Source organism: Rhinolophus ferrumequinum, chromosome 3 (assembly GCF_004115265.2).
Source record: "Rhinolophus ferrumequinum isolate MPI-CBG mRhiFer1 chromosome 3, mRhiFer1_v1.p, whole genome shotgun sequence".
Classification (NCBI taxonomy): Eukaryota; Metazoa; Chordata; class Mammalia; order Chiroptera; family Rhinolophidae; genus Rhinolophus; species Rhinolophus ferrumequinum.
In genome coordinates this window covers 18,928,588-19,000,676 of record NC_046286.1, presented here as the reverse complement: position 1 = coordinate 19,000,676, position 72,089 = coordinate 18,928,588, and the positions used below count along the sequence as shown (strand labels likewise).

The window sequence follows — 72,089 nt, the reverse complement described above, 5'->3', positions numbered from 1 at the left end:
TCCGGGTTTTTTACTTGAGCTTCTCATACCATTATTAATGAAATTTCAACTCCAGAAAGAAGAGTAAAGCAAATGACCCCAGCCTTGAGAGCTGTGTCTTCTAACTCTGATTTGCTCCTGCGGTAGGAGGCAGATGCTGGCCACATCAGCTACCTGTGTGGGACAGAGACACTGACTCTGCTCAGGCAGAATTCTTCCGTTCACAGCTACAGGGTCTGTTCACAGAGCCTACCACTATGGATAGCTCAGCTCTTCTCCTCACTGTCTTCCCACTTCCCTCTTATTCTAACTGCCGCAGGTCCAGAGTGATGGCCCCCCTGGTCGATTCCCAGCAGTTGTTCACATCACCGCTCCACAAGTAACTGCCAGGCACCTCGTATGTGCTCTGTGCTGAGTACTGGGGAAGATACCACAACAACGATGCCAAAATCAAAAGGTTATATGCTACTTGGAGATAAGATTTAGACAGATAAAGCTTCTAATAGCAATGCAAGCAGGTACATAATTAAGAACCATTGCACACCAATGCTTCCTGGTTCATGGTTCTACTCTGGCCCTCTCCAATGTCCCTCTCACTCAGAGATCTCAAAAAACACTCCCACAGCTGAACATGCCTCATTATATCAACAAGAACAGTCCCTCCACACAGAGATGTGCTGCTTTGTAACACTTTATAGTCTATCCAGATTCCTTGAATAATACAATCTCTCTGAGAGTTGTCCCAGGGCTTCCAATGTCTTCACCTGAACTCCAAGATGAACCTCCTAGAATGTATTCCTGCTGCTAAATCTGCCAATACTTCCACAGATTCCTTGGAGAGTTATACTTTGGTTGTACAATCTCACTTTATGATAAGAAGATCTTAACAGGAACACACACACACACACACACACACACACACACACAAATGAACTTTGTCTAATCAATGCAGAGAATATACAAATATCCAAAAAAAAAAGTGTAAGATTTTAGAGCCAAGATGAGTCACAAAAAATTATCTGGAATAATCTTTTAAGAAAGTTATTAACCCTATTTTACAGAAGTTCTGAGGCTCAATGAGAATGGCATTTGTCTCTGCTTACAGATCTCTAAGACATTTATGTGTAAACGTACTTATTTTCTCTTATTTGTACTGTGAACATATTTAATACTCTGGAGAATTTTTCATTATTTATACTTACCATAGGCTTATAAAAGTTAAAAGGGTTCAGGCATAATTTTGGTCAACCTACTTTTTCTTCTACATTTCATATAACTATTTCCCTGCTGTTTCTTTCCAAGTATAAAATTACTGGTTTCTCACATCACTTCTGAAGTCAAATAAATTCAATTTAGCCAATATTTAATGAATAATTATGCTAAGTCCTAAAAAAAAAAAAGACAAAACAAAAACAAAGGTCATTCTATAGATTTTAAAACCCCTCGGTCTAAAAGATCTGGTGAATAAAAGAGTTGACAACTTGTGAGTGAATGGGAAGATGCAAATAATCGTTCTGAAAGGTGCAGAGCATGTCTCTACTTACCATCTGGTCTGAGATCCTATAATGATTAGTGCATTAAGAATGCTTTTAAAGACTGTACTATACGCTGGAATTACAAAAGATATATAAACATAAATGGCCCCAACCCCTCTGATCACTATCCTCTGGAAACGTACATTCCAATTATGGAGACAAGATCAAATAACTTTAAATATCAGCAAATAGTAATAGCATACAATTAAATACTACATTGAGGGCTACAGACTGGCAGAAAGAGCAAAACAGATAAGGTCTGGAGCTTCTGAGAAGGCTTCAGGGAATCAAAGAGACTTGAGTTTAATTCCAATATGGACAGAATGAGGATGGGTGGAAGTGAGAGTAACACACAAGAAAAACTATATGGTCGAAGCCAGGAAGCTTGGGAAGCTATATTCCTATGAATAGTCCCTTTGGGGAAGCTACTTTCCCATGAATGGTCCCTGGATCCAACCATGTTTCAAACCCTAGAACTTTCCTTTAGTGTGAAATAATTGCTTCAGTGCTTTACTTTTCCTAATGGGTCATAACTGGAGTATCTATGAAGTTCTCCATGGACTCAAAATCTAATTAGGATGAGAATCTTTAGAAAAAAGAAAAAAAGAGAGGGAGAGCACCAGAATGGGAAGTCAATACAGACTCCATAGGCTTTAAAGATTTTTAAAGGGGTTTTTGGGGGCAGTGGAATTATTCTGTATGGCAATATAAGGGTGGATCCATGTCATTATACATGTGTCAAAATCCATAGCACGTGCAACATGAGTAGTGAGCCCTAGTGTAAACTACAGACGTTGAAACGTACACATTAGTGCAAGACGTTAATAGGAGATACCGTAGTGTGTGGAGGGGTGAGGGGTATGGAGGAACTCGGGACTTTCCATTCAGTTTTTCTCTAAATGTACAATTGCTCTAAAAAATAAGCCTATTAATAATTTTGTAAGTTTTCACCATCAATATTCATTCACTAAACATAATTTTGGACTCCTTCCATTCCCCTCTCTAATTTCTGAAACAGGAGAATCCTGCTAAGATTTTCCTAATTTGTCTTCTAGTCTTCCAGAGTGGTCCTGACAATGGACAGGAGTCCTTCCTACAAAAAGTTTGCACTAAAATGTCTGCCCATTACTATACTGCTTGTATTCAAGAGGTAAATAATTGTCCCAACTTAGCTCACGTACCGGTAAGTGATACTGTGAATGGGGCAGTGGACTCATAAATGTTATCAGCACTCACCGCCTAGCTGGATCTCTCTCATCCAAGAAAATGCCTTCAGTTCAACAGCATAGGTATCTGTCCTCTGCTCTTAAAATGAAATGCTCATTTTACTTTTCTGTGTTATAGAAGTGATTCATGTTCATGGTAGAAATTTTGAAAAACGTAGAAAAGCTTTTTTTTAATTGTCCATTATGTTTTAGTATATTTCATTCTAGATTTTCTCCCTATACATTTTAATATAACAATAATATTTTTAAATATTTTACTATACTTGTGATTATGATTGGCAGAGCTGTGGTGATTTTTTAAATTACACTAATCTAAATAAATTGCTTAAAACTCCATTTTTCCTGACCTGGTCCCAGTTTCCCTGGTACTGCCACAATATTTCATTTATGATTATAACAGCACAAGGCAAATCATAGGATATTCTATGATTAAAAAGCCTTTAGCAAATATGACAGCTCTCCAGAACTGCTAAAACCAACTTTTCAGTAATATGCAAACTCTATAGCTGAAAGCACATCTGTATTACGAGGAATGGGCTTCTTGGATCAGCTGAAAAAATACTGTTTTGTAACTAGAACATTTCTTTCTTTAGTAGATAAAGGCCATTTGGATGAGAGTACAAATTTGGAACATGTCATTATTTCATTTTAAGCTGCTACCATATATTTTAAACCTCTAAAGAAGTTTATAACCAGCATGTAAAATACCATACAGTGGACAAGCTTTTGAATGAAATCAACGGTATCACGCTGCAGAAACTAAAATGGAAATGCAGCCAGACCACCATGTGCCGTAGTATGTCAGGCTCCAGAACAACTCCTGCAAAACTGCCTGCACCAAAGGCCACTGGTGAGGACCCAGCCAGGAACAAGACTTCTCTCCCCAGGTAGGCCAGTTTTCAGTATGGTAGAAATATAAAAAGCAAAGCTCATAAATGTATGAAGAAACAAAAGATTTCAATGATCAAAAATGTTAAATAATATAAAATACTATGGGAGACGAAAAAAAAAACGTGGATTATCTTCACAGAGCCCAAATATTCCCCTCTGAATGACCTTTGTCTGTGGAACATTCTCTCAGAAGGGTATTACTTGGGAAAATGCTCTTGCCCCATAGGGTCTCTAGATGAGGTGATGGAAAGAGTCCTATTCTTTGTTTGCCTTTCTCTCTCATTAGTACTGATAAAGAGAAGGCAGGATGGCTCTGAGGTATGGCATAGTGTGAGCTCAAGGAAGCGGGGAAGAGGCAGAGAAGGACCTGGTTCTAGCTTCTATTTATGTGACCACAGGAAAGTAATGTAAACTCTTTGAGCCTCCATTTCTTTATTTTCAAAGTCTGTATTGTGCTTCATTTTTCTGTATTCCTCTCATAATTCCTTAGTTGCTTTCACTTTTCTTCTAGCCATAGTGAACTACTTGTAGTTCCCAGAAAGCACCATGCTGTATGTACATTTTGTTTTTGCATCTACTATCCCCATTGCCAGAAATGCTCTTTGTACCCTTCCCGCTGCTCCCCTCACTCACCTGGCTAATACTTATGATTCATGCCTCAAATTAGACATTACTTCCTCCAGGAAGACCTCCCTGATGCTGTGATATTGGCTTACGTGTACCTCCTACGTAGCCCCATCTCAGTATTCCATGAACTAAAACCCCACCCTGTCCTCAACTGCAAACCCCTGTGAACTTGGCATGGACCAAGCACTCAAAAAAAATTCATTTTACATATATACATACATATATATGTATATATATGGAAGAAAGGAAAGGGAAGAGAGGGAAACGACAAGGAGCGAGGAAGGGATGGGGAGTCAAGGGAAAGGAAAACTGCCTGTTTTTCTTCCCAGGGTTGCTATACGGACCAGACAAGACGGTGTTTATGAAAGCACTACAGAAACTGTAAGCATCAGGCTATAAAATGGGACTTTTCCTATTCTCTAGGAATTTGGAAACTTCTGCAGAGGCTATAAGCTGGAGATGGTCGACCTCACTTACCAGGAATCACTCATTCATATGTGTATCTATATCGGTATCAGTATCTACACTGTAACTGTATCTAATCTCTTATGTGTGAAGCACTATTCCAGACACTCTGGCTACGTCAGTGAACAAAATAAAGACCACTGCCCTTACAGAGCTTCCATTCATAAGAAGACTGACAATAAAAATAAACATGATAAACAGAAATATTACATAATGTATTCGATGAGATACGAATGTTGGGGAGATTTTTTTAGAAGAAGAAAATGAGAGCAGCATTAAGACTAAGAGGAGAGGCAGGGGTCTGGGGTTTATAATTTTACAAGGATGATCAGGGCAGTCTTTGTGGGGAAGATCATCCTTGGAAAAAGCCTGAAGAAGGAAAGAGGTAGCAACATGGGTAACTGGGGGGAGACCATCCCGGGAGGAGAAAATAGTGAGTGCAAAGGTCCTAAGGAAGCTACTTGCCCATCGTGACTGAAGAACAGAAAGGAGGCTGCTGGGCCTGGAGCAGAGGACAGAAAGCTAACAGGAGCAGGAGAGGAAGTCAGAGGAGCAAGGGGAGGGGGACCAGTCATGGAGAGCTTTGCAAACCATTGGAAGAATTTTGTCTTCTACTGAGATGGAGAGTCACTGCAGGGTTTAGAGCAGAGAAGGAACATTATCTGACTTATACTCTAAAAGGGTTACTCTGATTGCTGTACCAAAAATAAATCCTAGAGGGGCAAGGGTAGATGCAGGCAGCCAGAGATAGCCATTGCAGTAATTCAGGTAAAAGGTGGCAGTGCCTTGGACCAAAGTGACAGCGTAGAGGTGGTGAGAAGGGTTAGGTTCTAAATGTATTTGGAGGGTGGAGCTAACAAGATATCCTGATCTGTTCAGAGTCTTCAATGCTGCTGAAAGTGAAAGACCTGAAACATCTTGAAAAGACTGTGCCCAACAAGGCTGGCTACCTGGCAGCTGCAAAGGTGTATAGGTAGAGGGCAAGAGGTTAGTCTTAAAATGGTACCAACAATATACACCCGCAAGGGACTCTTCAAAAGAACCCACAGACCCCCTATATGACAGTGACAACATTAGACTCTTGAAGTGACAGGGGGTAGACAGCAGCCAAGAAAATCTATAAATAGCACCAGGTGAATTAAAAGGCATTTGCCCCTTTCTCGTCATCCCTTCTCTCTGCTCTGTAGAAGTCAGAAGCAGTTTAATGAGTGAATCAGAAAGGTGGGACAGCAGTTCAAGGAAACTCAATTTCTGGTCTGCAGACTCATGGATCAGCCCTGAATTGGGAGGCAGGGAAAAGTTTGAATTGGATGAGAGACTGATATTTTAGATTGAACTGACATTTTCAGTACCTGAAAATTAGATGCATTAATGCATAGGAATGACTGAGAATGGAATGGGATCTACCCAAGATACAGGTAAAGTATATAAAGAGGAAGATTTTTCAGAACGTATTTGAAAACAATGGAAGAAAGGAAATAACATTTTCTATTCACACCCTTATCAACTCAACCTAGTTTACTAAACTAGTTGGTTATAAACATTTATATTAAGACCAATAACAACCAACACACCCTGAATAATTAGTGTGTGCCAAATGTCCTTTTTTAAATACTTTTATGTACTGTTTTGTTTTGTTTTGTTTTGTTTTTTTACCCTATCAGGAGAGTACTATTGTTATTCCTAGTTTACAAATGAGAAAACAGTGGAATAGAGAAATACTTTGCCCAAGGTGGCCCAACTACTAAATCACATTCTCTGCGTCGATGCCTCTGGTTGGTGCCTGTCTTAAGCAGCCCGGTCTGCTAGGATAGGACACCATTAAACAGGTTCTGAGACCAAGTTCAGGTGGGTCGGGAGGTGTTCCCCCTCACCACTAAGCAATTCTGAGACAGGGTTCCCAAGAATTCAATGCAACTCAGCTCAATTCTGACACTCTCTACCTGTAGATAGCATCAGATTCCACAGGCTAAGGGCTCAGTCTTACAAGCCTGCAACCCCGCCACCCACTTCAGACGCCAGTCACAAGCCCCGCTTGTTACGTATGCTTCTGCCCAAATGGCTGCAGACTGGAGGTTCCCACCGCCTCCTCCTTGGGTTAAATTAATTTGCTAGAGAGGCTCACAGAACGGAGAAACCTTTTACTGACTAGGTTATCTGTTTATTATAAAAGGATATAACTCAGGGTGGTATGGGGGAAGAGCGCAGAGCTTCCATGCCCTCTCCAGATGCACCACTTTCCCCATATCTCCATGGGTTTACCAGTCCGGAAGCTCTCCTGTCCCAGTCCTTTGTGCCTTTTGTGGGGCTTCGTTAGGTAGGCATGACTGATAAGTACTGGCCATTGGCAGCTGATTCGACTTCCAGCCTCTCTCCTCTCCCTGGAGGGCAGGAGATGGGACTGCAAGTTCCAGCTCTGCAATCACAGGGCAGCCAGCCCCCATCCTTAGGCTAGCTAAGGGCTTTCTAAGAGACAGCTTATGAACAAAACAAAAGTTACCTTTGTAGCACTTATCACAGGCAATTCCAAGGGTTTTGAGCCTAGAACTGTGGAAGACCACAGATATGTAAGAAATATATTTTGGTCATCTGAATGATCAAATATATATTTCTTATAAATTACAATATCACACCCATGGACTGGGTCGCTTATAAACAACAGAAACTTATTTCTCCCAGTTCTAGAGGCTGTGAAGTCCTAGATCAAGTCACTGGCAGATTTAGTGTTCGGTTCATAGACGGCCTCCTTCTCCCTGTAACCTTACAAGGCAGAAGGGCACGAGGGAGCGCGCTAGGATCTCTGTTATAAGGGTATTAATGCCATTCAGGAGGGCACCACCCCCATACCCTCCGAAAGGCCCCATCTCCAAATACCATCACACTGGGGATAAGGTTTCAACCTACAAATTTGGTGGGGGGAGGGGGCACAAACTTTCATTCTACAGCAATGCCTCCAGTATATTCTGTTTGACTCAAATGGCGTGTTTTTTCTTTTTTTGCTTTTTTTGCTTTTCGTCTGTGTTAATCTGAATGACTGTAAGCTGGGTACGGCTCTTTAGGTGGACACAGGCCTACCACTCCTAAATAAATGCCTTACATGCCTATATGCCTGCCCATTTCATTAATTTCCATTACCCACCTCGCTCATACAGACACTGTCCATCAGCCCAGTCTCCTTCCTGTCCCTTACCCCTGTCCTTTCCCTATCTGCCTATACTTATCCTTCTCCATCTGGAACATTCCCCATAGCCTCTTTTTCAACTACTATATTCTATCTTGCTCAAGACCCAGCCTGAAGCCATCCCAAATTAATATCAGTAAACAATAACCTTTCAAATCCTTTGAATCGCAACAGCAGTTGTTAGTTTGAATTACGCTTTTGCTCATTTGCTTCATCAATGCATACTTTATCTTCACTCCTTCCCCCCAGAGTATAAATGTGCTGTAACTGTTTTTTTGATGTCTCAACTTTTGCTAAGCTACAGTCCCCAGCTATTCAATCAAACACTAGCCTACATGTTGCTGTACAGGGGTTTTGCAGATGGACTTGGCATCCTTAGTCAGGTGAGTTCAAGTACAGGAAAGTATCCCGGATAATCCACAGGAGCCTGAGTTAATGGATTGGGAGGCCACAAAAGAAGAGCGAAAATTCAAGGAGGGAGAGAGAGAGGAAAAGAAAGGGAAATATTCTACCTGTGGACAACAGCTTTGGCCTGTACCCATGGAATCCCGCCCTGCCAATGATCTTGCCTTACAGATTTTGAATTTGTTTAAGCCAACCCTCACAATCATGTAACAATTCTTTGTTTTACACACACACACACAACCATCCTACTGATTCTATTTCCCTGGTTGAACCCTGACTGATACATAGTAAGTGAAAAGAACCATCCTTTTTCTTTGAGACTTCCCCAATACATAACACACACACACACACACACACACACACACACACTCTCACACACACACACACACACACACATAAACTCACATTTGGGTACCTACCTAAAACCACTGAATAAACCTAAGACATTAAAACTGTGACAAAGTATTATATACCTGGGGAAAATGCAGGATAAATTGGATAAACAACTGCTGAGTAAAACAAAAACAAAAAGAAAAAAGTAAGATTAAGCCAGTATAAATCATAGACCTGTAGAAAGAAAAAAATTTGAAATGAATTCACTGAGTAAGTACTGAATGTAGACTGGTATGGGTAACAGTGGAAAACAAAATGAGAAAAATACTTCTGAAACAATAGCAGTACAAGTAAGCAGTGAACCATATGTATATCCTATATTTATCCGAACAGAGTTCCAAATAATTAAAATGCAACAAACTATGTATTTTATCTAAATTCTGATTTTTTTTAAATTTATTCTACCAAGCTGTCACAGTGATAGCAATAATTGATGTTTACCATTTTAATATTAAAGCTTTCTCACTAATGGTATTAGATATAAATGACTTTGATTTGTGATTTTCCCCCAACACTGGGCTTTTAGAATGCATGACATGATTATGTATGAAATGGGAATTGAAAATTCCCTTAATATCCATGAGCATGTATTTATGCAGTCTTTAAAATTTAGAATTATGTAGGTTGCCTAAGTACTAGATTCAAACATTCAAGTATAAACGATTGCATATATATGGCAATCGTCCCATATATGAAGGAATTACAAGGAGTAGGAACAGCAGCAGTGAGTACAGAAGTTCAAGGTTATAACTTTCTGGACATGCCGCTATCTACAGAGCATGCACATTTTTAAAATATTCTAAAGCTTCTAGTTAGCTATGCAATGACTCAGAATTGGCACATACCATCACTAAAACCAAAGGACATGCTTTTGGTTTGAAAATTGGTTTCTTGTGTCAGTTAAAATTCAGAAACACATTTGCTACTCCATGCTAACCTCATTCTCTACCCCCCCACTATTATGTAAATTTATTTTAATCAAATGAAACTGTGTAGATCAAACTTAACTTTTCACCAAGTTATAAACCCTGATTGTAAGATCTTATAGTCTCTTTTTTATAAAAATTTATTGGGGTGACAGTGGTTAGTAAAATTAGATAGGTTTCAAGTGTGCAATTCTGTAAGACATCATCTATACATCACATTATGTGTTCACCACCCAGAGTCAGTTCTCTTTCTATTACCATATATTTGATATAGTTTTTTTATTATATTATTTTAGGAGCTAAAGAACTCCTGTCCCCAAAACATTAAATTTAGTTCCAATTCAATTTAGCAAGTATATATGAAATGACTACTATTTACTGGGTGCTGAGTTGACAAATGTGAGTAAAACATATTTGTTGCCATCAAGATCACTGAGTAATGGAAACAACAGCTATGAAACAGTGTGACAAGTATAATAACAGAGGTCTATTCAGAACATTTGATAGGACCTAAAAACAGAGTCTCCTAACTTGGAAAGGACAGGCGTAGCAGGGGGACTTCTTAAAGTGCTTATAAATGAGCTGAGTCTCCAAAAATGAGAAGACAGCCAAGCAAAGAAAAGGCAGGAAGCCTGAGTAGAGCAAAGAGCAGAGACAGCATGCTGGGTTTACTCTAATACAGATAATTCATGGTGGTGGGAGCATAGGGGTGAGACGAGGAGAGGCAAAGGGCAATAAATACCAGTACATTGATTTAAGTTATGCTGAACTATATACATATGACGGACAACAGGGCCTTTCCGACTGAATACAGAGGGTGCCAAAAAATGTAGACACATTTTAAGAAAGGAAAATGCTGTATTAAAATTGTAATACTCAATATATACTGATAACAAAAGATGAATACAAGTCATGAGTATACATTTTTTTGGCACTCCCGGTAGACGTACTTGGCATCTGAGAGTGTGGAGAAAGGGAAAACCAGTACCAAAAAGAAGCATAAGACATTAAAGGCAAACAGTGTTCCTTGGTAATTTTGGTTAGGCGGGTCCTAAGCAGTTGTACAGACAGATAAACAACTTCCCCGCTAACATCAAAAAACAACATTCACATATGATTAAGCTTGCCTGCAACATAAACAATGAAGCCACAGGCACACTCAGACGACCTCGAAAATATCAGCAATGTTATGATTAATCAAAATATTATTTTGACAGCTGTATTCATTCTCATTACAAAAAAGTTGTCCAAAGTGTATAATATCTTATATACTCGTCAGTCATAATAGTGACACATACCTCCCCAGGTATTAGAGTCCCTAATTGTTTTCTATGAAAACAATGACAATGCATGTGACAAGTAATGCTTTCCTTCAAAAGACCTTAACGGATACATTTGATGTTCTAGCCTGGCAATTACCCCCGGAAGGAAAATCTACTTGTTAGCATCCTAAATTCTACTAACATTCTAATGATGGATAGAACAGAACAGACATAATGATATGACACTCTTTGCAACAGATTCCATTAGAGATCAAATCAATGCCTGATAACTAAGAATGTGTAATAATTTTCCTCTTACCTACCTTCTAACTTCTAGATTGGTAGATTTTGAATAGGCATGAGATTGTCTTAAGGAAAATATGCAATATGGGCAAGCATTATAGCCTGGCAGTTAAGTGGGAGGCCTTGGGAGTCACACAGACCTGAATTAAAATCCATCTTCTGCCTCTGTCAGCCCTGTGACCTAAGGAGATGTACTTAACTTCCCTAAGTCTGGGGGATAATGAAAGAGATAACATTTCATAAAGCTCCTCAAAAGTCCCAGCAGGATCAAGCCCCAGTTGTCCCAGAAGTGACCAAATAATAATACATCCTATTTCGTCCTTAAATTTGCTCTCACCATTCCCTATATCAGCCCCCTCTCCTGAACTCCAGCTCCCTGAGATGAAAATGTCCAAATAAATTACTTCCATCCAAACTTTTGTAGCAGGCTCTGCTCTCAGAAGAACCCAGCTAAGACAGTACCTTCAAGTAGTTGAAGCCTGTGGAACTTAACTGTGGAGTGAAGTCAAGAGTTACTGGTTTCTCACTAAACCTGCCAGGTCCCCAGAGAAACTAAGTCTTTCAAGGGGCTGGAAGGGAAAGAGTACTTCTGGATTAGATACTTCTTATGCCTTTCAGAGACATCTTATCTCCTCCAGATGTTCCCTAAGTGGCCAGGAAGAGTGACTTCCAGCTACACAACACTCCATTCTCTTTCCACGCCCCCTCCCTATAAGGGGGACCACATGTGTGCACCTGGAAGTACACTGCAATAAACACTCCACAGGCAACGAAGGACCAATGGGGTTAGGAGCCAGAGGATGTACATGGCTCTCTTTCCCCAACATTGCACACAGTTGTGAGTGGTTCCTTAATGCACCTTTGGATTAGCTTTCGCTTTTCCCTGGTTTGGCACCTCCCAGTCCCTCGCTCCTCTCCCTTGGGTTCACATTCCAAGATAAACAAGCCACATCAAGCCCTTTTCTCATTTTCTTTAAGGGGTTGAGGGAATGGCTAGACTAAGTAAAAAGGCCAACAAGAGATTACGGAGTTCAACAAACACACCCTAGGGGCAGGTCATGGCCTTAGGCTGCCCCAGAGGGTTGGCCTGTTATCAAATGGATAAAGTCCTAAGGTGGCCAGGCCCATGAAGTGTCACTACCCCTTTAAAATATATAGCAAAAAAAGCCACATACAGCAAAAATCACACATTTCAAGCACAGTGTTGGTGCCATACTTAAACTGCTACATTTCATAATTGAATTGTATTAACCAGATTTATACTGAAGGTCTCCTGTCAGCTATTCTAGAGGCAAGCTGTTGATCAAAGTAAAAATGTCTCATCATAAGTGACATTAGTTTGGAAGACCCCCAGACTCAGTGAGGTATTATCCCTCCTACCTATTAGCAAATCAAATGCCAGGGGCCTATGTTTAATGGGAAAAATCAAGATACATATAACACTTGGTACCAATAAAATTTTATAGATACTAGAACTTGCATATAGTTTTATATATTTATAATGATTAATATCAAAAGTGTATAAAGGACTAATAAAAATTTTAATTAGATGAGTTAGAAAACACAGTGGAACAGTAATATTGAAGTTTAAGTACAGAAAAAGTACAAAAAAAAATATGGCTTAGCAGGTAGTGTGTTCTGTTACCCCTCTCAATCAGTAATTGGAGGCCACTTAAAAAGAGTAGTCCATGGTTATTTATAAGCCACAATAAACAGCAACTGAATTAATTTACACTCCTCAGAACAGAGATCTGTGGTCCTGAGGAAGAAAAGGTGCTAAAAAGAAACAAAAAGGTCAGATCTGGGAGTTCCAGTCAAGATGGAGGAGCAGTAAAATGCTGTGCTTGCCTCCCCCTAGGACCACATCAAAATTACAACTAAACTACAGGACAACCATCTTTGAAAACTGCCTCTAGTATAGCTGAACAGAATTCCTATAATCAAGGACAAACAGAAGAAGCTACATTGAGAATAGTAGGAAGGGCGGAGTCACGAAACTGGGCTGCTCCCACACCCATGTGTGGTGGTTAAAAATTGGACAGGATATCTTGGTTGTGGAGGTACCCCCTGAGGAGCAAGGGATCCCAATCCCACACCAGGCTTCCCAACCCAGGGTTCCAGTGCCGGGGACAGATATCACCACGACTTTTGGCTGTGAAGAACAGTAGAGATTGTGGCTGAGTGAGACCAAGGACCGCTGGAGGGCTGCTAAAGGGCTGCCAAAGGCTCAGGCACTCCTCTTAAAGGGCTCATGCATGGACTTATTGCCAGACTCACTCACTCTGAGTTCCAGCACTGGGACAGAAGCTCTAAAGGTGACAGACATACTGGGAGGATTTAAATTGTCTGGCTTCTGGCGACAGCTGGAGGGACAGCTTTCATGCAGACAAAAGTACTGACAGAAGACACTGTTCCTTTATTGAGCTGTCCACGCACCCAGCCTGCATGTGCAGGCAGATGCCATATCTGAATCTTCATCAACATAGTTTTCACAGTTTGTCCCACCCTGGTGATTCCCTGAGACCTCACCCCTCCAACTTATGGGCACAACCAAGCCACTTCCAGTGGCTTTCCAATACAAACATCCTTTCTTGGCTCATGCTGCGGACTTTCCTAAAAATCAAAGGTTTACAAACCTCAAACAAATAGAATCTGACCTTGGCATGCCCTGTACCTCTTGCTAAGCAGCCCTAAGCCTGGCACTAGCTGCAGCCAGCTTCTTTGCAGCTTAGCCTCTCCCAGGCACCTCCAAGCCCAGCACAAGTAGCAACCATCTGCAGATCATTTTGTTGCTCATACCAAGTGGCCTGGGACAGGGCACAAGCAGAAGCTGACCTTGACCTGCAACAGAACCCATCCTAAGAGGCCCCAAAATCAACACACCACACCAAAGTACCACCTCTACAAATAACACACCCAAAAGGCAGACTGGGCAGGCACCATACCCATTAAAGTGAATCCTGCATTGTACGGTCCACCCCTGCACCACAGCTCCTCCACTGTAGTCACAGCCAATCCTCACAACCAATCAGCCTGAAGGTCAATCCCTTCAACTGGCATGCAAACAGCAAAGAGAGTTCAACTGCAACAGGAGGGCACACACAACCCACAGAAGGGATACACCTGGAGCAGCTGACTTAGGTGACCAGGGAGATTACACCACTGGGCCCTACAGGATATCTACTACATAAAGCCACTCTACCAAGATCAGGAAGACATAGCAGCTGTACCTAAGACATAGAAACAAACACAAGGAGGCAACCAAAATGTGGAGACAAACGTGTCCCAAGTGAAAGAACAGAACAAACCTCCAGAAAAAGAACTAAACAAAATGGAGACAAGCAATCTACCAGATGCAGAGTTCAAAACACTGGTTATAAGGATGCTCAATAATCTCAGTGAAAACTTCAACAAAGAAACAGGAAACATAAAAATAGAGATAGGAAACATAAAAAAGAATGAGTCAGAAATGAAGAATACAATAAACTGCAATAAAGAATACATTAGAGAGAATCAAAAATAGATTAGATGAAGCAGAAGATCAAACAAAGCAGCAGCTTGGAAGACAAGGTAGTGAAAAACACCCAACTGGAAGAACAGCAAAAAAAGAGAGAGAGAATCCAAAACAATGAGAATAATTTAAGGGGCCTCTGGGACAACATCAAGAGTACCAACATTCACATCATAGGGGCAACAGAAAGAAAAGAGAGAGAGCAAGGAATTGAAAACCTATTCGAAGAAATAATGACAGAAAACTTCACTAAATGGGTGAAGGAAACAGCCCAGAAACAAGCCCAGAAAGTGCAGAGTCCCAAACAAGATGAACCCAAAGAGGCCCATACAAAGACACATAATTAAAATGCCAAAGCTTAAACACAAAGAGAGAATCTTAAAACTAGCAAGTGAAAAGCAGTGAGTTACCTACAAGGGAGCTCTTGTAAGACTGTCAGCTGATTTTCCAACAGAAACTTTTCAGGCCAGAAGGGAGTGGCACAAAATATTCAAAGTGATAAAAAGCAAGAACCTACAAAACCAAGACTACTCTACCCAGCAAGGCTATTATTTAGAACAACAAATAAAGAGCTTCCCAGACAAAGGAGTTCCTCACTACCAAACCAGTATTACAAGAAATGTTAAAGGGAGTTCTTTAAGAAGAAGAAAAAGATTTAAAATATGAATAAAATGGTAATAACTACATAACTATCAACAAATACTTTAACTATAAATGGATTAAATCCTCCAATCAAATGACATACGGTGACTGAATGGATAGCAAAACAAGACCCTTATATATACTGACGACAAGAGACTTACTTCAGATCAAAAGACACATAGACTGAAAATAAAGGGATGGAAAAAGATATTTCATGAAAATGGAAACAAACAAGCAAACAAAGCTGGGGTAGCAAAACTTATACCAGACAAAAGAGACGATTTATACCAGATAAAACTTTAAAACAAAGTCTATAAGACACAAAGAAAGAAATTACATTTATGAGTATTTATTCGAAGAAACCCAGAACACTAATTTGAAAAAACATATGCGTCCATATATTCATTGCAGCATAATCTACAATAGCCAAGATACAGAAGTAACCTAAGTGTCCATCAATAGATAAACGGATAAAGGCAAAGTGGTACATATATACAATGGAGTGTTACTCAGCCATAAAAAACGAATGAGATCTTGCCATTTGCAACAACATGGATGGACCTAACGGGTATTATGCTAAGTGAAATAAGGCACAGAGTGAAAGACAAATACCATACCAATCACTTTTGGCGATTTCACTAGTGTGTGGAATCTAAAGAAAAGAATAAACGAACTACGAGATAAACCAACTCAGAGGTACAGAGAACGTTCTGATGGTTGCCAGATGGGAGGGGTATTGGAGGAAAAGGGGGAAGGGATTAAGAAGTACAAATTGGTAGTTGCAGAATAGTCATGGGAATGTAAAGTATAGCATAAGGAATATAGTCAATAATATTGTAATAACTGTATGGTGTCAGATGGGTACTACATTTATCAGGAGATCTATGCTAAGTTTAATGAAGTTTTATAAATGTCTCATCACTATGTTACACTATTATACATACTAATATAATATTGTATGTCAACTGTACTTCAAAAATAAAAAAAATTATTAAAAGAAACAAAAAGGTGGGAGACTTTAGGAGCTCCCCACCAAGATGGAAATGCCACAGTTGAGAGCCCAGTACAGTTGCATTGCTAAGACACTAATTGATTCAACAATTGCTGAGGGAGGTAACTCCTAGTAAACACTTCTTTTAATGTGAGTGCCGGATAGGAGTAGGGGTGCTTCGCTAAACTAGCATGGATTTGAATTCTATAATTTGATAGGCACTGTGCTAAATGGTCTACACTGCCTGTTCATTTAACCATTCAGAATATTCCCATAAAGTAAATATTATAAACCTATTTTTCAGACGAGAAAGCTGAAACTCAAGTTTTAAGCAACTTCCCCCAAGACCAAACAATTAGTAAGTGAGAGAGCCAGACAGCCTGTTTGACTCCCAAGTTGTTCTCTTTCTTACACAAGAGTGTTCATCTTTCTTTATGTTTGAGTCAGAGTGATTACCAAACTTTTAATTTATATCACAGTTCTCATCAGTGGAGACGTAAAGTTTTTTCTCTACAAGGATGCCAGAAATGTGATATGTAGCATCTAGCTAGCTTAGTAACAAGAAGAACAATTCTTGTATGTATAATATTGACATATACATTTAGAAATGTAGGCATGTTTCTGAATTGAATTGAATTACATAAAAATTGACTGGAATAGACCTAACTTAATGACTTTTGAATTAAAGAATTAATTTTTTTTAATTTTATAAATCAAAGAAATTTTTTGAAGAGGAATGAATAGCCAAGGCTGATATCTTTCCTTAAAAAGCAAGAAAGCAAACACAGAATAGAGAAATGTCATTGCCAGACAGATACTGAGCAGGGAAATGAATTTAAGCTCCAGGTCTTCAATGATTCTTTCTAAGTCTAAGGCCACTCTCCAGAGAATGATCTGGAGGGCTCTCTGCTCTGAGCAAATCTCTTTGGAGACAGCTCTGTATCTTCCTGCTCAGCTTCTTCCCTTTCTAAAAATGCCTCAGCTTGTCTTTGAAATATTTGTGACATTAAAATGCAATTCTGTCTTCCCTCTTGCCTTTGCTCTGAACAGCAGTCCATAATTACTCCCTCTACCACCAACCATAAACCCCTAGAATCTCTGCATGTATAATGTGCCATGCATGCGCTCAGCAGAATGTTTTTTCTACATAAAGAAAGCCTTGGGAATCTAACAAAGTTTTCAAGTTTCTTTAACAGAATTTTAAGCACGGTATCTTTTTTTTTTTTTTTTCCTGCACTGAATATTGACCCCAGGCATCTTCTGTGGCTTAAAATTCTACAAAATAATTATTATTCAATTTACATTCTTAAGGTTACATGGATGCCAGTTCCTCGCAGGCATTGTGGCTGGCTTGTCCTGGGATACTTGAGTTGCCTTATCCCCATTTCTCTTGCAAACTTAGTCAAGACTTTTAAAGTTCATGATTTTTTTATTATTATTATTAGTTTCAGGTGTACAAAACAATGTAATAGACATTCACACCCCTCACAAAGTGATGAACCCCTCCCCCAATCTAAAGTTCATGATTTTTGTTAGCCTTTTGGATGTTATGTTTCATGGAATGCATCTCACAAGATCTGGAGTTCTAAATTGTGTGCACAATCACCTGTGTCATCAGCAGAAGCAACTTTGCTTAGGGTGTTACACCACTTGGGAAAGCTCCTGATAGAGAAGAATTTATCATAATAATAATAATACAGGATGAAGTTATTTGCACAGAAATATATTACCAGATAAATACCCAGCATGGATATCAGGGTGGATTAGCCTTGCAAGCCAGTTAAAGAAAGAAAACTACTTTGTAATAGAAAAATTATTTTTTATATCTCTGATCTCACCTGCTGCATTTCCCTTCCATTCTGCTGATAATTTCATACACTTTTATGAAGAGCAATTCCAGACTCCATTATTGTTCCAAGCTCTGACATTCTCCTAGAAAATGAAAAACTGACATAACCTTCCCTCCTGCTCATAAAGTCCTAGAAGAGGTGGATCAGACCAGAGAATCTTCTGACTTAGGGTAAATTTTTATTCTTTTACATAAACCCCTCAGGCAGGAATAAGAAAGAAGTTTCGAACCCAATTCCAAATATTTCACTTGGAATCGCTCCCTGAGAAGAACGGAGCAGCAGCTGCCAATTAGCGTATCTGCAGATCTTCTGAACAAACTCAGTAATATTTTCATTAATAAGTTGACTGAACAGAGCCCCCAGCTGTCATATGGGTACATACTCAACAGAAGAATTATAAAAATAAAATTAAAAAGGTCAGATGATTAGTTCTTAAAATGCCTTTGTAAGGCATGGAATCACAGAGCTGGAAGGGTCATAAAGTCCAACTGGTCTACCCTAGCTCTCTCATTTTACAACTGAACAAACTAAGGCCCAAGCACATTAGGAGAGCTGTACAAGGTCACAGAGCCAGCACTGGTGCCCAAGTATCTTGACTTCTGATCTAGTTTCTTCTACACTGACAAAAATAATCTCTAATATGCTATTTCATTATTTTCATAGCTTAGAGATTTAACACAGTGATTTGTTTTCCCCAAGAGCTAATTATACCTGGTATTCACATATCAATGTTCTTTCAGATATCCACCAAAACAACTGTAATGTCACTAAAATGTAAATGTTGTGGTCCCATTTTTTTTTCCTTTTTTTTATCCAAAATGTTTTTATTGGGATGGTTTCCGATGCATCTTGATTCAGGAGCTTTTAGTGCTGCTTCCTGGGAAGCGGTATCCTTCTGTAAGCCTTGCTTTTCCTCCTGTAGGCTGGCAGAGGATGGTGGAGCAGCTAGCACAGAAAACTGTCCTTTGTGCATAGCTACAGGCAGTGGTGATTTTATAGCATCCTGGGCATTTCACATCCACGATGTAGGAACTGGGGCACTCCACCACGCACCTCTTCTTGTGTTTCCTCTTCTCTGCTGAAGGAGATCCTTTGTGAGAGGAATGTTCCTGTGGAGAGGTCATCACTGCCAAAAAGGTAGTGGTCGCATCTTCTTGATAAGGAAATGTTCACATCATAATCATAAGGTTTAGTCTATACACGCTCCAAAATTATCATATTAAGGAAGTAAAACTACGTATTGGACCATAACAGTATCTAGTTTTCATCGTTTCATAAACTGAATTCCTATAAAAGATTTCTTTGGTGAGCAACAGCAAAAAATAAAGTCTTATATTCAAGAATGTTTGAACATTCCTTCAATGTTTGAATATCAGAACAGACAAGAAGGGGCAAACAGAGGGCCATGAAAGTCTTTGGAGTAGCCATGAGTTCAGCAGCTCCTACATCAAGCTTCAGAGGAGCCCAATTTGGGGAGCCCATTTTGGATGAACCAGGAATAAAACCAAAATGTAGATGGCTAAATCAAAGAGAAACTTCTTTCTTCAGAAAAACAAGTTACAGTGTTTTGCACTACCATTAAAATCCTTTACAAAGAAAAGAAAATGGATGGCAACCAAATCAATCTCGGGTGCACCCAAACTTAAATCAAAAATAGCCTTTTACCTGAATAGTCTTAAAATGGTTCTCTATGCACAGTTTCCCACACTGAGTGGCCATTGCTCCCTGCCTCCAGAAGGTCTGTGACAAGAGGGGGAAACCAACAAACCACAGTATTCACCTGACTCTCCAATACCCTTAAAAATAGCATCCTTATAAATAATACCAGCTTTCCTGCAGTATATGAAGTATTGTACCAGGGTATTAAAAGATATGTAACATTTTATTGATAAATCTATCCTTTAAAAGGAATACATTTTAGGATGTCATCATTTTGATGTGAATCATGTAAATGTTGATAATATGCACTGTTTATTATACATTTAGTGTTTCAAGAGATTCACTTAATTGCCTTTTTGCCCACCTATATTCTGTAGTCTATTTGCAATTTTTTTAAAAAAAAGTGACATTAAAAGAATAGTTTATGTAGAGAAATATTAGTGGGTAGACGTGTTACTTGTCTACCCACCTGTATTTATGGGTGTTAGTTCAACTGCTTTGCTAGTTGCAAAGCCATATTATCAGAGTAAAAATGTATTTCTAAACTGTATAGGAACTAAAAATTAGGAATAAAACCATTTTCTCAAAAAAAGAATAGTACCAGCTTTAAATTCCAGTATTTCTAGGACACGCGAAACTCAGGTTGAGATCAAATAGGCCAATATAGAAGTGGTCTCTCTGAGCCCCTTAAATGAGCAGGAAAGTTAAGTAGGGGCTGGTGAGATACAAAGTGGTAGGTCTAAATTTGCCCAAACTAGAAGGAAACATCAATTTGGACTCCAGGTTTAAAAGTAAAAGGGTTCTTTCAGGGAGTATGTTAGCTCAGCATGCTATAATAAAAATATCATGGACTGTGGGACATATAACACCAGAAATATATTTCTCACCATTCTGGAGGCTGGAAGTCCAAGATCAGGGTGCTAGCATAACTGAGTTCTGGTGAGCCTCTCTTCCGGGTTTCAGACAGTTGAATTCTCCGTGTATCCTCACACGGCAGAGAGCAGAGAGGGACGAAAACCCTCTTATAAGGGTACTAACCTCATTCATAAGGGTTCTGCCCACATAACCTCATCTAATCCTAATTACCTCCCAGAGACCGCACCTCCTAATAATATCATATGGAGGGTAGAGGTTCAACATATGAATTTTCAGGGACACGAACATTCAGTCCATAACAGGGAGTATTCACTCAATTATGCCTATGTAATATGAAGTTTAACGTAATTCAAATGAATTTAACCTTATTAGCCATTTGAGTTCTTCCAGGAAAAGGGGAAATCTCAGCAATTAAATTATCACTCTTCAGGAAGAGAATGTACTATTTAATATTTCTTTGGATTTCCTTAAATTTCTGTTTGTGCTCTGTACTTCAATCCAGATACATCCTTATTGGCCACTTACATCTTTCTGATACTTCAGACATTGCCATCGTCTGCTCCAATTTTGAAATGCTCGTTTGTACATGTCAGCATAGACAGGATTCTTTATCAATAGAAGCTTTTCTTTGTTTTTTTTTTAATGCATTTGTACCTCTAGGACAGAAATTCCAAAGTATTCTATGAATACCATAGAAAACTAATAAAATTAAAATATAATATTGCTATTATCATATTACCAAAACCTAGAGAAAGGAAATATGTGGTATAAAATTTCAATCATTTTATCATGACATATTTTTAGGTTAAAAAATGATATCTGTGACTTCTAATAGTTTCCAAATTACCCTTTGATGACAGACTTCAGAGACTGAATCAATTGGATTTTAGTAGTAGTAGGTACTGTGATGCTGTGTTAATAGAAACAATAAAGTGGTCCCTTCTTTTAACAACATCCTCTCCTTTTAACTTAGTGCCAAATAAACACAACTCCTGGAATAAAGATTTAATAGGAAAAAAAGGGAAAACGTCCCAACAAATAATAGTAGCAGCACTTAAAGCACACGAAGAATTAAGATACACCTCTGCCACCAGATCAGTAATGAATAAATAGGGCCCACTAATTTTTACTGTGCTTGCAATAAAATAGACCACACAGGCCTTCTCTCCTGGAATCTGTAAGTAGTACTTTAAAATCCTTCCATGGCTTTAGCACCTGTAATGACTTAGGATGTTCAGGGATGTCTAGAGGAAAAGGTACTCAGCATTTTCTAACACACACAGTTAAAAATAATTTCCTGACTGTTAGCTACTGTGACCCAGAGAACAGCTTCAGGCCCAAACACCAAGGGTATTATTCTCTACTCACCTATTATCTACATTAGTGTTTTTTTAATGTGACTCATCAATTACCTCTATATAAATTCATCCTCCAGCCCTAATGATTGATATAAATGTTCCCCATCCACGATAACATAATTTACAGCACTAACTTCATTTCATCTACAATTCTGCATAGGTTTTTGACTTGTACTAAGATCCCACATCGCTTTAATTTTTCATATTGAATTCATTGCAAGAGCTGCACCCCGGGATCCCCTCACATGACATCTCATTTTCAGGACAATCTGTAAACACTATGGCAATCTGTAAGCCAACCTGATAGGAGGCTATGTTTATACAGTCCCCCAGGAACTACTACTGCTGAAGGGAGACTCTCTCTTAGCGTGTTGCTGCCCCCACATTTGTGACAGTTCCTGCTAGTGGCTTGTTCTGACTGGTGCTAGGACCGAGCTAACTCAGATATGTATGGCAGAAATCACTTTCTGGTGGAGGCTTAGATAGTTGCACAACCTTTAGTTCTCTGGGAACGAGGCAGGTTCAGGCTGTTTATACACAGGCAGAAAATCCCCACAGTCCCCCTTCCCAGTCCCAAAATTCCCACTGGCATTGTGCTATACACTTGTGTCTGTGTTATGGCGGAAATCCGAGAGCTAAGAATGTCAGGGGAGTCCCACACATTCCGTGCATTTGCAACTTTTTCCCCTATGGCCCAATCCTAAACCTGCTGGTATGAAAAACATTCACTCCTTTACAAACTGTAATTTGGATCTAGGACCTATGTCATGGAAAAAGCTACTTTAATCACCGGGAGGCATACCTATGACATATTTAAGTGGGCATGAAACAGTTAAACAGCAAAAGCCTGTCAAAGTGTCAGTGATCAGCTTTTAACCAAGGGCTGCTGATGTCATGGGGGGTCGCTGATAGCAAAACACAGGAAGTAACAATGAAGTAAATGACTCCTGAGTAGAGGGGGACAGTTTTTTAAGTAGTGCTCAGCCTGAACTTTGTTCTATTTCCCACCCCTAGAATCCAAGAGAATCTTCAAATCCTCTCCCCTGCTACTGCAAAGGAAAGATATTTACTTCTAAGCAGCTACAGAATAATAAACAAGTACCAAATGGGAGGCTAATCAGATTTCTAACATGAACATGAATCCATGTAATAGAAGACAGGAAGCTAATAGCTAAAGCCATGAAAACCAGTACATAAGGAGTCTGCACTTCAAATGCACGACTTTGTTGCGGCATATAGAATAAGAATTCTCCGTAATTCGTATATCAGCCCTGACACAAATAAGTGACCAGTCCTACGTGGGCCACAGTAAGATGGAATGCATTCACATGGGACATGGATCAATGGGACACCAGGTGATAACAGGAAAAACAAGTCTCTGGACCTGAACCTGGGCAGAGACATTTTCTTAGCCATGTCTGCTGCTTCCCAGGGATGTGGTGAGAATTTGAGAGAGAACACAGAGCTACAATATCATTATTTCCAAATATCACTTAGAGTTTGTTTTTCCTATAGTTGTGCTTAATTTAACGATTTAGTGAACACATCTATTTCATTCTAAGTGTTTAATTGTTAATTATTTTTTCTTTATAAAGAATCTTCATAAATACTTTCAACAATTCCATGTGACTATTTTTAAAGAGAGGAAACTCTACCAAAATGTCCCAAATTAGGTTTTCAAACAACACTTTTATGTCCAGGTATGCATGTTAAACAAAATGATGTGTGACCTACACCTAGCTCTGTGTGGCTACATCTTGCATTTTACCTTTATGCTGAGGACATAATATTATCTCATATATTACAGTTGTGTGAGCTATGCTGTCTGACCAAACTGAACCTTCAAAAATGACTAGCATTTTGCATTTTATGTAAAGAAACATGACATTACCTATTACTCTTACTCACCAGTGAAAACTGCTACATTATCCATTGTAGAAACACAGCCAAATGTATAATTCAATTTTCCTCCCTTTAGCAGAAGGAAATCCTCTCTGAAAAGAAAATGCTTTCTCCACTTTTTAAAAACTTTTTATGTGGAAATATTATCAAACTTACACAAGTATTGCAAGAATAAAACAACTTCTGTGAATATGAACTTCTGTGAATATGAATATATATATATATGTATGTATGTGTGTGTGTGTGTGTGTGTATATATATATATATATATATATATATATATATATATATATTCTCGACTATATCACATTTGTTCACTTCCTTCCTCCCTCTCTCCCTCTCTCTCTCCTGAACTACTTTAGAATAAGTTGCACACACCACACCCCTTTATCATACATAGTACAATTACCAAATCACAAAACTTAACATCAATGCAATACTATTTTCTAATATGTTGACCATATTTAAATTTCACCAATTTAACCAATAAACCCTTATAGGAACGTTTTCTTTTATCTAATACACCATCATAAATTTCATTTGGTTGCATTTCTCTCTAGTCTTCTTTAATCTAAAACAGTTCCTTGGCCATTATTTATGTTTCACAACACTGATATTTTTGAAGCATACAAACAGACTGCTTGTTTTGTGTAACATCCCTAAATTGGGTTTATATGATGTTTCCTTGTGATCAGATTCAGCTTATGCATGTTTTGTAAGATGTCAAAGTGCACACTGACAACATAAGTGACTTCTTCTCAGGGCATGCCATCAGGGGCACATGGAACTGGTTAAGATATGGCGATTCAGTAGCAATGCCATCCCACTGTCCAAGGCAAAAAGAATGTTTTAGTATAAATGCTTCCTCTATTAATTAAACAGGAAAACAGCTGAAATCTTTCGTTATACTTTGGCTGAAAGCAATTTATACTATGCACTGTTTTACTTGCATATTTGTGCTTTAGAATCTTTAATTTATAATTAAGAATGAAAAGTTTTTGCCTGATGTCCAGGAAATTTCTGGCATCAAAAATCAAGCAGAAGTGCTGGTTAGGGGGAAGGAATACTTTTTATGTTTCAGAGTCTTATTAAATGTCTTGCTGACTCTAATTTAAACATAATATTTTAAGGTCCTACATATCAGGCTTTCAGTGACAAAGAACAATGGTCTTACTTGCCATTTCACTCACTTGCTCATTGTTTAATCATTCTTTCCTTTATTTCTTCTTTCTGTCTTTCTGTTTTGCTTTCCTTTCTATCCTTATACTTGTATTCCTTCATTCCTTCCTTCTTTGGACTATCATTTAATCTACTCTTGTATTCCTGTGCTCCAAAGTCCTGATGGTTAGATGCCAGAAAGCAGTGATACTTCTCAAAAAACAGTGCCCTCTCTTTCTCTTATACCACTACCCTTGACCTGGACATAAAACCCCTCCTTAGGTACTAGATGACTGGAAACACACACACACACACACACATTTAAAAATCATCTAATTCATTCTTTCATTATTCACCTAAATAGTTGCAAATTGGTAAGTAGGTATTTTCTATTTTGTTTTACAGAACTCTTATGTGGCAAGTTGTCCACTGACAATTAGAAGACTTTCAGATAATCGGCTCAAAATCTCTTCATTGCTTTTCACTGGACAAGCCTATTAACTTTCCCCAACCTCCCATTATTCAACCAACTCTACACCATCCATTATTTCAGAGAACTTGATGTCAGGAATTAAATGAAACAAAATATGTAAAGGCACATTATACACTATAAAAAGCTAAACAAATATAAACTATTGTTCTCATTATACTTCTTAACAAAATATTTTCCTTTGAGCTTGCTTAAGGCTCAAACTAATATGCATGCTTATGCACTGATTCTGAAGATACCAATCGGACAAAAAGATATAGTGTCTCAACTGGAATGTTAAAATTTCAAGATACTAAAAGTATATTAGATTTCCTCTATGTATATCCTAGGAGCCCTACCTCTGAAAATGAAAATTTGGTTAGCTCAGTGATCTATTTAAAGATTTGGTTACTTCAGAGAAAAGCAAGAAGAAAATGAAGAAGAGCATTTTATGTGTCTATACCTATCTATGGGAGAAAGAGCTTGTCTTGGCTTCACTTATTAAATCTCCCTCAAAAAAAAAGAAGATGATGACGATGATGAAGAACACTGTAAGACAGAATATCCAGGGTCTGGCAGTCTGACTAAAGACACACTGAAGAATTCTTATATAAGGAACCCAACTTTAATGCTGCTTCTACTGTATACCTGATGACCCAGTGTCTTTTGATGAATTTTAAGTGTTAAGTTGCTTGTTTTTCTTCCCTAAACAAAGAGCCAAATGCATTGCCTGTGCTTTGCTCTCTTTAATGCCACTATTGTTCAGGGATTCTCTCAGCCAGCTAGGGGAATAGCATGTGGATACTGAATACAAAGAGGCAGCAGGTTCCAAATGCAGCCTCCAAAAGACAAGGCTGTCCCTGCACCCTGCATGGGATGGAATGAAACTGTGTTTTGTCCAAAATTAAAAAGCCTGACCTGCGGGTCCTTAGAGGAGAAAAAGATTTCCTACGAGGTGACATCTGGATCCTCTCCTTGCTTCTGCTACTACTGCTGTGTTTACCACCATTCTCTATATTCCCATTTCTTTGCTGCAACTGTCGAAATTTAAGTTTGAAAATATTTTATCCAGCCCTCTTGTTCTAAATAATTCCGGTAAAAAGAAAGCTTATGATTTCTCAAACGGATATATTTTAAAAGGGTTTAGAGGCACCACCATTTCTTCCAGAAATTTTAATAAGCATATAGAAATAGCCAGCTGGCTAATCCAGGGAATATCCCTCCTCCCTACTCATTTTATAGAAAGATCCTGTGGTCAGGAAATATAAAGCTTTCAACACATTGACCACAGCTAGGATTATAGCCTCATATGGTACAGCTTTTTCCCACTGTCTTTTTCTGGGTGTTGGCAACTTCCAGCCGTCCTCTCATCGGTGTCAAAGTCACCTTCACCCTTCCCTCACCGGGGAGAACTTCAAGATTGACTGCACTAATGAGGGAGTCTGGGATTGAGACATTACATGTAAATCCATCAGTGTGATTAAACTTAACATGCACACTGTGTGTGCTTGGTACTTTCAAAGAGCCTGGCTATTAAATGGCTTCATATTTTTATACCTTTTGGCACCCTCATAAAAGGACTTAAGAAAACAGAATTTTTCCTCCACTGCTACAGATGGACTAAGGCTAAGAAGCTATTAAATAATTTGAAACGTCTCAGGTTCATTGATAAATCAAGTTGGTAGCTTTGAAAAATATTTTTAAATGTATAAAAACATATATATTAATAAGGTTATATGTGTATGTAAAAGCAGATATATGGCGCAAAAGCTATTAAGTTTTAAATAAAGTAAAACCTCATTAATTCAAACTCTCTTAAATCAGAATTTCTGCTCTAACAGAGGTCTGGCTGGGAAGTTTGCCTTTGCCCTATCAATGGAGAAAAGACTTGCTGAAGAATTTACTAATGTAAATAAAGATTACAGGGAGAGTACATAAACTGTTTAAGAGAATACATTGTTTTTAGTATCCTCAAGCATTTAGGAGTACCCATTTACATAAAAATAATTGAGAATATAATTACAAAGCAATCTCATGTATTAATCAAAGTTAGCACTCTAAGGACTTCTAAAAAGAATTTTTTAATTATTATATAATAAGTCCACTTCTACATACTTGAAAGAGGTAAAGTTGCATCCTTTCTAAAGATTGTATAGTTCAAACTTCTCACAAATGTATGCACCTCTGTATCTAGTTGATGTAAATTAATAAGCTGTTAAAATATATATCATGTTATTTATATATTAATATGCTATAATAGATTTCTTGTTTTTGCATTTCAAGTACTGTAACAAAACTTAGTATTTCTGTGGTACATACGGGTACATACGTACACTCATAATATTAAGAATGGCAGGATGGGATGGTAGAATGAACACTTACCTGCTCTGCCACTTTCCTGCAAGGTGAGCTTGGGTCTCAACTGGAGCCTAGGTTTCTTCACCTGTAAAATCAAGAGAGGTGCTTTAGTACTCATCTTACATCTCAAACTTGTTGCAAGGATCAAATTAAATGATGTTACTTAATGAAAGTACTTCATAAAGTGAAATGCACAGTTTATAATTATTTTATCCAAATAATGGATACTTTTATTTAAAAGGAAATGTTGATGACACATACCATATTAAAATATCCAGATAAAAATTTCAAATTCATTACTACCTGTAAAAGATATTAGATGTCCTAGCTTGGGTTGAAACTAGAATAAAGGAAGCTGAAGCAATCTGTAAATACCTACCTATTCATTCTATTTTTCATCTAGAGTGTAGCATTAGGGGTTGAAACTGGAAAGTATTTTAGCAATTTGTAGAAACCTTTAAAATTTTAAAAATCTGAGATTCGTCTGTAAGTTAAATGAGATCTAAATGAAATTCTGACAAATGTACAGGGTTTAGGAAACACAGACTGAGCCAATCCAAAGGGCAGATAAACAGTGTGCCCACACCAGGAGCCCTTGCAGCCTGGTTCATCTGTCCTAATGCAGCCAGACCTAGCACAATGTCTAGAACATAGGAAGCACTCAACAATTTGTTGTACTAAGATGTCTCTTGGCCAGCTATCAGGTAACCCTATACAGATTCACAAATCCAGAATCAACATACTTGCCTACAAGGATAAGATTATAAATTTCACAAGGTAAAGAAAGAACAGGTCTGTCTTGTTCCTGATGTATCTCCAGATTCTACTCATGTATCCTCAGTAACTGCTCAGTAAGAATCTGTTGAATGAATGAGCAACTACTATATGCCACACTTTGTGCAAGTTGATTAAGACATGGTCTTTAAGCTTAAAGCTTGTAAGATGAGGTTCCCAGAGAGAGACTTTTATAATAGGACAATGGGGTAAGTGCCATGTCATGAAGAAAGTGCTCTGAGAACATAAAGCATTGATTTTTCACCCTAGTTGTACGTTAGAACCACCAGAATCAATACCCATGTCTGCAATCAAATAAATCAGAGGATGGGGCTTGGACATCAGTATGTTTTTAAACTCTCTCTAGCCAGGGTTGAGAATCATGGGAAGAGAACTTAAAAAGAGTTATTCGAAGAGGAGGTAAAGGAGTTAGGAAAGGACTTTTTCCCAGATGAGGTGATATTTACACTGAGCCTGTTTATCCCTAAGATCCATCGGCCCAATTTCCAACAGTGCCCTTCTCCAGGGACTACGAAGACCAGTTCCTCCCACTTCTTGCTCTTCCAGACACTTTGAAGTTCTAAATCCCAAGGATTTAAAGGGGCCTCAGAGAACCTTAACATTCCGAAATCACACTTCATTAGAGAGTAAGTCTCAATATCTCAATCTGGAGCAAGGCTGGAAGAAAAGGGAGAACAAGGACCTTGTGATTCTCGATGAACTTCCTTATGTTGTCCAATTTTCTTCACTTTGGGATCTCTTCACATGTAGTCATACCCAAGGGCACATGGCTCATGATTTAATGAGGACTGGCATGATCTGAGAAGTCAAGATACTATCTTTATCTGCCATAAGTTTCAATCATGATCACACTTAGTTAACTTATCCTTACTTTTATTTATAAATAAACAACCTGGTACACCATATGAGGAAGGAAAATAATGGAGTTCTTTATCTTATTATTCTGACTGTCCAATCCCAACTAAGTTGCAGGAACAATTCTCACCTTATTCTTATAACTAATGCGAAAAATTGTGATACCAAAAAGTACTCAATGTAATGGGATCAGATTTTTTTTAAGGCCTTTTCTTCAAAACTACTGAAAGATATGCAGAAAAAAATTCAACACTAATATCTGGAATAAAAACCAAAGGCTTAAGATCTTATGTAGAGGAAGGAGAGGATTGGAACTAAAGTTGTAATTGCATTTCTATCAGGAGCTACATGCATAAGGTTGGGCGAGCCATTCTATAAGCATCTCTAAAATGAAGTGGTCAGATTGATGATGTTAAAAGAATCTTTTCCATGCTAACATTCTGTCCTATTTTAAATTCCAGCCTAATAACAATAGTTTCCAAATGCATCCAAGGCAGGCAAGAGAATATCCTGAAGTAAGAAAAAGCCTAGCCTCCTCCTATTGCTTTCAACCTTTGTTTACAGATTCCAACATTCAAAAATCATTTGAAGTTTGATCTCATCACCACCACCTTTGGATATATATACACATATACATATGTGTATACATATACATATATACATACGTATGTATACATATGTGTATATATACATACTTGCATACATATATACATAATACATATATGAACTCTGACAATCAAGTTCGCGAATTCATCCTAGAAAAAGTGCTACCTACCTCATTACTGAATATCACTATGGTCACCTTTGAAGTACTCCCCTTGGGAAGCTATGCACTGACGCCAGTGCCTAGTTCACCCTTCAAAGCAATTTTGGAACCCTTTTTCTGGAATGGCCATCAGAGCTGTCCTCGTATTACCCTTGATGTCCTGAATGTCATCAAAATGCCTTCCTTTCAATATTTCCTTTATTTTCAGGTAAAGAAAGAAGTCATTGGGGGCCAAATCAGGTGAGTAGGGAGGGTGTGCCAGACAGTTATTTGTTTACTGGCTAAAAACACCCTCATAGACAGTGCTGTGTGAGCTGGTGTATTATCGTTATGCAAGAGCCATAAACAGTTGGTGAAAAGTTAAGGTCATCTAACTTTTTCACGCAGCCTTTTCAGCACTTCCAAATAGTAAACTTGGTTAACTGTCTGTCCAGTTGGTACAAACTCATAATGAATAAGCCCTCTGATATCAAAAAAGGTTAGCAACATCATTTTGACTCTTGATTTGGACTGACAAAACTTTTTTGGTTGTGGAGAACTGGCTGACTTCCATTGTGCACTTTGACACTTTGTTTCAGGGTCATATTGGTACACCCATGTTTCATCACCAGTGATAACACGGCCCAAAACATCATCTTGTCTCTCCAAAAGGTCTTGGCAAACTTTGACTCTCCTTTGCTTTTGTTCCTCAGTAAGCTCCTTCAGGACCATTTTAGCACACACCTTTCTCATGCCAAGATTTTCAGATAAGATTTTCCTGTTTATCGATGTTTACTTGGTCTGCTCTGCTTCTCAGTCAGTCGACGATTTTGACACACAATTCAATGAATTTTTGCAATGTTTTCGTCAATTCTGCTCGTTACTGGCCACCCTCACCTCTCTTCATCAGTGACATGTTCTCTCCCCTCAGAAAAAAACTTAGCATATTTGTACACTGCCCTTTTCTTCATGGCATTATCCCCATAAACTTGGACTAACATGTCCCTGATTTCACTTCCACTCTTGCCAAGTTTAACAAGAAATCTAATGTTTGTTCATTGCTCTAACTCAAGCTCAGACATTCTCGCAATGGCACACAAAACCAGACAACAATAATAAACGCCACTCAGGAAGACACCGCCACATGTCGACACGAACACAGCTGTGAGACACTGATATACAAGGTTATGAAACCTTACCGAGCTGTTTGTACAGGGCTGCCAATGTAAGTGCATGGTGGCAAGTTCGCAAACTTAAGTGTCAGACCTCGTGTGTGTATGTACTCGTATATGTATATGTTTATGAGCACAGGCAGCGCATATGGACCTTACTGATCTCTCGAAACTTTTTCTTACACAGGACTGCTTATCTAAATGAAAGAGTCCTAGCTCATGTGTTCTAGTTCTTTGTGTAAGTAAGGCTGTGCATGGATAAAATGAAAGGGATACTAGGTAGATACAAAATTTAGTTATCATTACTGTTTTAGGAATCATGATACTTATTCAAGGACTATAAATCAAGGAATTATAGGATACATGAATAGAATGACAGGTCAGTCCTAAAGACAGTCATACCTCCAGGCCCACCATGAATGGATCCAACAAGTGTATTTAATTCAACTATACACTTACAGACCTAACAGAGCCTGAAAGAATTCATGCCCACTACTGCCTGTGTAAACTCAAAAAAGTTACTTCTAGGGAAGCATAAACTCCTCCCTCTATCCCCATATTTTTCATAGGCCCTTCTTTCATATTGAGATTTTGGGTATTACCTATAGGATCCCTAAAACCTTTGCTATATGCCCTTTGCAGCCAGGTGCTTAAGGAACCAAAAATTTGTCAAGGAACCAATTGGACAGAAAAGGAATTTAACATGCATTTGATCAGCATCATGAATTATATTATTAACCAACCCAGGGTATGAATGATGGCAGGTCCAAAGGGGAATTAAAACCACCCAAATCTTCCCCATAGCTGAGAAGAGCCACAAAGGACCTAACTGACTATAAGGTTAGATATTACATTTTCAAGTTCCCATCTGGAGGCATGTTTATTTCTTGCTGTGTAAGTTTGCTCCTGAGTTCTTCAATGGTCTGTTTTGAAAGGGTGAGACTGACTGAAACAAATGCCTCTGTCTAAAGACTTAAAAAAAAAAAAAAATCAGTGAAAACAATATAGGGATATAAATGTCTGTGCCCACAGCCAAGATAAAAAATGCAAAGTCTGGGCCACCTTGCCTTTAATTTTCTAACTGCTGTTTTGTAAGGCTGTGTCATGCTTCTCAGTTCAAACACGCTTTGGCTCTTTATTATTCATGGACCTTTTTCTCAGTCAGTGGTGTTGAATAATAAAACAGCCCAGGATCAAATGGGCCAATTCTCCACGCCTGACACCAACTGCTACTGTTCGCTGGGCTCTGCCAAGCGTTGCCTCTGATAATGAGTGGGATTTGGTTAAACAGTAAATTAATGAATAATGAAATATCCAGGTTGATCAGTTAGAGAGCACGCTTGCTTTGCCCTGGGCTAAACGCTTGGGGCAGAAATTACTCTCAATCGGCACTTGCCTGGCTGCTAGTCTGGATAACTATTTTACAGCCTATTGCTTGACAGAATGCTGGGGAGGGCGGAAAACAGTGGGGAAGAGAAAAGGAAGAAGGACAGACTTATTAACAGCAAAAAAAGAGACAGAGAGGAAGAATAACCTAGTTATCATCTTGTAGGTTTCTAAACTGCATGTGTAAGAACAAAGTCACAAATATGATCTAGAGCAGTCGGAGTTCCAAAATTCCCAACACATGTTTAACATCAAGGAGAAATGATGAATGAAAAGTCTTCTGCCCGTGCCTATGCACATGTGTGATTAAAGGTAGAACAATTCAACTGCAAATTCTTATTTTTGTGTAGACTTTAGCATGATGACATTCAGGTAAGTCATCCAGTGTCCAGCGAACAGGAAAACTCTACCCTTATTTTAAGGTCTCATGCTCTGGTTCTTAGACACACCTCCTTCTACAAATTTGAGAATATTAAAAATAGGATGGCTTTCCAAATGACCTCCATTAGAAAAAAGTTTCACTGTCATTGAGATTCTAGGGAAAATAGAGAGAGACATAGATATAGATATAGTTTGTCACTTTTCAACTTTAACTTCATCCAAGAGCTCCAAACTGTTATGTAGTTTTACACATGCATATGTAATAACAGGTTTGCTCATGTAAGATCAGGTGTACGTCCTCTATAAGAAACCAGCTTTGGATCATAAAAAAATCCACAGCAGAGTGCAAGAAGGACAACATATACTAAAGAAATGTGTTATTCCACTCTTGACACTTGTTTTGGAAATAAATTTATCTAATTGCTTCTCTCCAAAATATCTTATTCTTTCAGAAGTTTGACCCTTTCAAGTGGCTTCAAGACTGGTGAGTTTCAGTTTTACACACTGAAAACTGAAACACTTTTCAATAAATTAACGTATGGTGGGTGTCTGTGCTTTGGCAAGTTATTTTGGTTTCATTTGATTTTAGTTTGTTCTTAGGTGAAAGAGAAAGGAGAGCTTTTGCAAAAGTGGTGGTCGAGTAAGAAGTATTCAGGAAAGCAATTTAACAGGCATCACAGCTGGAAGTAAATTCAGAGCAAGGCGTGAGTGAGATGGACGTTATCTTCTTTTCCTGGTATAGAGGTGGCAAAAGATAAGATCGTTAAAAAACAGCAACAACAACAACAACAAACTGCCCACAGACTAATACACAAAGGAATAATATGAATTACCTATAGCTTCAGTGCACATGATCACCACCCTCAATTCCCCAGGGCCTGCAAAGCAGCAAGGCCTAGAGGCTGTTATTCCCCTAGTTTCATCTTGCAAAGCAGCATCATAGACGAAGTTCTTACCTCTCCACACTGGCACCCAAACAAACCTCTCTCCCCCAAGAAAAACTAGGAAGCTCTAATTGTCTCTATTACTTTCAGACATTAGCCACCAAACACAGATGTTCACTATTGAGAATTAAAGGAAGGGGGAAAAGGTCACAGGAACCCGGATGAACTGATCCTTCTTTGAATTATTTGGCCCTATTGTCTTTAATGGCCCTTATCTTTGAAGAGGAAAAGAATCTTTAGATTGAACATAAAAGTGAATGAATCATTCAATGGGCCCATTTTGTTGATAGGGCTCATGCCTGAGCCCCTTTCCCTCCTAAAAACAGAGAAAGAGAATTATGGAAAACAACTTATAAAAAGAGTAAACTCTGCTTCTGCCTCAGATCTGGGACGTTTCCTGTCTTTAGGACTCTCTGGCCAAAAGAATTCTATCTTAATAGCAAGAGTTCTAATACCTAAGAAATAAAAAAAGTTTTTTCTTCATTCCTTAACACAATGGGACTCTCATGACAAAGAAAATTCACATTGGTAAATGTTGTTTTGTTGTGGTTACTTTTTGTTTAGTCCAGGTATTGGGGAGTTCCCATATTGTGATATATTACCATAGTGTGTGTGTGTGTGTGTGTGTGTGTGTAAACAGCCCTAACTACAACCCCTAACCAAAAAAGATCTCTCACCTAGTTTCCTGGTAGAATCACTTATCTAGGAGGATAACACATACACAAAATTCGTCCTGGTCCAAGATTGCACTGGCACTTTTGGGGGTGGAGGGAATGGCTAATGAAGCACTGAGGTTTGGTTTGGTTTGATGCTTGTTTTCTTTAGACTGACTGGGATTTTCCCAGCCAATTAGTACAATCCCAAACCCGCCCTGCCCCTTTCCAAACCTAGAATGGTCGACGGTTTAGCAGTAAAATCCACTGTTGTGTATAAACTATCTAAAATCCTACTTCCTTGGAAACTTAGATTACAGTTGCACTCACTTTGCCCTTCCACATAATCAGGTGTTTCCTACCCTGTTTCCCCGAAAATAAGACCTAGCCAGACAATCAGCTCTAATGCGTCTTTTGGAGCAAAAATTAATATAAGACTGGGTCTTATATAAGAACCGGTATTATATTATAATATTATCTTATTATATATAATATTGTATTATATCTGGTCTTATAGTGTATAAGACCGGGTCTTACAATAAAATAAGACCGGATCTTATACTAATTTTTGCTCCAAAACACCTATTAGAGCTGATTGCCTGCTAGGTCTTATTTTCAGGGAACCATGGTAGTTGCCTGTCTCTAATTGCACAAATGGACTTGGGTTCTAGCGTAGGACCGAATAGTTCACACGGTGAGCGCTAGAACTCACTGCGTTGACCTGATCCCCCACTTCAGTCTATGGAGTATGATTTGGGGTGAGTTTCCACCCCGGAAAGACCTGCATGCCCAGTCTCAGTCAAGCTACCCTTCCCACCTCTCTGTATTCCTCTACTCATGTGCCAGCTTCTTTTCTCCAGCCATTTGATAAATGTACAGGTCAGGACATTTGGCTATTATACAGAAGGCAGACTCCGACCTCCCCAAAATATTCTACGCGTATATGCCCTGGCCATGCCCTCCTCCAGTTCAGCGCGTTAGCTAATGACATCTGACAGCCACATCCTTGAAATGTTTGCTAATATCTCCCCGAGCAGGCACGTCCAGGACGTTAACTGGTGGTCGAGTCACAGATGACTGCCAGAGCTGCCCTCCGTGCGGCCGGGGCAAGTCACGCTTTGCTAACTCCACTGGCTATTATGCTGCTTAAAAATTGAAGAACATTTTTATGCAGAGGCCTCTCCCGGCAGCAGGTGTGACCCCTACTTGGGTTTAGACGCCTATCGCCTGAGTACAGCTCCAGAAGGGTGCAGCCCTGCGGAGAGAAGAGAAATAGCGAAAAGAGCCAGGGTGGACAGGAACCAATAAATCTCCAACAAGCGGGCAAAAAGTCGAGGCCTGACCTTGCTAGCTTCTGACCCACGTAGAACGTGCTGAACTCGTGTGTCAAACCCGTTCCCTCATTCTGAGCATAAACAGCTTGCCCACGCGGCAGTCGTTTGCAAACTCTGTGCCCTGACCCCTAGAGCGCACAGCACAAACCCTGCAGCGAGGGTGGGCCGCGCCCTGGGTTATCGCGGGGGCTGGAGTTACGCCCCAGGGAGCCGCAAGGCGTGCGTGCGCGTGCGTGGGCGTCCGCGCGTGCGCGCTCGTCAACAACCTGCCCGGCAACCCGGAAAACGTGCCTAGACCTGGGCCGCGGCGCTGTGTGCGTGCGCTGGGGTGGCGCACGCGTGGTCCGTGCGCTCGCAGACACTGTGCCTGCGCGTGAGTGTAATCGCGCTCACGCCCAGTTTCCACGTACTCCTCTGCTGCGTTCTGGGAACGTGGGGGAGAGTCGGTGGGAGGGAGCTAACCTGTGACCTGGGGGCGGGGCAAGGAGGTGCTCAAGCCGGGAAAGTGGACCCGGGGAGACGTTTGACCTCATCCAAAGGAAGCGATGGGGTTATTTATGAGGCCTGATTTAAAAGTGGTGGCTGCCAGAGAAGTGAAAAAGCAGCTCACCCCAAGCTATGAGAGAAGCGATCGTCACGAGAATGCTGTTTATGACAATATAAATCAACGTGGAGCTTTGTGATGGGAAATATGGAGAGCGTGAGTTTGGGATCGAAACAAAGAAACAAAGTCAAGAAGGAAAAATGAGTTTTTGTCCTCTGTTTTCCACCCTCCAAGCAATTCCTCCCTTCCCGAGGAGCCCACGATTCCAATGGGGACGCTGGGGAGGGTTGAGCACAGCGCGTCGGGGGTCGGGTCGGCCTGGGTCTTCCCTAAGTTTAAACGAGGCTCGTTAGAGGGCGAGGGAATACATGTAAATAAACAACTTGGAAGATTTATGGGAAGGAGTTCAATTTTATAGGACTGTATTTATAGAGCCAGCGCTGGCTCACTTATAAATAGATTAATGGGAATCTAAAAGTAATGGACTTGTGAGCTGCACGTTTAATTTCTGAGGCTTCAACATGACAGACAACCGCCCTCGAAGTCCAAGCGTGGAAGGCAGTTAGTGTCAGAGTGGAGAGCGCCCTCAAGAAGGGACAGGTCCCATCGGGCCAGCATTTCTCTGGTGCCTGTCAGCTCAGGCTGCCTGGATCCCGAGAGAGGGACCCCACGGGGCTGTTATTTGCAAATGAAGAAAAAGAATGTGGCCTCATAAAAAAATAATCGGGTCTTCCTCCTAGCATTATTTTTAATCAGGCCCTTAAGCCGCTAATACCGGCGGGCGGGCGGGCGGGCGAGCAGGCAGGCTTCTGGGGCACTGTAAACGGCCTCACCCGCGCTGGCTGCCTGAAGGCAGGCAGGGGCGTCAGCAACACCTTCTCCAAGGTCACCTCGGGACCCCGCGCTGGGCCTGTGGTCAGCAGGTCCACAGCCTTGCGGTTCCAGCTGCCGCTCTTTCCTCACTCCGCAGCCCAGTAAGATAGTAACAAAGGGGCTAAGGAGCTGTGACAGGCAGTCCAGGGCCATTTTGTTAGCCAAGACTCTCTTACCCCTTTCCTTCCCTTTCCAGTTTTCCTTCCAGGTCTTCCAGTTCTTTTCCCACATTCAGGCCCCGCAGTACCTTGGGTTGTCCCTAGCAAAGGCGATTGTCTCAGATCCTCTCCTTATCAAATGGTGGTGGGAAACGGGGAGGGGAGTGTCTATAATTTACCTATAGGATCATAGATCTGTTTCTCCAGAGCTAGAGCTAACCTTTCTGCAGGAAAACTTGCCATAGGACGTGGAAATTACTCACCACCCACTTTGTGTAATCCCAGTGGTAACCAAACGCTCCCTCTCCTAAAAGCAAATGAAAAGGAAACTCAATGTAATACAGTTGAACCAGAGACAGACATATATCTGTTTTCTTTCTAGATAAATGGATTGCATACCCTCTTAATCACACTTCCCTTGGTTTTCTTTCCTTCCCTCTACTTCCCTTCCTTTTCTGTGATTCAGTCATTTATAGTTCTGGCCATGATACCCCCCTTTTTAATTAACAAGGGAGGCATGAAGTGGAAAATCTCACATAGAGCAGATTCCATTGTCCCTTCTGCCTTTCCCTATAAGGGAAGTCCAACTGGGAAAGATTACCTGAAAAACAAAATTGATAGGGGAGGCACATTAATTAACTGAGCACCAACTATATGTTAAGTACTCTCAGAATCCGGAGTTATCAAGATTTAACTTTGTCAGTTATCCCCAAATATATATACACATTGCTGTTTCTACTTTTTATAATTAAACTAGTCAGTGTTGATGTTGGAAAGGACCTTAGGAGGCCCACATTTTATAAAGACCTTGAGGTCCAAAGAGAAACAGTGACTCGTCCAAACTGTGTAACATCTTGGATGACTTTATTTTCTTAGCCTCAGGGAAGACACCCAAGCTTTGGGATGAAATACAGATTGAGATGATGTTTGATCACTGCAGCCCATTAGGACTGGGCTGCAGCCCATTAACCCAAATGAGAAAAGCACTGGCTTCTCTAAGCAGCCTCTGAGCCTGAGGTAAGAACCAGCCTCCTAAAACAGCTATGCCTCTTTCCTCCTCCGGGTCAAGGGAGCTTTTCCACATTTGTTTATAGAGGGCCTTGCACTACTGGTGAGGTCAGGGTTGGGTTGGGTTCAATCCTGAAGTGAGCCAGTTAACTCCTCCAGACCCCAAGGTTTGGGGTGCAGCAGCCCATACCTGGCCGTGTGGGCCTCTCTCCTGAACCACCTCCTTCAAGGAACACGGTTCAGACCACTATCCCACTACCAGTGGGAGGGGAGCATCATCTTTGACTTGGACCCAGAGCCGTTTAGTTACTGGGACAGGGAGTCTTTCAGTTACCTGGGAAGTGAAGTTGACGCCTCATTTTTCAAAAGGGCAAAATAAACCAAGAGATGCCATTAACATGAGCTTTTATTGCAAATCTGGTTAGCAATAAGTGAGAAGAGTGTCAATTTTGAATCTTTAAAAAAATTAAAATACACCTAGTGAAAACAAGTGTCCGTTTTTCTGAGAAGCAAAATTTATTGTATTTATGATGTAACAAAAACATTGTGTTTCGGTGAGGGGGGACAAAAAGAAAAAAACTTCTGGCTATACTTGTTTGTTTTTTTTTCCCTGCCTGTAGAAATAAACAATATCCATATTCAAGAAACTGAAGATGAAAACACAACAATCTTTTTATTTATGTAAATCAGATCAACACTGGACAATAAACCAATTTCTACCCATTACCATAACAGCTTGTCTATAAAGAACAGAAAAATTCAGATAGGATTCTACCTAGGGTCAAGCCGGTTTTTTTTTTTTAACCACCCATTCACAGAGGTATAGATTCACAGATAAATAATCCCAAACTACTTGCTCGCCATATTTACACATTCCCGTTAAATTAAGCATAAATAAATATATACAAACTTAACATGGTTACCCTCCAGAGCTCTTCTCCTGAAGAGTCAATAGATTGGTATTTTTCGATTGTGTGGCAAAAACAGTATTAGTGAATTAGAGACCAACTCAACAGAGAAGTCGATTTTGGCATTTAAAGAATAGCGTTCATTCCACCTTTAAAAGAAAACAAAATGAATTTTGATATTTCTTCTCTCCCCTCCCCCATAATTTAACATACGTCCGCATAGGAAGGGAAACACTGGACTCTTGAGGCAACATCAGCTGGTTTAAGGTTATTTCCTTTCCATATAATGTATTACGCACACAGAATATCAGATGTGATGACAAGTTCTCTATAAACACTCAAGTAGGAACGAGTTGCCCTTTTAAGTAAGGCTTTGTACTGGAGGAACGGTGTGTAGGTAAGTTCGGGGTTTCAGGTTTTCCATTCGACCAAAGTTTTCTTAGGATATGAAATAATTGCTTGAGAGAAAGTGGTTTCCTTGTCCAAAGAAAATAAAACAGCCAGATCTTTGAAAAGCTTCTTCGGTTCTTTATGCGGGGGTGGAGAAAGCTAAGGATGTGGAGCAAGAGAGAAGGAAAGAAAACGCAAGATAACTGGGGGGAGGGTTACCTTCCGGGTTAGAGGGAGAAGTTAAAGATCACTTTGAGATGGAATCCGCACCCGGAATAGCCTTTGTTTTTATCTCCCCTGAGACCCACAGAACTTGTAGGAAGAGGCAGTGTTGGACAGACAATGGTCAGGAGACTTTTAGAACCTCCAAAGGAACTTGCAAAGTGGAAAGTGTGAGGGCAGCGGCCGCCACATCCTGACTCCTCTTTTCTACTTTAGCTCTTTTGGTTTGGGACCCAGCATTTAGGAGGGGGCAAGCGGCATGATAAATTGTCGAAAGAGTGTAGGTTTGGGGGGGGGAGATCTGCAACTCACCTGTTTGGTTTGAAAACAAAGCTCCAAAAGGCTTGCTTTAAACGTTTCCCTTGACTTAAAAGGCAAACTCTTGCGTTAATCCTACTGTTTATTGATTTATGGGTCCAAGGAAACCAAATCTTTTAATAACTCAATTATCAGGTAAATGTAGCGGGCCTGGCTAACGAAAGCAAGAGGATGGGGGGTCGTACATTAAAGGAGAAGTGAGGGAGGGAGGGGGCAGCGGGCTCTCTCCACGCGGGGAGGGTGGTGGGAGGGAGGAGACGCGCGCGCCAGGGCTCTACTTAGCTGGGGCGTGGGAGGGACGCACGAATGAGGGCGAAGGGCGACAGAGGTAACCTGCTTAGCCAAGGAAGAATTCCTATCCCATCACCGGTCTTTAGGAGCGTGAGGATGGAGAGAGTTTTCGTCCTGGCAAAGGCGGGGAAAGCTTCCGATTCCCCGGATATTTCTAGGCCACTCGCCCTCCGGGAGCAGGCCCGGGAGTGGCCGCTGGTAGCAAAGGGCCTAGGCAGGACGGAGACCCCTCCCCGCCTGCAGCCCTCCGGGCGCCGCCCCATTACCTACTGGAGAATGGGGCTTTCTCGGTCCCTTTAGCCCTTAAGATGAGACCGAGAGCGGGAAGGGCCCACGCGGCCCGCGGCCCCTCCAGCGGCTGATTCTATGTCCTCAACACGACTGGGCGCGATTGGCCCACACGCTTTCAGGCCCTGCACAGTAAGAGCAAGGCGCGTCCATCGCGTCTCTCGCACGTCACACGCGTGGGGCGCGTTGCCCTGCAAGGAAAGGAGACGACGGTTTTCAGTGTGGTTTCTTCCGGTCTTTTGCAATCAGAACACATCTAATGCAAGCGGCCAAGCGCTTGGACAAAGGCGCGGGCTTCTGAGCTGGGGAGAGGTGGAGTGTCTACACTCTTCATAAGGTTTAATTCCCGGCCTTGGTACTTCTTCCACTCGTCTAGGCTGAGCACCACACAACCAGAGACCCCCAGAGGCACTGGCGGTAGGTGGGCTGGGGTGTGACTTTAACCGTTCCTTTGGCCCTTCTAGTGATGAAACCAGCACTCTAAGGCCCACCCTCATAAAAATGTCAGCGCAAACCTCACAGCAGGTTCCTAAACCCTGCCCTCTAACCTTCCCCCAAGACCAAGACCCATCCAGGCGGCAGAACTGAGAGTCCCAGGGGGTCCTAACTGTAAATCCTGCAAAGACATCTGGATCTTTATCTCCAAGGGATGTTGATCCTAACGTCTACTTTGTATAAAGAGGTGCTGGGTATCGATACTAAATTTAGAGAACTAGCTCACCGCCCCCCCCCCGCCCCAGGGGATTTCCCACTGCTTTTGAGAGGGTGGAGACAATGGGTTCCAGATCTTATTTCCTGATAACGCTCAGATGAAGCCCGAGGAAGGAGCGGGGCTGCCAGAAGTGAGAGATATTAAACGCATAAAACTTTATCCACTGGGAATAGTCCCAATGTATCCAGACAGTAAAATTCAAAGCTGAAATACATCTCCTTTCACTTTGCATTATTGTACCATTATATGCCCAAACAAGTGCACGTCTGGGAGGGGAAAACAATGCCTCACTCATTAAGCATCTCGTAAGCAAGCAAATTGTTGCTGAAACATGGGCGCTTGCACCACACTCCTTCCCACGACCACTCCCAAAGCTGCTTCTTTCCCCGCTAAAACAGCTGTCACCAGGGCCCAAGAAATCCATTTTAAAGGCAGGGCAATGTTGTTATAATACTGGGCTCCAAGAACCCTTACTCTTCTCCCCTAAAATTCAGTTTGCAGCTCCACCGTCCCCCAGAATTCCGTGTTATTTGTTAGCAACTAGACTCAAAGCTGCTTCAGTCTCTTATTGGCCACTTTCTAAATCATTCCCTTTGAGCTTCTTTAAAGAAGTGCACCTGCAGAATTCTGACACACAGGCTTTGATTAAAAAGGGATCGGATTTTTTTTTTCTCTGTACCTTATAGATTGTGTAGGAAGCCCCAGTCCTCTTTGAAGAAGCTCATAAACCATGCGGGCAAAGCTTTGGAAAACAGAAGAGAATGAAATGGTACATACCCCTCCGAAGGAATTACATACTAATCAACGTATTCATATTTTTTTTACTATTGTTCTTAAAATTGGTAGATGACACAATTATAACAAATGCAAGATTTTCTGTATGCAGATGCTGGCAAGGCTGAGAACTAGTAACATTTCTTAAAGGAACTGATGATGAGTCTGAATCAACGTATTGGTCCGGATTTTCCTCAGCCTCCGGAGCCTCTGCTCGGCCGGCCCACGCCAAAAGCTGCAAGTTGCAGCCACCGCCTGCACCTCCGCGGCCCGCCCGCCCCGCCCGCCCTCGCCCTCGCCCTCGCCCTCCCTAAGTACGCAAAGGCCGGGGAGCTGGCCACCGGTGAGTCTAAAACGCAGGGCCGGACTGGGCGGGGCGGGGGGGGGGCGGTGACTGAGGGGACTGAAACACAACGCAAAAGGGCTAACCACACTCGTGTTCATCCCGGATGATTCCCGTGACAGCTTGAGGAAGGGAGGGCCACGTAGAAAAGGGTGGTTGGGAGAGAGATGAGCTGAGGGGGAAGGGCGGGGACTGCGAGGCAGTTTCCTAAAAAAATATTAAAAATTAAGAAGTTCGTGCGTCTCAGTCAACCAGCTGTCAAAGCACTGACAGCAACAGTTTCTCCGATTTTCTTCCAATAAGTTAGCGTTTTTTCATGTTTAGTCTTATGTTTTATTTTCCAAATGAGGGGGGAAAACATGGTTTTCTTTTATTATCAGTATTACTAAGCTCGAAAGAACCGAAGTGGAAAATCCGGACGGTTGTCTCCAAGTGTATCTTGAAATAGACACTGAGAACCGATATTGTTGCTCCGTTGTATGCCTCAGTTTTTAAGTTACTTAGCTTTTTTGTTTTAATTTTGATTGTATGTGTATTCTACCTAATATAATTCTTCCAAAGCCAATCCAATATTTTAAAGCTAAAATTAATTTTTTTCTGTTTTCCTTTTGTATTTAAAACATTTTTCTTTTTTTTTTTTAATTTTTCATTTCCTGTGTTTCTCCTCCTTGTCGCCAGTTTTACTACCTGGGCCTTCCCCAGACGTGTGCCTGTTAGTGGTGGTGTTGTTCAAGAACATCTTGTCCATGCCTTTGAGCGCTTCGGTGAGATAGTTCTGCAGGGCCGTGAGCGCGGCGCAAATGGCCGGGGCGCCGAAGCCGTGCGTGATGAGGCTGAAGTGCGTGAGGCAGCTCTGGATTCCGGGCTCCAGGATGGGGCTGGGCCGGCTGTTCCCGATCGGCGTCCGGTCCTGGGCCAGCAGATCCGTAAATTCTTTACAGAGTTGCCTGCAAAGGGGTGTGAGAGGAACAATAAAATCATCCTTAGTGGCATTGGCATTGGCATCAGAAAGAAGACGCTCACACAAGCCCAGAGGCACCCAGTCACCGTAGAGCCGAAGAGCGAGGATAATGTGAGCGATTCCGCTCTGTTTCCTTTCTCAGCGCTTGCCCTTCTAGAGCAGCTGGGACTGGAAGAAAAGCAGGAATGGGGAGGTTATGCATCCCTTCCATCCCAAAGCCTGGCCTTTTCCCCGCTTCCAGTCTTTCCCCCTTCATTCTGACCGCTTAAAATCTGCTTTGGGAAATCCACTAGGCTTTAACGTTTGATTTTTGAATATGCAGTAATGTTTAGCTCTTACCTGGCAGTTTTTTTAAAAGCCCTTTCCCCCTCCTCCCTCCTGCCTCTCCAACCTCTTGGTGATCAAGCTCAAAAAGCCCTGAAAGATTTAGGCCCCTCGGCCACAAGCCTGTCCCTGGCACAGGAGCAGATTGCTGGAGCCTTGCATGGCCCAGGGCAAGCAACTGTTTATTACAGAAGAGAATGCTGATTTCATTCAAGGCAAAAATCTGTTTACCTGCAGTATTTCGGAAGGGAGGTTTTTCTCCACCCCACCCCACCCTTTATTTTTTTCTTTCAAGTGTAGGCGACTGAAAAATCTTTGTACAACAGGATTGTTGTCAATATAAACGGATTCCTACATTGTTTAAATAAAATCTAAAGGTAGATGGTTAAGACGCTGGGGAGGGTAGATTTTTATTTGTTGAAGTTTTTTTTTTATTATTATTATTTCCTCAAGGCACCTACAATTTAGAGAAATCTCCCAGCCTTAGGAATCCTGTGGGCCTAACTATGGATTGAGCTTATTTGAGGAATTTTTAATATAGAGGTGAACAGGAGGGTTTTAGCCCGGAAGGGCCAATGGCTTGGCTCTGCAGGCAGTCAGAGGCCATCCCAGACTTTCAGACTAGCAGACTTACCCACTCAGCCTGCCTCTACCCTGTCTGTGGTGGGTGGTGAGAAAGGAAAACTATGAAATTCCAGTCCCCGGCCATTTTGGGATGGCCTGACATTTGTAGACATCTGGTCTGGCCAACAGGTAAACAGGGCAGGTATCTGGAGACTATTGTGTGTGACCCTCAGGCATCCTTTCCCAGGGGATTACTCCCAGGAGTAATGGCTAACCTAGATGGTAAATACCTCCTCCCCCCACGTGCAGCAGCTGACAGGTTTTTGTTTTTAAGGCTGGTGGGTAGAGAACACAAACAGGCATCCTTTCTCTACCTTCTCTACTGGTTTCTCCATTCGAAATGCATACATATCTCCTCACACCCAGGAAGAAACAGGTAACAGTTATGACTTCAATAGGCAGTTCTTAAGCCAAAGGTTCCTCAGAATCATCTGTGGGGTTCAAATGCACACATCCTGGCCTCCACCCTCACTGATTCCAATTCCTTGAGGATAGGTCCAGGAATAAATATCTGTAAAGCTCCCCATATGATTCTGATACTCACACCAAGTTAAGAAGTGCTGGCCTAAGAGAAATCACAAGGCTTCAAGGGGGGAAGTTACAAGCATTCCTTCGGGAAATGCCAGAGTCCTTTGTGGAGTCCTGTTATCTAATTTACAGAATTTGGTTTTATTTTTTTCCCCAAAGTACCTTTATTCTTTTATAAAGCACCAACTGATCTCCTGCCACCAGACACGGGGGCAAGGGGAAGGAGGGCAATTTACTGACAAAGATCTATTATATTGTTAGTTGTTAAGAAAACCTTCTAAAAAGAGAGTAGGTGCCAGGATTTGATTGTTGGAAGAGATGGTTAAAGTCTTTCCTTAAGTTTGTACTCATTACCGAAGTGCCAAAAAGGAAATTCTGAACTGGAGAGAACAAATGCTTAAGAGTCAAACATTTTAAATCTTCAAAGCCCAAACCAAGGTCTGTAAGCAATTAAAGTTCTGGGACATTAATATTTTTTGACCCTGCGGAAAGGGGCAATCAAATTCCAATCACGTCTCAAAAACATCTGGACAAATTTGAGCAAATGATTTTTCAGCCTTCCATATATTTCTTTAAATTACGCTGTCAACGGAACAAACCGCGTCCTCGAGCACTAAATAAATGAGCGCCGCTGTTTGGGCCGCGCCTGCGAGAGAAACGTGCGGGCGCACGCAGCGCCGCCCACTGCAGGCCTGAGCCGGCCATAAAACACCAACAATATGACACGGAAGCCAAAGACAGGAGTAAATCAAATAAATAGAAAACCCACTGTAAAAGTTCAAATGAGCTCTAGACCTAAATTTAGCCAGAGATTTACTATTTTCCCCTCTGGAGTTGTAGTAAATTTTACGTCTGTGGAAGATGCCAAACAGCAACGTTGGAAAGAAAGTAATTAGGGCTGCGGGTAGAGATGGGCACACGTGGGTGACATATAGACACCCGAAGCAGCACACGTGGCTGTGTGGCTATGACAGGGAGAGGTGAAAGTCTGGCAGCAATAGACATGTAGGGATCCAGGGAAGAACTGGAACAAGGAGCCAGCCACCTGGAAAAGACATGCCTGGCCTCCCCAGGTTTGGGGAAGAGAACTGGAAAAAGCCTGGATTCAGATTCATAAAGCCATTTTCCACCCCACCCCAGCCCCCAAAGTTCGGAATAGAGAAGAGAAAGAGACAAACCCACAACCTATAATCTATTCTAGGGGGTAGGTGGGGAGGGTGGGGAGAAGAGGGACAGCTGGCAGAGCAGGGAGGGCTTTCTAGCCAGCAATGAACAGGTTGCAAATGCTACTTCTGCCATTGAAGAAGTCTGCATTTTGCTCCGCACCATCTCCTCCCAAGACAGGTGGGTCAGCATGCGGGGAATCAGGGATGAAACCCAGGGTTTGGGACACTCACTTGGTGGCCAGCAGCATATTCTTTCGGGAGTGCAGGTCACTGGGATCCGTGTGCTGCCGGTTCAAATACTCAGAAACAGCTTTGGCAGGAAACTCTGTTTCGCAGATGTATCCAAAATCCCTAGCTAAGTGAACAGCTTCTCCTGAAAAGACAGCAGCAGAGTTTAATAATCAGCACCGAGTCCCTAATCATCCCAGAGCAGGAGATACACCCTGGTCAACTCTTGTCATTTACAAGAATGAAAATGACATTTTGAAAATGAATGAAAATGGCCTCTGAAGAGGCCAGCTGTTCAGAGGCAAAAGCAAAGGTGAGACAGATGCCCTAAGTAAAAATGATTTTCAGGCTATAATTAAAATTGACAAAACAAACTTTGCTCCCGCAGCTCTTTCCAGACTCTCCCGGATCAGTCTTCTAGTCAAATCCTCCTAGACAGTCCCTGGATAGCTTCAGGTCTCCCCACACTCCATGCTTTGTCTTAAGGGAAAACTGGACCGACATATTCTGGAGACACCTTACAAATGCATCTAGACAGTAGGCTAGATATTCAAGTCAGATTCCCCTCTTCTTAGTCGCATCTGCTATACTCGCTTTAAATGTAAAAGTTTTCCTGTCTTTTCTGTTATCTTTTGTAATCTTCCTCTAATTAGGAAAAATCTCTTATTAATAACTAATATCTACAAATATAAATAAATCAATATGTGTATATGTCCACATATATTAAAGAATGTGTGTAAAATATGCATAGAATGAATATTTCTATCCAGCAAGGAAATATTTATTCTCCTTGTCGGTTTCCTGCTAGTTAGGTTTCAGGTTTCTCCTCTTCAGAGGTTCCAGTCATCATCCTACCTAAGGACTTTTTACCGCACAAAGATGACACAGGAGCTGGACATCTGAGAAAGTCCTCAGCTTATGTGGAAGCCCCTCTTGAATAAAGCATTATTACCCTTTAAAGCACAGCCTTAGGGGTTTGAGGAAAGATCCTGAACATGAAAAAGAAATACGGTGAATTACCTCAGAGCTACATTATTTTTTAAGGACCATGTCTTACTTTTAATCAGCATTATTACAGTAACAACAAAAGACTTCAGACACAATGCTTACAACGATTCATAAAACTGGAAAACTGCCAACCAAATATTGGAATTTCAGTGAATTTTCCAGTTTCCTCCCTTCTCCACCCAAATCCCTGTCTTGGGCTGAGATTACCTTGACTGCTTTTCAAAATGAGGATTGTGATATTAGCAATTCCCTGAAGGGCGAAAAGTAAAAGCCCCAGGCTAAGAGTCAACCAGTAATAAATGTGGTCTGGATATTTGGTGACCGTTGTCCCTGGAGGGTAAGTTTGGCCAGGTAACTTGCATTAAAGCTGGAAAAGTGCAATCCCTCTAAATGTGATGACTTTATGGTTGCTGCTTAAATATTCTAAGGTCCCCTCCTCTAAAAACCAACTCCCCACAGGACTGTCATAATATCACCCATGAAAAACAGAAGAAAAAAGCTACCTGTTAGACTCGAGAGAAAATTCTACAACTTCCTCGATGAGGACCATCTGGCTGTATTTCTTATCCTTTCCCCATCCCACAAATTCAACTGAGATCCTCTTGTTCTAGACTGTAGAAGACCCTCTTTATTACATACCATAAATATCATCCCCAAATGATGAGCAAATTATAATGTGCATGTTGTAATTATGTCCCTCTAATTCACAACTGATGAATCTTACATTGAAGATTATACCTGACTCCCCTCCATGTTTCCTCACCCCCACTCCACCCATTTTCTCTTAGGCATCCTTGGCCTTACCAAGCTACAGTTCAATAACAATAAGTCCCATATAATCAACAGGAGATAGGGCCCTGGAAGGGACATGAGTTTTAAAATAACCGTTAGGGATTTTTAATGTAATAATAGTTTCATAAATAGACAATGTGTTTTCTACTACAGATTCAGAGGTAAAATCTGGGAAGGAGAAGGGATACAGAATGGATTGCTGCTTACAATTACTCTTGCAAGAGTTCATACAGAGGATGTTTAAGATCCTGTGTCCTACACCTGGTGGCAGAGGTGACCCTTGCACTGACTTGGAGGCTGGATCTGAGCACGTTTCACAGCATAGGGACCCTCATACATGTCCCCTGGCCTCTCTACAATTGCTGGCTCCCTCTAAGTAAAAAGACCTTTGAACTTCTCTCAGGCAGTCGCTTGACATCCACTCATAAGGGCACAACAATTGCAGTGATTTCCAGTTAATCATGAAATGTGTAAAATGTCAGCCTTCAGCCGATAGTTAAGCTCAGCCACTTCGTGAAATGGCCACACCGTCTTGCTTACCTTCCACCAGGGAGGTGAGTAACGTGACATTTGCTGCTTTGCGCCTGCCCGCGGGTAAATTCAAACCGATTTTTTCTAGCCTTTCTCGCAAAGATCTCCCCCCATTTTTCGATTTGGCTCTGAAATTGCAAGAATTAACATTCTGATTAACCTCAGAGTGTTCCTGAAACAAAGTTTAGACTTAGCAATCTAAAGCCCAGTGGAGCTTGAAGAAGTTTTAACTTGAGGTTAGCACATTGCCGCCTCCCCCCTTCCTTTTGGTTATTTGCTGATAGTTTGCTGAGGTTTGCTTAATTTCTGCAATACAGAGCATTAAAAAAAAGAGTCATTTCTTTTTTTATCTCGTGAGAAAAGAAATCATACCAGATGGGAATAATTAGGGTGTAGGTTGTGGGTCTAGGGAAGGTAGAAGTTGCACACACACACACACACACACACACACACACACACACACACACAAGCTCTTTCCTTGTCATGGAGCCAGTTAGGTGAGCAGAAACTGGGCAAGCACAACCCTGCTGAAAAGAGGAAAGAACTGCGTGGTTCAGAGAGGAGGAGGCACTAGCTGAAACAGGTGGGCTTTGCAAGGAAGGGGTCAAGAGTCCTTGTAATATGGAGTTGGGTTAAAGGGGAAGGAAGGCTGAAACATGAAACTAATGATGATGGTAATCATAATAACAGTAAAACTAACACTTTAGGGAGTTTAGTTATGTGATAAGCACTTTATATTGATTATCTCAATCTCATAGCAAGTTTTATACACACTCACACACGCTCAATGCCTGAGGGTGACTGAAACGTCCACAGGCTGGGGTTCACAGAACTCACTTGAAAACTGAACCAAAGTAGAGCTCAGAGGATTCAAAGTGAGAAAAGTCCCTCGGTCACACCCTCCCAAGGTGCTCCCTGTATGTGCTAAGGTCTGGGCAAAAATACAAGAAAACCCCAGTTACTCTGACTTCTCTTGCTGTACTTGTTCACACAGCCACTTTTAGGAAAGAAGGGGATTTTTCAATCCCCCAAATAGGCTAACTTGGAAAGTTCATTTCATGCAATGTCACCTTCATATCAGGGACACTACCAAAGGGTTCAGGCATTTGCAGGGACTCTGGGGGAGACTTTAAATCTTAAGATAAAAGCCATCCCTACCCCATTTTCCACAAGGAGTCTGTGGATTATCTTCCTCCAATACTGGGGAGGGTCTGAATGGCTCCGAGGAACTATTAATAATTCTAAAGTGGTATCGTTGTTATTATTGGAGATGGTGTTACTTGAAGAAAGGAGGTCACAGTCTAGAACAGAGTTTTTCAAACTGTGAGGATCAATGCATTAGTGGGTCGTGCACAACTCAGCCGCCAACTGCATTTTCAAACAAAATAGGTATCGGAGTACACGTCAGGTACGAAGGGGATTACTTAGTGAAACTTCTGTTTTAGACAAGTGTGTATAGATAGCTTCCAGGTCTCACTCAAGCTACTGACTACCCTGTAAGTGTGCTGGGGGTAGGAGGGAGCGGGACGCTGGGCACAGAGCTGGAAAAGGGTAAGGTTCCCAGGATCGCAGCACCGGTGCCAGAGGAGGTGCCAGCCTGCTGCGCGTGGGTCCGACGGGGCGGTGTTTGCACGCGGTCCTGAGCACGTGGCGGCCGCGGCTCCCCGCAAGCTCGGCGGTCCAGCCGCCCGGTTGCTAGGCAACCGCGTCAGCCTCACATAGGTTTCCACGCGAACCCTTCCCCCACCCCATAAATACTGCTTGGGTGGGGGTAGCGGTTTACCTTCTGAGGACGCCGCCGAGGAGAGACGCGTTGAGGCATTCAGGGGGAGAAAGCCGTCTCTGAACTTCCCCCACAGTTACTTTGTACTTTGAAGTTGAACTGAGCAGAGACAAACGGCCCGGGACCGAGCAAAACACCTCGCCAGTGTTGACGGACATGCCTCCAAGGAAGCCATCTTTATTCATCATCAGAGAAGTCACAGATTTGGGAGGAACCGGAACTAGAGAGAAAAAAAAAATATGCCATAAAGGTGACCGGGTTTCGATCCTGGTGACCGGCTGATAGAATGTGTCGGTGCGTGCGCAGGGGCGAGGCCACAGGACAGGCGCCAAGTGGAAAGCTGGAGGAGGAAGTGTTTGTTCCAGTGGGGCTGCGGTGCGTTCAGAGCACTGTGTACAAACAAATGGAAAAGGCATCACTTCTCTGGAAATTTACCCCATGTGTGTAGACATGTGAATGTCGCTTGCCACAGGCCTGCTCACTACAACGAATCAATAAACATGCCACCGAAATTTGGATTGTGTTATATATGAAACCCTGCAAATCCCATTCCATCACATTCTGGCTGTGTCACCTTAGACATTTCATTGAACCTCTCTGAATCTTAGTTTCCTCGTGTGTTTCCTGAAGACAATAATCACATTTAGTGCGGAAGCCTGTAGGTGATTATCGTTATGGATGACAGAAAATGGTAACATCAGTGGTCTTTATGGGAACTCCACCCTCCTCTCCTGTTGGACTCAAATCATGGTCGTCACTGGAGAGGATCAGGAGTGTGGGCCCCATCAGATGCTGTCTTCAAAAACAGCCAAGTAATTCTATTAAGCTGGGGAGTTGGACCCAAAAAAAGCTGCTCGTTTCTCTAAAGTGGATCCCATTCTTTCTTATATCATAAGGGATTCACTTAGAAATGAACCTAAATGCTTCTTTCAGTTAAAGCAATTTCCCAGCGACATGAATTTTGTTTACAAATTAACGTAAAGCACCGGCTGGTGATTGTTTGCAGCAGTTATGATTTACAACAGGTGCCCTGATCAATCAACCAATCACTCTAATTCATATGAGCTGCGGTCTTGCCTTGCCCCAGTTGTTTCATTTTGGCAAGTAATTGATAACAAACCGCACTCAAGGTATGTTTTATGCAGAAGTTAATAAGACCTGACAGCTGGTTGCCACTGCTACCAAGGCGCACTCATTCTCTCCAGCCTGTATTTTTGTTTAATTGTGTTTCAGTGTCATCTGCACCTCAGGAAGAGGCAGGGCTCAGTAGAACCAGAAGGATGGGAATGAGGAACAGTGAATAGTCAACCTCCCACTTCCTTGGCAGTCTTGTTCCCTTGGACGTCTATGCTGCTAAAGCCCATTTTTTTTCCCTGCAGGCTCCAGAAGGCACTGGGCAGGCAACTTCTCCTGACTTGCCCTACACCTTAGCATCTTCCACTGGGAAATGAAGCCCCCAAATCTTCAAGCAGTATTTGTTGATCACCAATGCAGGGGATTTACTGAAACGTGTATCTGGCATGAAGAAGGAGGCTTCCATTTCCCCACTTTAATAAAGACTCTGTCTTACCCTATAATCCTGGTAGCAGAAAGATATGCTCTTTCTACCATCTGGAGCATAGAACCCTATATTGTCAAACAAGTTGCATAATCTCCCTTGTACAGGACAGGCTAACCAACACTGAGTATTTTGTAACAGCTTATTCTCTGTACCACAGATTCTAGCATGCAGACCTCCACCATTCTTCACAGACTCCTGAAAGCCAGTTAGGTCCCACATCTTTTATTTACTATGAATTGCATTCAGCCCTTTACAAACACCTTGCAGAAAAGGGGTTTCCTAGGGGAGTGGATGGGGACACTGAAGCATTCATTCCCTTTTGCTACTGCTTAGTAGACATTCTAGGACTTCAGGCTCTGTCCGCAGAGTCCAAGAGCTTATTCCAGGGCAGAGATGAATGCTACTAGGTAACAGAGTGGATCTTCTGCACTGACGTGGTGGTCGTGAGTTACAGAGGGGCCTGCTGCTTTCTCATTCTCCTCATCATATTCTCATCAGTGAAGCTGCTTCCCATTTGAGAGTGAACCAATAGAAAGTTAGAATGTGGGTATTAATTAAATTTGAGTAAAAGATGAAGTTAAATTCACTTTATAGACAGTAATTGGAGTGGGAACACCTATCATTTAATTCTTATATAATATCCACATCTGTTTTAAACTATCTTATTCCTCACAGCAGTACTAATTTCCATATTCCAGATTCATATTCAAGCACTATAAACAAATAATTGATGATCATAGCATAGACATTAGATGACCTTGGAAAGTTTTTCCCCAAAATATAAATGGCCCTTTGTAATTTTAACATGGCAGGGACCATAGAAATAAATTGTATAAAAATCTCATCTTTGATACTCAACATTTATATATATATATATATATATATATATATACATATATATGTATATATATATATATATATATATATATATATATATAAATACTACTTAGGAAATATATTTTAACAGAAAAAAAAACCCACTAAGCTGCAAATAGTAAGTTCAGTTCCTATTTCCCATGCTGGATAACTGAGCATGTCCTGAGGACTGGAATTTTACCTGCTTCTCTCAGTCCCAGAGGCCAAATCTCTTAAAAAGCCAGGCCTTTAGAGACACTTTATAACCTGCCCTCTAATTTCACTATTGTTAATTGCCTGATTTACCTGACAAGAGCTATTTCCTTTGGGGAATGTATATTGCTCCCTCCCACGGGGCTGTACCTTCCTTTCTGCATACACATTATCACCTAAATATCACCAATCCAGTCAGCTTCTGTCAGCACACTGCTGTGTGTGTGTGTGTGTGTGTGTGTGGGGGGGGTGTTGTTGTGTTTTTTTTCCTCCATAGATAAAGACTATTTGAACAGGCATGCTTCAGATTATATTTCCTTTTCTAAATTTAAGTATCATATTCCTACCCTCTACTCTCTCATCCTCAGGTTCTAAAGCTCTTTTCCATCCTGATCTTAGCATCGGTCCCCTAGACTGGAGCCTACACATTTCTTGTCCCAACTTTCCTTTAAGTCCATACTATTGGTATCACCTACCTTCTCCATTCTCACACCTGCTTAGCTCAGCTGATTAACCCCGTATTTTATTTTTTCAGTCTTTTCCCTTCTGCTTTCCTCCAGTTTATCAATAAACTCAGAGAGCAACAGGGCCTCGGTTGATTTGTTAGTAATTATGAGCACACTGTTCCTGCTCAAGGAAGCCAGAGATGACTAAGATAGGTTTAAAGCGACAGCAGGAAATGGTAAGGAAATGGAGCATAGCAAAACTCAGCGTGAAGCTTTCAGTTCTTTACATGTTTACAATTTTCTGTGCATATATTAAAACTGGATGGTTTTTTTCCTTCAGATCTCAGTTGGATAGCATGGCCAACTTCTGGATATAACACCCACAATACTTGCTTCCCACCTCTCTTTTCCTTGCATTATTTTAGAGAGAAGAAGAAAAGGTTTAAACTCCCCGATCAATATTTCAGTACAGTGACTGGAGTTTTTGTTTCAGAAAGAGGAAAGAAAACTGATTACAGAAACTATGATTCATTAGTGAACAATATAGAACCAAAGTGTCAATAGGCTAGCTCTTAATCTGTATTCTTTAAGTTAAGTGTGAAATTGTAGCTTTGAGATCTTTGTGTTTGACTGGAAACAGTCCCTGTGTGAATCTGAGCTCCTGGTAAGGGAGAAGGGAAGAAATAGGTTCAAGGGTAAATGCCTCTGAAAGGTACTCGGACTTAAATATGTAAACTATACCGGGAAGCCTCCATGACGCTGATCATTACTTGAAATAATTACTTCTTACCAGTAGAGCATCCTTTTCCTCATACTTGTATTGTTTCTAATCTATCTGAGGGCTAAATTTTATTCCACATGTATATATAACAAGTGCATGAATGTGGGTACTGAAATCCTGAAAAGAAAATCAAAGGATTCCCACAAAGAAAGCTGGAACATTAAAAAACCCTACAAACACCCAGTGTTGCCATCCATTAGGGTCAAAATCTAAGAGGCTGGAAACTGAGTTGGTCCCACCACTTACTTGACGGGTGGGACCTTGAAAAAGTCATTTATCTTTTGTCTGTCTGAATTTCCATACTGGAGATAGGGGTGGTGGGGGTGTTGAAAAAGAGTGTCTAACCTTTTCCAGCTTTGAAATTCTATGAACTCTGATTACTCTCTGGTGGCTGGAATGTATCTCAGGATTCCTAGTTGAACAAATACTTATTGGGATCCAAGTCAGCTCTGGAAAGGAGAACCTTTTTGTTTGAGAGGAAACTCATACTGTTTTAGAGGCTCCGACAGACTCTCAGAGCTTTTCACTTCTTAAGTCAGAAGGAAAACTCCCAAAAGAACCCATTGTAATTGAAACTGGCAAATTCTTTATTCTCCTCCACCCCAAAGAAAATCCACACCAATCAAAGTGTTTATGTGGGGAAGGGGCCAGAACTAACGGAAAAAAAGTGAGAGAGAACGGTGGTTGAACTGAAACTAACCAAATAGGATATCCCTAAGACCAATAAAAACGCCCCACAGTCACAACATTTGAACCTTGGACTCCAGCCACGCTAGTCTTTCCAAGAAATCCCAGCATTTTTTTCCTGCTGCCTAAGGTGTCAAACCAATTGCATATTGGCCTCTGATTGCACCAAAAACTTTTTCTTAAAGCCTAGGTGAGCCTTTCTAAAGTTTGGCTGTAGGATGTTGGCAGTGATCATTTATATTAGCTGGGCACCACCCTGCCCCCTCCAACCCAGATTCCCAATCTTAATGGAACTGAGAGTTAAGAATGATTTTTTAATGTCTCGTTGGATTTTTAGACTGTTAATGTACCGAATCCTTCTCATTATTACTTTATTGATTGCTCATTGACCAGCCCCCTTCAAATCGTATTAACCACCCTCTGCCAGTTTAGATTAGGAGGGTTTAAAAAGCACCTTTCATTACTCCCCCCCACTCCTGCCATGGAGTTGAGACTCCGCAGCTTAATGGGAGCTCTAATGGGGCAGCTAAGAGGAGAGGGGCCACGGTCCCTGCCAATTGCATTAATAGCTCAAAGGGGGCCAATACAGAAAATTAGCCGTAAACGAGCTCTGGAGATCTTCAAATGAAAGAGCCATTTATCACGCTGGCTACCTTCACTCCACTCGTTTGCTCTCTCTACTGGGAACAACTCATTTCCTCTTAACTAAATTACTTCAGATATGTCAGCTAAGCCCAGATAGCAAACATAACAAGAGAGCTAGCCTATAATCTATGGGGTGATATCAACACAGGTGAAAAATTGGACTGGTAAATTTTAGAAGGGGGTCTTTTAATAATGAGAGAGAGAAAGAGAGAGAGATCCTTTATGCCTAAATCTTCTAGCTTCATAAACACAGAGTCAGAGACTCCCAACTTGGGCCAGTTGGGGCACTTGTATTAAGGAGGTAGAATTTTAAATTTTAAAAATATCTTTAAAAGCCCATTCGAAAACAAATTAAGCAACTGAGTCCCCTGCCAGTTGTTTAAATTTACAATATGAGTTCAGAAAACTTTCTCACCTCTTTTATGAATTAATCTCTTGGAGACATCCCTCAGAAGGTGGGATAAGGGATAAAGATGGGAGACCAGAGAACAGGAAAGGAGCTAATGAATCCATAACCTTATTTTAAGTGGTTCACAGTAATTTAGAAAAATAAATCAACCACTTATTCCTATTTGGCCTATGGCTCTCTAAAGATAAAACTATGATATTAGGATCTTCCTTCATGTAATAAAACAAATACCTGAAATATTAACTAATGGAGTTGACCTAACACATCATATTCATAACTCACCCCCTAAAAACAAAGTGACTGTGGTACCACTTAGATGTTTTAATCTGCTCATTTAAAAAGAAAAAAGCTTTTGGGGCATAAAAGTAGTCTGTTTCCAAACAAAACCCGCAACTTTAGTCAAGATTCTCCTATTCCTGGAGAAGAAATAAGATATCCTTATAGATAAATGTTCCCATTCTGCTGACAAACCTATACAAGCCCTGAAATAAACGTATCCCACATCTAAGAATATTTTCAGCTCTGTTTTGTTAGGCAAGCTAAGTTTCAAATATTTTTATTGGCCTGGCCATTATAACATTTCTGATTGGTCATCTGTTGGGCATGCCCCACTGCCAGACCAAATACTGTTTCTAGGATATGAAACCCTGAGCTAAGGAGCTCTAGCTTCCCACGAAAAGGGAAGAGGAACTAAAGCAAAAGACAACAAACAAACAACAAACAAAAAGCCAATGGAGAAGTGTGGTCTTACCCCCCTACCCCCCATCAACCAGCAATCAACCAAAATAGAAGACACAAAAGAAATGGCACAAGTGAGCTGTCAGCACAGTTGAAAATTTAAGCACTGAAGACACTCGAGTAAACCCAAAAGTTAGCATTAAAAACCAAAAGGATTAAAGACCCACAAACCTAAAGAGAGGGACAGACGTTTGAAGCACACTTAAATAGTTTTGCCCCAAACCTTACGATTCTTCTTCAGGATATTACGTCCCAAAGCCAAATGGCATCATTTCAAGTACAGTTTCCCCATCCCACCTCTAAAAGCCACTTTTTCTGCTTTGTAAAAAAGAAAACTGAGAATACCTCACCCGTTTTGGAATCCTCACTTCACCACCCTCCTACTATACCGACTTGAATCTGGATTACTTTCCAAAGCATCTTTTCATTGTTTTTTGTGATGTTATGTGGCTTTAATGAATCATAAATGACTTAGCTAGGGATTGTTGACACCAAATAGAAGGACAGGTCTTCTCCAGCATCGATAAGAAAGGGTACTGTAGTTAAAATTGTATCTCCAAACACCAGTTCTTGCGATAATTACAGATTGTACTGTTTACACATTCAAGCTCCTAAATTTGTAGCATGTGAGTGGCATTTGGGCCTTTCGACAGCCACACTAATCGCCAAGCATTCTCTCAGTGACTGTCAGAGAAGAGGGGGGAAAATTAAGCAGCTGCAATACGCCCGAAATGAGTTATTGTAATTACATTTAAATTAGGTTTAATTAGTTAATTATTTTGCTTACAGCTGTACAAGAGACTGCAAACATTTGTTAATATCACATGCCTTTAACAGTATGGGTGATTCCACAGTCACACTAAATCATGAACGCATATGTAGGAAGATTTAGTAATGTGCATAGGCTGTCTCAGCTTCTCAGGATGCGCATATTTAGTAACACTTTGGCACAATTAAAAAAAATAAGAAACAACTCATAAAACACACAGACCTGGGAACAAAATTAAACCACCAAATACTCAAATACAATACCAGGAAAGAAGGAACTGTCTCAATGACACAGGGTCTAGTTAGCAAACTCCAGTTATCAATGAAATAATTACGGCATATTTTTGAAAGCAGTGTTTCCCAGCTAATTCCGTACAGGATGGTAATTCAATTATTTAAGATTGCACCTAGAATTGCTGCCAAATGTACCATGAGAAAAATGGCAATCGTCTCTATCCCTTTCTCTCTCTCATCCGGGTTTCTGTCTAGTTTTTCCTTCCCCTTTTCCTTCTTCCCTACATGTACTTTCACCCAGACAGCCGCTGTCCTATAATTGTGAACAAACATTTGTGTCTTATAAAATAATGAATTCCCCCAAAGTGAAAACTCATCATAAGGACATGAATGCACAGGAAAACTTTGTTTACTTTTTGCGGGGGGAATAATCCATACCTTTTTTTATGACAGACTGGTCCAATAGATTCATGCCGCTGTTATTGGCATCTTCAACTGACTGTGAATATAAAAACATCACTATTCAAATTGACTGGATATTAAAGAATCGCACACATAAATCATGTCATTCCAAACTGGAGTTTCTGTTATTTCCATTTATATTAATTCACAAAGGGAGGTTTTATTATTATCATTATTACCTCCAAATCGACACAGAGATGAAATTTACCCAAATTATAAATTCTTCCAATGGAAGAAGAGGAAAAAGGAAACTCCGAAAGACATCTGGGATGCAGGATTGGTTAGTTATTATATTAAACACAGATATACATAGACATATAAACTTTTATATTATTTGCTTTTATGAATTGTGAAAATTTGGCAACAGCTGAAGATTTTCACCAATATTAGTAAGAGCAATTTCAGTTTTCTATTCTGTCCCAGTGCATCTTTACCCCAGCGTCATTGTACAAATACATAATAGTTTACATCATGGGATTTTAATTAAAGTCTGCGCAATTTGGAATGGAATGCAAACGTAACCCATAGGAACACGTTTGCAAAGCCAGGACCGCACAGCCACTGCAGTCCGTACATATCCCAGTGCGCTGTGAACTTCCTGCTGTACCCCAGTCCCTGCGAGGAACCTGCACAATTTGCTCCCCCTCCCAACCCTGCTGCTGCTGCTTTCCCAGCAAGGAGCACACCTGTTAGGAAGGCTGTAACTACAGACACACAGACACACACAGGCCCGGAAGTTCCCAGTCAGAACCTAGGTAATGGCAAAGACCATTCATCTCCTGTGCCACAGTTCATCTCTCTCGAGGAGTTTCCACCCTGGGTGTTGGCAGCACTTCTGAGTGGAAATAGCTGTGGGAATGAGTTTCTAACTGTCAGGATGCACGAGCACAGAGTTCTGGCTGTGCATCCCAGGGCCTCCAAAAGCCGTGGATTCCTTCCCCTACCCGCCAACGAAAATAAACGCTAGGTCTTTCTAAAACGTACAGACAGCTGTTTTCCTTGATCCACAGAAACCTAAGTTTAGACCAATTTGTCACTCACTTTACAAAGAAGTAAAAAGCAAAGGTTTTGAGAGGTGGTGTTTCCACAGCACCTCCCACCCACTCATGGCTGCATCCCCAGACAGGGTGTATTCATCACAAGGAAGAGACTCTGTACCCCAAACAAGCAACATATTAGAAACGAAATGATCCAATCACGGAGAGGGCATGTTAATTTGTTTCTTTTCGTTTTTAATAGTCACTCTTTTGTTCTCAGAAAGGTGAAGAAAATTGCGATTCTCAATAAGAACCATTTACCATGTCGCAACATTCTACGTACATCTTAAGAAATACCAAAAAAAATCTTTTTAAAAATATACTTCATTTAACTTATTCGAAACTCCTCAGGAGACCCACCACGCACACGCGCACACGCACAGGATTCACGCCTTTCTGTGCTCACGTGTCTGCTGTGGCAACTTGTCCACACAGTACAGAAATATTCGCTTGTGTCTGTGGGCGGGCCGACCCGCGACCTCACCCGCAAGGACCAGTGCGCCCCCCACGTCTGTACCTCACCCTCACGTCTGTACGTAAATATGTATATATGCCTCATCAGCGACGTGGGGTAGTTGTGGTAGTTAATGAGAAGGCTCTTGTCTGATTTTCTATCTAATTACGAACGGCGCCTGCTGGGTTTTTGTACAGGATATTCACGCAGCATGCTGGCGCTTAATCGTCACAGGGAGGATCGTAAAGATTTAATTAGGACTGCATGCGGAAGCGCAGAAAAACAACTCAGACTCGTAATTACTAGACTTCTTTAGTTAAAAGTGATACCAGGGGTTGCTTTAAGACACTGGGGTGTGTTTGTGTGTGTGTGTGTGGGTGTGTGTGTGTGTGTGTGCACGCGCGCGCACCCACGCGCGCGCGCGCCGGGGGCTTTGACTTAGCATCATCCTTCCATATTTATACTCATGGGTGGTAGAGGCGGTGAGAGGTTAGAGAGCAAAGACTGGAAGAAGAAAAGAGGTGTTCATGGCAGCTAAACCAACTCCAAACTAGGTGTCATCTCACTCTTTTTTTCTCATGCTGTTTTTGAGTTTCTAACACACTGTCCCTCCCCCGCCCCCGCCCCCCGGGGTCCCTCCCCCCCACCCCACACAATGGGTGAAATGTAGCATACCCAGAATCCAAACAGTGATTTGCTAGTTTAATAGCTCCTGTGAGTAAATTGAAATAGAAATTGACAGGGTTTTATAGTTTCATTTAAAAAAATATTAGAAGCATTTGGTTTAATTAGCTCTCCTCTTCTCTCACGGGTGGGGGCAGTGGCCGTGTGTGTGTGGTGGGTGTTTGTGTGTGTGTGTCTGGGTCACATAGCACCCCCAAAGCCTCGGCCAGGTGACTACCCCGTGTTGTGAGGCCCACCGGTCTGGCAGCGCCCTTGGGCTCTGTCTGGTCCACAGCTGGGGTGGGGTAAAGAGGATCTGGAACACACACTAGGCCCTTGAGCTCCAACAAGTGACTGAGGTCCAGGACAAGGCATTTTCTAGTCCCTTTTAAAGACCCGCAGCAGCCAGCCCATTCCATAACTGCAGGAAACGTTGAAACTCCCGTTCCTGTAACTTTAGCCCCTGTGCTACAGATCATGAAGTTGGAAGTGGAACCTCTGGATTGGGGTGGGGGTGGGTCTGGTCCTAGGTACATCTCCTCCCCTTTCTTTGTCACCTGCCTTGTGTCATGTCAAGCACAGCTCGGCCTCAGGATGCCTGTCATTCTTGGCCAGAACTGAGCTCATCCTTATCTGGGACAGGTATGGAGTGTATCCCTCACGACCCTTTGCACTGGGGGTGGCCCAGAGAAAGTCCCGTGGGCCTCCCCACCTCACCAGACGACCAGCTGGGATGCTTCTGGGGAAGGAACAGGAAATAGGTGGGGTGGGGTGGAGAATACATGATGGCCCGGGCCTGCACCTTCTCTCCACCTCTGCCATCTGTGTTCCCAACCACAACAACGACGCTTGACAAGGGTGTTCTCCCAAATGCACGCTGACCTGGCCCTGTTTTTCTCTTGCCTTTTGCATTTGGCCAAACACTCAAAACTCCTCACAATTCTGTATTTTTGAAAAACAAAACAAAAACAAAATCTAAAACACACATGCGCGCTGGGGTCCCTCTTTGGGGAGATTTCCTGGGTTCAGTCACCTGAGCCACTTGGCCTGCAGGGTGGGAGTGACACAGCCAGTGTTAGCATTGCCCACAGCAATGGTGATGAGCTGATCCACTTTCATTATCTAGCACTTCAAACAGTATTCAGAAAGGTTAATTTAAAAACTTTTCCCCCAGACACATTACCTCAATGCATTAAAAAAAAAGCTACTATTAAATATTTCCTTTTTCATATGATATTCTGAAATGAGCAATATCTCCAGACAGGGAAAGTCAAGCTCAGTTAAATTAACAAAACTATCGTTCTTATTACTATGGGTAAATCCAGCCACAGATCAGGTGATGCCGTCATTTTTGGAAATAATAACTGCGTTTCCTTTAAAACAATAAACCATCATAGACCACGCACAGGCACCATTTGATGCTGTTACCGCATTTTAACTGTTCAAAATACATTTTTTTTCAAAAAGGTAAAAAAGAAGGAATTGTACACCTTTTTCCCTTTCCCACTTCATTTTCCTTCGCTTCAGAGGTTATGTCTAAAATGATGCATAATATATACAACTATGCCCATGACACTGAAGTGTCAATTAAATACCTTTCAACCATATTTATTTTCTGGAGACTATTTAAACTAAGGAGCAAAAGGAGACCTGCTCAGAATCACCCAGACAGTTTTTAGAAATCATTTCTTTGATGTTTCATTGTTTAGTTTAACCAAGTATTCTCAACCAAATCAGGCTCCATTGTGTAGGCTGCAGATGGGATAGTGGGTGGGTAGGGGGAGTGTTTTGAGCCTTTTGTTTTAAGAAATAAACACGTGATGCCTCTTCAACTGGGATGGTAGCACTGGGGAGAAGAGAGTATTAAGGAGGGGGAGGACTGAAGAGGGATGTGGAGAATGTTGCTCCACAGTCATTTAATGGACCAAAAGGTGAAAAGAATCTCTAAAATGGTATGTGTCCTCATGGACTCCCAATAAACTTATGGCTTGCTAGGTATCTGCCCACAAATATTCCATTTCTCAGGTGATGAGTCTGGAACTCAATTATCTTGGAAAAGGGCTCTGCAGCTTATGGGACATTCAAGTAATACCGGGCTTGGACAAACACAGCGGCATGTTTCTCTTCCAATGTGCACTGTCATGCTTAACCAAGTCTTTTCAACTGCAGTAGGAACCTCTGGAACTTACAGAGGACACTGTGCCTCCATGCTGCAGCCCCAGCCCTTAGGCGTCTCGGGCTTCACCTGCCCTGTCATCCTGCCAGGCCCACTAAGGGACGTGCGTGAGGGGAGTGCATTGGGGAGGGTACCCAGCTTGCTCAGACAAAGCGCAAGAGAATAGGAAGGAATGGGTAGCTAACGCAAGACAAAAACATCTAGCCTTGATTCTGATGATGTTAAATTATCAAACTACACTACATTTTTCTCCTTCATGATTTCATTTCTAGTGGTTCTACCGTTTATAATTGCACCTCCAGAAACCGCCACTTAGAGCCATACACGTACACGCATAAACAGTATATAGCACTATGTCGTGTCCAGCTGGTCCTGTTCTACAGATGGAAACTACCTCCCCAAAGGAGACAGTTGCCCCCCCCCACAGCTCCCCCCCAGCATTCGTTATTTATTTATGTATTGTCTTTTTCGTTTGTTTGTTTGTTTGTTTGTTGTGGTTACCTGGACGTCTTCCATTCCGGGATGGCCAAGGCCTGCAGCGAGAGATGTCACCCTGCCTGATCCAGGCCGTGAATGCGCCGAATGCAGCAGCACGTCGGGCCGTCGGACCGAATGGTAGTCCCTCCGGGGGTCGAGGCCCGAGAGCTGGGGCAAGGCGGCCCGAGGCTGGGGCAGGAGAGAGCCGGCTTCGGAACCCACTTCTTGCCGCTGCCGTTGCCCCCAGGGGTGCTGGGGCTGGTGCAGTGGTTCAGGGAGTAGGGGTCGTTGACGTGGGAGTAGGGGTCCTGGCTCTGTGTGGTAGGGGAGCGGCTGGTAGGGGGGCGGAAGTAGGGCGGCTGGAAGTCTGACGACGGAGTGTGGGACAGCGGCGGGGCGCTGAGTAAGGTCCTTGGGACACCGAGCCCAGCTGGGAGAGCCGCGAGCTGTGGCTCGGGACGCCATCGTGCCGTCTGGGAGCAGAGAGAGGAGAGCGAGGAGCGAAGAGAAGAGAGAGAGAGAGAGAGAGAGAGAGAGAGAGAGGAGAGAGGAGAGGAGAGGAGAGAGCGAGAGACGGAGAGAGGAGCGAGGACGGAGGAGAGGAAGCGCAGGAGAGGAGAGACGAGAGCGAGCCGAGACGAAGAGAGAGGAGACGAGGGAGAGAGGCGAGGGAGGAGAGGGGGGGGGAGAGAGAGAAGAGAGGAGAGAGAGGAGAAGAGAGAGAGAGAAGGGAAAAAAATACAAACGACAAATGGAGAAGCCTGGCTTCCGTATGTTCTTCCCGGGACAGGGGAAGCAAGAATCCGAAACTTATACTGCCAAGTTGACTCAGAGGGCACAGGGATTCAGCAATTCCACACGCAAGGCTTTGGGGGGGAAATCACCCACTTAACCAACATCTGAGCCTTCAGTTGGGAGTGCAAAGCCAGCAAAAGGAGTGAAGGTAAAATAACTGCGTGTGGAGGGAGATTCTAAATTCTTTAATTAAAAATATAGGAAGGAGTTATTTGCTCTCCTGGGTATTTTAAACTATTTTTTTTGTGTGTGTGTGTAACTCTTCCAGAGGTCCACAGCATAACAAATAAAACTTCATACTACTTGCTATTCTGCTCCTCCAGTTGAAAACCAACTTCTGCCTTGACTGGCAACCCAGCCAGCTGCCCAGGAGCGCCACACACAACCTGATAATTCCAGGAGCTCTTGAAGAGTCTGCCTGACCTGAGTTCCTAGTCACCACTCCCTCCCCAAGAGGAATTAATTTAAATAGTGTTTGATTGAAATGGATCTCATTGGAAATCATATCCTGAGCCCCTGTAAAATTGAGTTGTGGTTCACAGGAGTTATTTCTAAGGTTGCTTTTCTATATCTAATGCTGTTCTACTCCAGGGTGTGAAAATGAAGGACCTGGGGTTGGAAGGGAGAGGGAAAAAAAAGCCCAAACAACTTATTGTTGGTCCTATCTGGAGTGGTAAACTAAGTTGAAGACAGAGGCATGTGTGAGAGGGGTGTTTAAGTTTCTCCCTCTCCTCTGTGGAAATGCCAGGTAAAGTCACCATGGTTTTTGGAGAAATAGTCACCTAAATTTCTAACTGCAAAGGCGAATAAAAAGTTTTTCTGTTTGGTCTCCCCCCTCCCGAGCTGACTCTTGGAGCTCAGACAGAGAACACACAATGCAGAGAGAAGCAGCTGCAGCCTCGTCCAATTATGGTGCTAAATTACCAAGCCAAAGGCGCTCAAAGGAAGACAGAGACAGAGAGAGTGAGACACGCACACAGACCGAGAGACAGAGAGACAGTGAGAGGAGGGAGCATGCAATTCTGGTACAACGTGAATCCAAACTCACCATGGATGAATAGGTGTGGACTAACATCTGGAAAAAAACGCCTGGTACTGCTCAAAATCAAACAATGATTTCAAAAAAAAAAAAAATCAAGGAGTCCAGCAGAGAAAGGAGCTGGACACAGGAGCTGAGCTTGAGGTGTTTCCAGGACCAGCCATCAAAAAAACAACAACAAAAAAATACCCCCCCCACCCCCAAACAAGATTGGTGCTGCCTGTCACACACAGACAGAGCTGTTCCTCGGTCTCTTGCTGTCTTTTGGGCCTTTTTTCTTCTGCCGGTCCTCGGGGCTCCAGATGCAGTCCTCTTCCACCCGAAGCTGGGCTCAGACTGCTCCGGCGCCCCTTCCTCCCTCCGCTTGCCTACACCGCCTCATAATAATTGATATTCATGACTATTAATATTACACGAGTACTTTAAAGGGAGAATGGAGGACAAATGGAGCGTGAAGCAGCAGCGAGCGCAGAGCTCCCCTACTATTGTAAATGACGTTCATTCAGTGGAGAATTACTAGATGTAATCAGACGAGGGGGCTGGCAAAGGCAGACTGGGGAAAAAGTTTAGCAGGAAAGAGGCAGAACTTCAATTAACTGAGCCGGGGACACGCGTAAAGCAGCCTCTGCTCTCTTGGACAAGGCAGTGAGGGAGAGCATCGCTGGGGGGCTTGTACAGAAAGAAGGTGTCCTGGTTCCTGGAGAGGGGCTTTCCTAATGCGAAGAATTAATCACCTTAGGTGCTTTGTGTGCAGATTAAAAAACAAAATAAAAAGGCGTTGCCTTACTTCTTGGAGGGGAGAGAAGTAAACCGGTGTGCCTGGTTGTTTACAGTGACGTTTGCAGACCTTCACTGAATATTGGAGATTATGACTATTTGTTAAAAGACATAGGTCGATGGGGGCTTTTCATCCCTTATGCAGCCTTCCCCTCTTTAATGCTCATAGTCTGTGATTTTTTTTTTACCACAATTTAAAATATATGCAATCAATCCTCAAGTACACTAAACTTATCCTTTCCAGGCAAAGCCAGGGGCAACAGAAAACCTTTTCGGATGTTTCAGGAACCCGTTCAACTGGCTTGACTGCCATTTCTGTTAAAGTTCAACCTTCCTCCCGACTTAAATAGGCTTCTTCTACCAGGCTGCGGGTTCTCCTATATCGCTGAGCAGAAAATTTAGGCCACTAGGAATACCTGCAATATTCCGTCTCTGTCTCTCTGTCTCTCTCCTCTCGCCCTCCCTCTTTATTCTCTCTTCCACTCCACCCCTTCCTCTTCCTCCCTCCCTTCTTCCTTCTCTCCCTCCCTCCTTTCTCATTCAGCCAGTTTACTTTTCTTAATCAAAGAACGAGTTATAGCCTGCTCACTATTTAGAACCCACTGGAACCCTCCCTGTGTATACCCCGAGTTATTTACACCGTGGCCCCATCCCCTCCAGGGTCATGCCCACTTCGGCCGCTCACATTCTTTAAGGTAGTTCTAGCGCCTTGCACTTTACCATTATCCTGCTTGTTAAAGAAAGAAAGGAGGCCGAATCGAAACAAACCCCAGAAGGCGGAGTCGCGGCTCTCGGTTACAGTCAATACACAACCACAAAGAGGAAAGGAAAACCCCAGTCATTTGCAGAAAGACAAATCTATTTCCTCTCTCTCTCTCTCTCTCTCCTCTCTCTCTCTCTCTCTCTCTCTCTCTCTCTCTCTCTCTCTCACACACACACACACGCACACACACAACACACACCCCCCAAAAAAATTAGGATTCAGTGCTGGCCAGAGCTGGGGGCACTGTGTGCGGGCGAGCGCTGCCTGCGGGATGCAGCGGGCGAGCCCATCTGTCCGGTAGGTCTGGGCTAGCAGCGTCGGTTGGAGCTCGCGGCCGCTACTGTGAGCGGCTGGTTCCTAGTATCTGCAGTGCGGCTCGGGGCCGAGCTTTCCGGAGTCTTTCCGGCGCGGCAGGGCAGCGTTTACCCCACTGGTTGGGGAGCCTCTGTGCGTCCCACTGCGAGCGCTTCGTCCGACCGAGCACTGCCCGTGCTTGCCGCACGGGACTTGGTTTCCCTTCCTCTCTCCTCTCTCCAACTTTTCCTCTTTGCAAATCTCCACTGCCCCGTCTCCAACTTCAACCTTCCCCTTCCATAAATCCCCTTCGCCTTTCCTTTCCACTTTCTCCAAGCTTTTCTTTCTTCCCTCCCTCGACGTCTCCTCGGAGTCTTCGCTTCCCCCTCTTCCTTTGAACTCAAGTTCTGGTCTCCGAGACCATCCCGCTCGAGGGCTAGGATCCGCGGGCCGCTGCCGGCCGTCCATCGCTGTCCCGCCGCATACCCCTCGCCCCGCCCGGCGCCCCCGCCCGGCCAGCGAGCAGCTGGCCGCCGCTTCGCTCCGCGCCGGAGATCAAGAGGGCATCGCGGGTCGCGGCCCAGCTCCGGCCAGCTGCGGGCGCCCGGGGCTGCGGGCAACTTCTCCAGCCGGAGGGAGACTTGCGCTAGCTCGTCGCTAGAGAACGTGCGCACTGACCACTGGCCGAACCTTTCGTTAAAAATGCCCAAACGTTGGGGTGTCGGGGTAGGTTTGGGCGGCACTGACCTCAAAAAAGCAAACCACAAGAAAAGAGAAAATTAAAAAAAAAAAAAAACTTGTCTGCTACGGCTCCTTGGCTTGTGCTCTGTCGACATCCATCTATCCATTTATCTACCGCCTTCTTTCTAATTTACCGTCCTCTACTTGGATCCGTTGTTACCGATTTCAGAAATTTTACTGAAAACAAAAAAAAATTAAAGCCCTAGTCTGTTACGAATGAGGCTTGAAAAGCTAATTCTGTCCCACACTCAAAACGAGGGGAGCCTCTGCCTTTAGAGCAGTCTCTGTTTTCTCTGCTCACATTCAGTAGCTCTGCATTCCCCATCAGAGTCTAACGGGAGGGGGGGTGTGGGGAGGAAGAGAGAAAGAAAATAAAAGAAAACGAGAAATCTTCTAAGTTAAAGTAGTCAGATTTCAACCTTAAGGTCCTTTTTCAGAATAGCGAAGTCTCCCCAAGCCAGCTTTTCTAAAGTTAGAGAAAGCTGAGAAAACCGACCGGAAATCTACGAGTAAATAGCTTAAAAATATATATCAGTTGGGGGTGTCAAGAAGTTCAAATTCTCTATCTGCAAAGCTCTAAGATGCATCTGGGGGTGTCGGCTCACCTCATAGATATCTTCGTACTTGACATTCTCCACGAGCTTCCAGAGCATGATGGCAGCCTGGTCTCTAGGAGGTGAGTGCATTCATGTGAGGAGCAGATGTCTGGCTTCTCAGGACTCCGCTGTCTGTAATGATCCATCTATAATTGGAAATGGGGGATACACACCAAATCCGACGCTCCTCTCCCATCGCAACTTATATCTGTTGTCTCAAACAATAGGCTGGAGAAGTAAGCCTCAGCAGAGAGAAAAACATTACACAGACAGGAGTTAGATGCAACCCACAGACATATATATTATAAAAATCATAAACACGTATTTACACCCAGACACCCACATTTAGTTATATAAGCACCCCTGGGTCACTGCAGAGTCTACAGACTGTAAACACGCATTTAAAGGAAAGATGGTTGTTCAGTGTGATTAATATAAATATACATTTTAAAAACCTCTATATTGAAAAGGATGAATCATTGTAGCCACTAACTAAAGTCTTTAAAATTCATAATGAGAAACCAGGGGGCCAACAGCCGCCCCCCCCCTTTCTATTTGGATTTTAAAAGGGGGACTATTGCTGAGATTTTTCAATACAAAAACTCCTATTCATGTTTGTTTTTCAGGAGGGTATTTTGAAGCTGGATTTGGGGATTTTAAGGGTGATCTCTCTGTGTTGATGACTACACAACTTTTTTTTTTAAACTGTACCTCTGTCACTGTAGAACAAATAAGCCAGTTCACCACAGTCACCATTCTAATATTTTCTGGTCATTTGCCCAATACATTTGGTAACTTAAATACTGTATGAACACCTCATTCTGTACCGTTTGTCGTTTTAGGGGTTGTTTGTATGTATTTTCAACAGATTCCATGTGCCATTCTTTTCTTGGCTGGAGTCTCCATTTTATGAAGTTTTTTTTTTTTTCTTTCAGATGTTGGGAGCAACATACACACGCACACAATTACACAATGAGTGGATTTGGAGCCTTCTTTGCAAAGACACAGGACATTTTATATTTGCATCTGTTGTCTATAACGTTTAAGTGGTTTTAATCATGGAGAGCCAAGAAGTGGTCCCCTAAACCTTTGGAAGGTTTAAGCAGAATTTTCTTCAAAGACATAGTGAAAAATATTTTGGGATTGGTGGGGTTTTGTTTGTTTTGAGTGCATTTTTTCGTAGTAAGGTGATTTGTATAGTTTTTTTTTTTAAAGGACAACATAAACAACAACAAGAACAAAGTTAACCAAACCTCGAAATGAGCGCCTTTTAAGGCACAGGGTTTCCGAATTTCATCACGAAGTGAACATTCGCCTCGTTCCTGCTTTTTTTTTTTCACCCCCTGTATTTTTCTACTCCTTTTCAGGGTGCGGAAGGATCCCCACAGCCAGAAGGGAAGTCCTGTGGAAGATCTCTACCCCTGGGGCAGAAAATAAATGACGGGAGGGAATGAGGAGGGACCAGGGCAATTTGGGGTGGAAGTTATTAAACCTGATAAGAGCGAATCTGCAAACGGCGATTGTCTATAAATCTGAGGACTGCTTGGCGCTGCCGAGTGCGATCAGGGACAGATCCTCTTTGAGGAGAGGGCACCGGACAACGGCGGTGGACATCGACTCTACAAAAACCAAGGAGGCACTTCATACAATGCATAATGAACAATTCGGCAGATTTCTAATTTATTTATTTATTTTTTTCACGATAGGTGAAATGAAAGGAACACAAAGAAGGTGCTTCAGAAGGAACTCAGAAATAAAGGCTATCTTCATTGCCAGTTCTAATTTGTATGTTTTGCCTTTCCCTTCATCCCTCCCTCCTTTCTTCTCTCCATCCTGTTTCCCTCCCTCCCTCCCTCTCTACCTCCCTCCCTCCTTCCCTTCTTTCCTTCCTCCTTTCCTTCTCTTTAAATATTGACACCTTAAATTATACAAAATCTACACAGATTTTCCATTGGGAGCCTGAGCAAAGATTTTCTTCTTTGCCCCTAGAGCTGGTTTGTACATGGGAAGGCATTCTTTCTAATTTTATGTGTGTGGGACTTGAAACGGCTTTTACCCTCCTTTTTCTCCCTTTCCAGAACTAAAATCAGTCCAAATCAATATTTTGCAAGAGAAATACTACAGACTTGAAATTCAGATTCTCTAGACACACATTTATTAATGGGAATAATTGTCTTCTCCCTTTTCAAATCAATAACTCTATTATCTTTTTTATCTAAAGATCATTCCAACCAAATAAAAAGCATTTGTAAAAATCTTAATGTTTTTTCTAAATGCTTTTAACAGATTTTCCATCTTTTTTTGGTATATCATTGATTAGTCTAAAATAAATAAACTAAAGCATAAACAAAAAACCCCGAGAGAGTTTTATATAGAAAACGATTTTAAAACTCCATTGTTAGTTTAACTACTTTATAGCTTTATATACGTATAATTTCAAACTTTGCATATGTAATTTTATTTGATGCTAATGTTAGGTATTTTTAAAATTAGAAACGTTTTGAAATATTTGGTTAAAATATATATAAATTCTGTAGGAAAACTGAAAAATAACCAGTCTGGTTTTATTAAGAATCAAACATAAATTTAAAAATATATACAAATATATAAAGAGATACCCAAGGAAATACATAACGATAATTAAAACCCGAGTCAATTTTTCAACATGGGCATTATTCAAAAAATCCTAGAAATTGCAAAGGAAGTATTTCTTAGCGAGCCTTCTCAATCATTGAACGGGCAACAGCGCCCTCTGTCGGGGTTTTGTATAAGCAAATCATGCAAAGCCGCTCGATTCCTTTTTCAGCGAATTCTTTCGGTTCTTAAAAACCTGTCATTGCTAAGAGCATTTTAAAAGTTCAATTCCTATTAGATCTACTAAGTTTAGAAACGATTGTTTCAGCATCTAAAAAGTTCAAACGACTGAAAAACTGCACAAATAAAAGCTCAATCTCTACTGAGAAAATTTTCTTAGACCGGCTTATTCCTTGCCCTTAACTTTCTATTGCATTTGGCTTTACCCTCCAATAACGTTAAGAAAAGATTCCAGCAAGGACTCAATAAATGCAAACGCATAGCCAAAACAAACTCTGGTTTCGAAGGGAAGTTAAGCGAGTAAAATATGCATTTTCACCATCATTTCGTTTTTCATTTCGTCTTGCCTAGTGCCCATATTTCTTTTTCAGGGCACACATACGGTCAGCTTGGTAGAAGCGCACTGGAGACATCCCAGATAGTTATATTCGTATTTTCCCCTTTTCACTTACATTTATTTCCGTTTATAACAGCAGAGAGGAGAGTTAATGATACCCTCCTTTTCTCAGCCTCAGACAGAGCGATTATTTCCCAATAAATGGAGCCACTAATGGAAAGAGAATGCACCTAGCATGGAGCCCTCTGCTGGCAATTTTTGGAGTAGGTTTATAACTTTTTTTTTTTTTTAATGTTACTGAAAAATATTACATTCAACCAA

The 72,089-nt window shown here is 41.8% G+C and overlaps 1 protein-coding gene across 1 annotated transcript; it reads right to left on the bottom strand.

The window, feature by feature from the left end:
• Positions 1 to 39,364: 39,364 nt before the first annotated feature.
• On the bottom strand, positions 39,365 to 68,909 carry TFAP2B (transcription factor AP-2 beta). Its single transcript, XM_033103289.1, is given in 11 exon segments — positions 39,365 to 44,008; positions 46,896 to 47,037; positions 49,233 to 49,351; positions 51,007 to 51,226; positions 58,782 to 58,842; positions 63,637 to 63,884; positions 63,887 to 64,015; positions 64,018 to 64,085; positions 64,501 to 64,517; positions 65,318 to 65,482; positions 68,627 to 68,909. Coding segments are annotated over 11 exon segments (1,551 nt in total). The 5' UTR covers positions 68,708 to 68,909; the 3' UTR covers positions 39,365 to 43,707.
• Positions 68,910 to 72,089: the final 3,180 nt, after the last annotated feature.